At 33.1% G+C, this 65,556-nt stretch overlaps 1 protein-coding gene across 3 annotated transcripts; it reads right to left on the minus strand.

The window, feature by feature from the left end:
• Positions 1-404: 404 nt before the first annotated feature.
• On the minus strand, positions 405-59,184 carry LOC134839194 (uncharacterized). 3 transcript variants are annotated; one of them, XM_063854666.1, is made up of 4 exons: positions 59,114-59,184; positions 38,821-39,773; positions 38,165-38,327; positions 405-1,318 (listed from the first exon to the last, which is right to left on the minus strand). In XM_063854666.1, exons 2-4 carry the CDS (start codon positions 39,088-39,090, stop codon positions 528-530), a joined length of 1,224 nt encoding a protein of 407 aa, XP_063710736.1. In that variant the 5' UTR covers positions 39,091-39,773; positions 59,114-59,184; the 3' UTR covers positions 405-527. The 3 variants fall into 3 exon arrangements, with proteins under 3 accessions (XP_063710736.1, XP_063710737.1, XP_063710734.1); XM_063854667.1 differs by lacking the exon at positions 59,114-59,184 and adding an exon at positions 58,544-58,940 and having other exon boundaries at positions 38,821-39,672; XM_063854664.1 differs by lacking the exon at positions 59,114-59,184 and having other exon boundaries at positions 38,821-40,669.
• Positions 59,185-65,556: the final 6,372 nt, after the last annotated feature.

A 65,556-nucleotide genomic window follows, 5' to 3' on the forward strand; every position in this document is an offset into this window, starting at 1 on the left:
CACAGCTAATGGCTACTTTTAACTACTTTACTTTTTGACTTTTCTAAGTGCTTCATTCTTTCCTGTTACTATTTCCTTGGTAAAGAGAGAAAAAGGAAAAGGAAAATAAAAATGACGCCTACGCATTCGCAGATCTTTTTAGGTTTATACATGACATAACCTGGTTAAAAATTAACGATTAGGGTCAGCCTTAACTTGGAATTGTTAGTTGGTTAGATTTAGTTAAGACCATTTATCCATGAACCGCATAATTTGATTTAGAGGTGCAATTAAGTCTGAAGTTTAATCTTCTTTAATCGCAAATTTTATGCCAGTGACCCAAAATTCACGACTTCAATTAAGGCAAGTAATAAAAATTTTACGAAGCAAATTATTTATTATATACCATATTTTAACATCAAACATGAACGTGAAATTCACTCTTTTTCTGTGGCATATAAAAGCTTCTTTTTTGGCATCAAAATAAATATATAATTTGACTAGAAATGACAAAAAGTTCAACATAATTAATAATTAGGTTATTTTCATTAAGCGCTAGTTTCTTTCATTTCGATATGCTCCTCGATTTTATCAGGGTTATCTTTTCCGTTGTTTCGCTCAACTGCCTTGGCATTATTGCACAAATCATTGTTCGTCGTACGTGCCGAAGCATTTCGGGTCGCTCTCACCGACGAAGTATAGCCGTTTGTTTGTTGTCGCAGCTGTGCCGAGTACCTAGCGAGTCGCGGGCAGGCTTTATTGACGAATTTCAGGAAACATTTCCAGAAAAGTGGGTTTCTGTAGAAATAGGTGTAGGGGGCGAACAAAATCAACAAAGAGAGCATTATAGAAGTCGTAATTGAAACTAGAAAATCGTTTCTTGCTCGGTTTTTCTGGCATCCGATGTATAAACAAAAACCGTAATAGAAGTTGCGTGCAATTATAAAAAAAATTGTTCCGGTGATGAGCGCTACAAACCCGTAAAGCAGACGCAGTTCTTTCTTGTAAGCCTCTTGTTCGTTTTCAGTGTCCGTATTTCCGGTTAAACTCTCTCGTTCCAGTTTCGGCGCCGGAGCCGAAACGGATGACGTAATTTTGATGCCTCGTGCTCGTTTGAGGGCTTCTTGGAATACGTAGAAGTAGAGAAACACTACTACTATGAAAGCGGAAATGTAGAGAGCGAAGTTGATGATGATGTTGATTATTTCGGGAGTTATGCTCGTGGGGGGGTTTTTGTAGTTGTAAACGTCGTGGAAAAACGACTCGTAGAAACACATCGTGACTGTCTGGAAAATGACGTCACATACAGTCAGTCCGATCCAAATGAAGCCAAAAGCAGCTGAAACAAAAGTAAAATATATTTTTTTGGAATCATATGTTACTAAACCCAATAGCAAGTGATGAATCAGTAACATGGTACAAAAATTGGATCTCTTTAACTATATCCCCCCTTTTGCGAAATGGGGGAGATTCGTAACTAAGTATAAAATTCTCATGTGCTTAACTGTTGGTTTATTTCTTTATAGGGGTGATATTTGTTACTAGGTACTCGAGGGGGGATATAGTCAAAGAGATCCCAAAATTTATATACGCTAACCCGTTGAGTTATTCCTTTGTAGGGGGGAGGGGTTATTTAGCAGGTACTATGGATGGTTTTTAATAAAGGCTGAAAATGATTTCAAATTAATCAATCTCCGCTTGGCAGACCTAGATTATGAAAACTGATTGTTTAGAGAAGACTGAAAAAACCCGCTAGCGAAACAGATTCTTCCGTTCTTCGGTACATTTCTGCTTATGATAAAATTGACAGATTTGGTTCAAAATTTGACACATTTTTATTGCGTGCTAGGCAATCAGGAGACGATGTTCGGTGCGAGAAAAAACGCCTCAAAGAGTTTTGCAATCGGGCAAAAACGGCAATTAAATTTGTGGCAACCCCCACTCTGCTCACGCTACTGAGGGTAATTATAACATACCATGATTCTGCTGATTTAGCTATTTGGGGGGGGGGGGGGGGGGGGTGAGGGAGATTTTTTTAAGCTCTCAATTGACTAACTGCATCAAAATCAATATATGGTCCCCAGCACTTTCAATTTGAGGTGTCCATTGAACATTTGATTTCATGTCAAATTCAATAACAGTCTGCAAGCTGAATATTTAATCAGAATTAGACTTGGTGAATTTGGATCGGTGTGGCTATATTTACCATTTGAAAGACGGTCAGCAAGCATACCAATTAGTTGCATTTATTACAACTTTTGGATCAACCGTAAACCCCCCCCCCCCCTCCCCCTAACCCCCACCATCGATTTAAGGTGACGTCAGTACGGACTTCTCAAAACTTCAAAGATAAAATAAAATTATCTAACTAACATGTCAGATCAAACTATCAAAATATAGTTGAAATTGAAAAATCCGTTTATTTGAATTTTTTGCCCAATAATATTAACTGTTTAGAATTAACTTTCAAGTTTAAATCCTTGCGACAAGACGCTATATGGTAGATCCCAGTTTTCAACCATTCTTTCTTTCTAGTATCGCCAAAAGAATTTCGAGCCAAAATAAACTCGACGAAAAAGTACCGCGTGACATTAAATAAGCTCAAAACAAATTCCAATCAAGTGAATAACGTTTAAAAAACAGCACTCTCTCTTTTTAGTGCGCAAAAAAAACGGTGAAGAAAAAAGCGAAAAAAAAAATTATATATATATTTTTTCAGATGGGCAGGGGCGGATCTAGGATTTTCTCGAGGGGGGGGTGCGGATTTTCAAAAATTTTCAAAAAATTGATTTTTCGAGCTCTCCCAATCCGAAAGCACTGTTTTTCCCCTATTTTGGGCAAAAATTTAACCCCCGCAGGCAAATTTTTGAAAAAACAGTCAAAAAAGCCGTTTTTGGGCACTTTTTGAAAAATGTTGACAAAACAATCGCGTTTTTTTGGCGCGCGCTCCCCCTCAAAGTTAGTATATATTGGCGCCAAAGGCGCCTTTAGAAAAATTTTAGGGTCGGTGTCGGTCGGCCAAAAATGGATTTCTTAAAAAGTATCCAAGGGGGGACCATTTGGGTCGGCAGGGGTGGAATCCCTGGGTCTGCAGATGGGTTTTTCTGAAAAATGGCTCTAAAAACAGCGCAGACTATCTGATTCTATATGCAACTATGTTTTCTAATCATTATCATCTATTTTAAGCATTTCCCAATTCTTCCACATTTTTCTAATGGCTGAGACAAATGGTAAGAAGATACGGCGCCATTCAGTAATTAATGAGCTAATAATGGACCAATTAGCTTAACATATTGAATGTCTGCTGCCCGCAGGAGGAGTAAGCTTGTACAAAAACTTAAAGACGGGACAAAAGCCTTTATTGAACAATCTAAATGCAACTCGGGAAAACGAAAAACCTGCAACTTTAAATATAATGAGCATTTAGAAAAACAATCATAAAGCTTTACGGATCAAGTTAACATTGAAAATTGGAAAAAGGGACCTCTTAAACAATTTCCCCCCTTGCAAAAGGGGGAGATTCTTTACTTGTTACCCTTAGGTGGATTTAGTTAAAGAGATCCGGAAAAGTTACAAAAAATTGGAATTCATAGGTTAATCCGAAATAAAGTGCTCCCCGCACCGCTCGACTAACATAAAAACGGACTAGCTTAAAAAAGATTGTTTCTCATTAATACAAAAAAGACCCCCGCACCCAAGCAAACAGTTTATCATTAGAAACCGAAAGTTGTTGCAAAAATGTCCAAATAAACCCACTAAATCTGAAATTTTTGTAATTCTATATGGGTGGCCAGTCAATAAGCAGAATGGTCTAAGAGCAGAATGGGTCCAAGAGCAGAAAAACAGAAAAATATCAAATTTTACAAGCTTATGGGTAAGTTAAGTATAAGAATTGTCAATATTACCAAAGAAGCAATAGTTTATGCATAATTTGAATAATTTAATCGAGATTTTTTAAATAAAATTCAGTTTACAAAAACTTGATCAAATTATTCAATTCATGCATAGTTTATTCATTTTCTTGGTATTATTGACAATTATGTCTTTCTATTACAAAGACTGCGCACAGACAGTGGTTTTAAAGTTTCTCATAAACCAAATACCTGGGGAGCTAATTAAAATGGAGTTTCAATTTGGTGGATTGAAAAAAAATCTTTTTGTGGGGGAGGGAGGGGAGAGGGGGTTTGCTAGATAGTTCGGCCCCTCAGTAAAAAGGTGGCATTGATGACGTTGGGCTAACGGGCTAACTATCACTAGACTGATATTCACCCAATTAGCAACTGCTCTTTTTTCACTGATGGTCTTCAGCTAAATTTCATGGGAATTGGGGAGGAAAATCATTTTGGATTGACATTTGTTATTAACAATTAGAGTCATTGGGTTTTACTCATTCATTTCCTTAAATAGCATAATTTTTAGTGTATTGTTTTTTTGTTTCCCAGTTTTGACTTTTTGAATTGACAATTATACTCATTGCTTCCTAAAATGGCAATCTTGCCAAGTTGGTAGAAAAACGGGGTCTTTTCGGTTATACCCCCGCTAAAGGATGAAAAAGTGAAATGAAATGTTCACAATATAATTGGGACACTGTTACTAGAAAATGCGCGATATTTTTTGGGACTAGCAAGAAACAAAACTTTTTTTTACATTTTTTGAGTTTTTTCTCCAAATTTTGTCAGTTTTCTGCGCCTAAATTTCATTGGAAGGATGCCAAATGCGGTTTTAATTGTCGTTAAGTTCGTAATGATTGCAAACTTTTAGCTTGACTTAATGCTCGGGATATCAGCAGCCCTGAATTTTTATTTTAAATAAAACAAGACTGCTCGTATCAGGGTGAAGCCCTGAATGTTCCGACTGCCTTTTAAGGTTTATGGAGCAGCAGTAATAACATAGAAAAATTAAATGAAATAAAATGAAATGAAAATTTTTTTTCTGAAAATTGAAATTTTTTATGAAAATCATCCCCCCACACGCCATATAAAATACAAAAAGATAGATTTCGTTCCTTGTAACAAATAGATTATGGCGAATACGCTTCGTTCAACCAATTTGGAACGATATATAAGACGGATTAAATCTCCGCTTACGCGTTAATAGCGCGAAATATATCGCGCGTTAATTGTCCCAAATTGGTCAAAATGGCCAAAATGGCAATCTTTAGACCCTCATAACTTTACGAAAAATGATCACAGGTGAAATATCTTTTCAAATTTAAGCTCAGGAAAACAATACCTTTTGAATGATATAAAAAAATTCCGTCAAAAATGGCTAGTTTAAAAGTCGAAATTTGTCTGAAGAAAAAAAAAAACCCACCCCGAGCGCAAATATTCCGTTACTTTCGTAACGAAAGTCGGAACAATTATTCAAACTTTTTCAGAAAATTTTCCATTTTCTTTTTTTTATTTTCCGGTGCGCTCGTCTGTTAATATGACAAGTCACATGCTGTTTTAAACCGTGTTGCATGAATTTCTCCAGTGAGTTTTCAGCCAACTTAAAAATGAGACAATTCAACTGAAATGGAATTTACAACATTTCAGCCAAACATCGAATGAACACCACTTATAGTTTATCCACTTATAATTAGTACCAATTGAAAGAGTAAGCGGCAAAAAATGATTCACATGCACTAGATTTTGCGTGCAGATTGTAAGCGCAGAAAAGCAAGACCTTGCTAATTGCGAATTGCTCTCTTCCTGGCCATACCGCGTTGGAAAAAAAATATATTTTTGATTTCGCTCAGAGTGTTTTTTTCTCCAGTCAAATTTATACAGACTTTTTAATTTGCCATTTTGATGGGATTTTCCATATCATCAGTAAATTATTCTCATTAGCTCAAGATATAAGTTTCGTCTCAAGCTGAAAATTAAAAAGAGTCAATTTGCAATTAGAATTGGATACTTAAGGCTCGGTGTATTTTGTCCTGATATAGTGTAAGCGGCATAAAAAAAACTTCTAAATTGAAATGAGGCCAGTAATTTACTTTTATTGAAAACTATTAAACCCAAAGCATACCACTTTGTATTATTTGCTTTAGAATGCGAGCGGGTAAAATTCAGAGAAATACGAAAAAAATATACTCTAACATTTAAATCAATTCTTCAGAACAAACCATTTCATCTACAGTACAATGCTGCAAAACTTTCAAGGCGTCGTCTTGATACGAGCAGTGCTGTTGTTCTGACTTTCTCGGGAATTTGTTTTTCCAACAGTTTTGGTTTTTTAACTAGCCAATTTTGACGGATCTTTTTTATATAATCCAAAAAGTGTTGTCGTGTGCTCAAATTAAAATAAGTGTATTTTAATTGTGATTGTTTTCCATAAAGTTATCGGGTTTAAAGATAGCTAATGTGGTCAATTTGGGACAAGTAACGCGGATTATTTTTTGCGATATTAACGTGTGAGACGAGACTTAATCCGCCAAAGAAATTGTTCAAATATGTTGAAGCAGGCTAATTGTTATAAATGCTACGAGCGAAAGGTATCTTTTTGTACTCTATATGGTGGATTTGGGGGATGATTTTGATAAAATTTCAGATTTTCAAAATTTTTCGAAAACTTCATAGCCCTTCCTAAAAGGCAACCAAATCTTTCAAAACTTTGCCCTGATACGAGCAGTTTTTGTTCCGACTTTCGCACGAAAGTAACGGATTATTTGTGCTCGGGGTGGGTTTTTTTTTCTTCAGACAAATTTCGACTTTTTAACTAGCCATTTTTGACAGAATTTTTTTATATCATTCAAAAAATATTGTTGTCCTGAGCTGAAATTTGAAAAAATATTTCACCTGTGATCATTTTTCGTAAAGTTACGGGGGTTTAAAGATTGCAGTTTTGGCCAATTTGGGACAATTAACGCGCGATATATTTTGCGCTATTAACGCGTAAGCGGAGATTTAATCCGTCTTAGAAATCGCTCCAAATTGGCTAAAAGAAGCTTATTTGCCATAATTGGTTTGTTACAAGGTTGTTATCATTTTGTACTTTATATGGCGTGTGGGGGGATGATTTTCGTAAAAAATTTCAAATTTTAGAAAAAAAAGTTTTTAAATTTTTTTTATTTCATTGAATTTTTTCAATGTTATTACTGCTCCATAAACCTTAAAAGGCAGTCGGAACATTCAGGGCTTTGCCCTGATACGAGCAGTCTCGTTTCGATTCGCGGCTGAATTGACTCAAAATAATAACTCACTGCTTTGTCTATAGCTATATGACCTGTGTATTTTAGGGTGAGTTGTCCGAACATCATATAAGAATAAATTTGGTTGGCTAAAATGCCTGATACTTACACAAAATAAATTTGATTGCAAATTTTTCATTATTGAGGCGATATAACTGTTGTTCAGATTTCCGAAAACTATTTTGCGCTAGGCGTGTTTTTTCTCCAGATGAATTTTAATTTAAAACCGTCTAAGGTTTTTTCATGATCAATTGCAAGCAGTCAGCATAATGTATGCCGTGAGCTTAAATATGAAAAAATAATTCGAAATGAAACTTTCGTGTTTTATTTTTCTATGATTTGAAAATTGCTAACTTGTCCATTTTAAGATAATTAATCTCCAAAAATTTCTGCGTAGATGGCGAAAGAACCTATGCAAAAGTAACTCAGAAAACATTCCATAATACTTAGGCGGTTTGACTAATTTTGCGTCAAACTTTTTGTTAACAATTCTTGTTTTGCTCAACAAAATCACTTCAGACCTCTTGAAAGGCAGTCAAAACTTTAAGAGTTTCGCCCAATTACGATCAACTTTATTTCGTTTTGTATATAAAATACCTGATTGTTTTACACTCCGGAAAATAAGGACCAGGAATTTAGACGACAAGCTAGCTAGACGATCCAAAAGAACTGAACTTTAACGATAAATTTTTTCGTTGAGTAAATACTAGATGCCCAACCGCAAATCATATTTTTAATGTCACAGTTGTAAAATTTTTGCATTTCAAAATTGTACTATTCACTTTGTCAAAATAAACTTATCTCAAAAATTTTGATCAATTCTGTGATAATATACTCTGTTTTTTTTTATTTTGTGTGAGTTGATTTTAAATTTAAAAAATTTGTTTGCCCAGTGCGAGCGTCCAAATTCACAAAAAAATTTTGTCTAACTTTAATTATTTTACGACGTTTAGTTAGCTTGTCGTCTAATTTCCCAGCCCCCCGACGAAACACAAGCAAAATATAAAGAAACGTTAATGTAAAATATTCTGGTTTTCCAGAAAAAAAATGAATGGGCAAATCATACTACTATAGTGTTTTCATGCAAACAGCTCATGGCAAAAATGTTTGCTTTTTTCAAACAGGAAGTTATTCATTGATCCCGTAATCAACACGAATTAGCTATCTATTTACCTGGCGAGATTGCTTGAAAATTTTTGTGACTATCAAACTTCCTACTATCCGCTCCTTTTTTCCATTTTATAACTTCCATATTTTGCCTGAAGAGTTATTATCTAACGATAAACTTCTCCACTTTAAATACAGTTTTGCTATTAATTAACTTTTTACATCAATCTGCACAAATTTGAGGCTCAGATAATGATAGCACAGCAGTTGATAAAAATAACAAGTGTTGATAAATACAACAAGCACAGCATTAGAAGATTAGAATAGTGACCTATTAGAACTATTTGTAGTGGAAAATGAAACAGCGCCGATTAAGTTTCGTTGGCAGGGGAAATCGCTAATAAGAGAAGAAGTCTTTATCCGACAAGAGTTTTTTTCTGAAGTTCTCAAAAACAAATTTCAATAAAACTTTCACCGCGCACGTAGTATCAATTATAAAGTGATGTTTCTTACATCAACTAACACTTTGTTTGCATCAATCAGTGTGCATAAGTTCAAACTGGAGGGTAAAACTACTTTTTTTTGCGTATATAGAAAACTGAAAGGTTCGCGCGCATTTGTTATCCCAAATTTCCATTTTTCAAACTCCGATCATTTCACGAAAAAAACGCAGGCAGAAGATTTTTTATCAACTCAAGGAATTGATGTAGTTCAGATGGTGGATCATAAATTCAGATCAAAAATTCGATCAAAAACTGGTTGTTAAAAATCACAATTGGTTTGAATAAAAATACTGCAAGAATATAAATATATATATATTTTTGACTGTTTTTTTTTCAAAAATTTGCCTGCGGCGCAGAAAATTTTGCCAAAATAGGGGCAAAACAGTGCTTTGGGAGAGCTCAAAAAATCAATTTGGTCGACTTAAAAAAAAGGTCAAAATTTTCGATTTCTTCAAAATATATAAACACATATACAACAAAAAAAAAACAAAAAACCATTTACCAAAACTTGATGAAGTAAGAAATCAATTTTCATAAATTTCCGCAAAAAAAATCTTCGAGTAAATTTTTTAACAGCTTTTTATTTGCTCATTAAAATGAAAAAATGATCAATGATTTTTCCAGAATTTAACAATTGCTAAAGCGCATCTTGAAAATACGTGTTAATCTTGCAGTTAAATAAAATTTTAGTTTTCATAAATGCTTCCTAGTATCTTCAAACTAACCAATCTTCAACCTTGCCTACGTAACGAATGTTTCCCTTGCCCTGTCAAAAAACAAAAATATCTGCTTAGCAATTTTCTGCTCATAAGTGCTATATTTTTATTTTTATAGTTAACGAAGATAATAAAAAAAAATTGATTTGACTACTCTGAAAGAGTTCACAGCAAAGTTTAGAAGTTTGAATCTATGTGCCTGTTGCATTTTTCACAAGTAGCTATACAATAAGAAAAAAAAACTGACATTGTAGCACCTTTTTTAAACTTATTTCAAAAAAATGTCCCTCAGTTGCAACTCTAGCAAAAAAAAATTAATTTGCAGCAAAAAAAACGAAGTCATCAAATAGTCGACAAAATTTTTTTTTTCAAATTCAAAGTTTGAAAAAAAATTCCATCAACTTAAAGCTTCTCGAATCTTATAGATTTCTTACAGACAATTTTTAATCCAACCGACTCTATTTGATCTGACCAACCAAGATTGGAGAAACCATTTGGTATTTTTGGTGCTGGAAGTTTAAAACTATAAACAAACGATTTGAAACTAAAATTCAATCAAGTTTTTGGAGCAATTGGTACATTTAATATTCGACAGAGTAATTTGGCTTCAAGTAAAAAAAATTTGAAGTGAATTTGAAACTAAATTAAATTGATTTGGATTTCAAAGTTTGAACTGAAAAAAAAATCCAATTTTGAACAATTTGTCTGAGCCTGAAAAAGTTTGTCTCCTGCCCTACGGGTTTTAATAAGCTGGAAATTTTGTGCGCTTGAAAATAATTGTAAGAATTGACAAATTTCGAATACTTTAATTTCACAAAAAAAAACTGTAACAGATGAAAAACTTTGTGAAATTCGTATTCAATACGTCAAATATGGTTTTATAAAAAAAAACGGTCTGAAAAAAGCCACACCCAGCAAAAAGCGCTCAATTGTTTCAAAAAATACATTCAAGCAATGATTTTTATTTAAATTTTTATTAGCGGTTTGTGTTTTTTGACCAATAGTTTGAACAATGCGGTTCAATTTGCTATGTTTAACTTTAAACTTCGTGATCAGAGATAATTTTAAGCATCTTGAAACCAACCATGAAACATAGATGGTAAAGTTTTAGGAAATGTAAAAAAAGTCGATACAAGAATCAACTGATTTTGCAAGACACAAAACATACACTTCAAAAACATTGTCATTTTTATAACAATGTGTTGTACACTTATCGTTTTTATTTAGTTTTTTTGGAACTTTTTAAACAGAATTGAAAACAAATCTCAGTAAACTTAAATTTTTACAGGATTGCTTGCATCAAGAGGAAAATTTGAATACTTTAATGCGCGTGCAAGATGTCTGAAAAAAGTTTTAACCAAAAATCCCATAAAAACCTTAACATAGTTTGATGAAAAATTTTAACCATATCCTCCCACATGCAATATATAACAAAAAACATCCCTTTTGCTTCTAGTAACACAAATTTACCGCGAGCAGGTTTATGTATTCGCACTGGGAAAATATTAATTCCCAACACCTATACCAAAATGAATTTCTTTAGACCTGCTGTAGACTAATTACAAAAAAAAATTGAAAGAGCTTGTAAAAAAATTGAAGAAAAATTCTGAATTCAGTGATTGAAGTTTTTTTTGAGTTTCTATCCAGCTAACAAAATTGGGTATTTCAGAAAAAATCTATCATATTAAAAACAAATTTTTCACTATACATTTGAGTTAAAGAGGTGAAAGCTTGATTCTGTATTGTTAACAGATCGAATCTTGGTTAATTATTTTCCAACGAATATCTGATAAGTCTACAAGGAAAAAAATTGAAAAAATCTCACTTTTTTCAAAAATATTGGTTGCAATTTTTGAAAGCTGTCATTTATCAGCGCCGCAAGTATTTTTTAAACAAAAAAATTTATTATCATAGATAATTAATTGCTTCTTCTAACATAAAGAATTTCAAATAATTGGAAACTAAAGCAAAAAATCGTCTTTTCTATCATCAACATTATTGACACAGAGGCGAAGCTGCGCTTGGCAAACATAAGCGAGGAAAATGCAAGAAAAACTTTAAACAGGAAACAGGCAAAACAAAGTGAAATAAGGAAAAGATTAAATTTAAACCTTGGAAAAGTTTTTGTTGAGATTAGGAAAATCAGGTTCTCACATCTGCTCCACGACCGCTTCGCTTTTAATTTTACTAACACTAGCCACCAATAGAGCAGCTACCGTTTCTATCAAACTGCCAAAGTTATGCAGCAAAAAATCGACCAAAAAACTACTCAAATGATCTGGGTTTGAATATCCGACCTGTTGATCAGGAGTCTCACGTCGTCGCATCTGCGCCACGGTAATTCCAAAAAAGGGCTTTGCGCTAAACCCTCGTGTTTCTCTGCTTAAGTAGGGGATTAACTTCTTGTTAAAAAATTTACTCATCTCTCTTTCAATTCAAATCTTTATCTCAGACCTGGCTAGGTAGTTTTCAAAAAAAGTTAAAGACATTTAAAAAATTGATTTTTTTCCTAAATCCATTAATTTTTCTTTTCTAAAGCATGGAACAAAGCTCTGCTTTCCGCACCCTAATTTTAACGTTGAAGATTGCGGACCTATGTTTTTCAGATTGAACCATTAATATCAGATATAGCTCGTAGTTTTCGAGAATAGTGATGAAGTTTCTAAAGAAAAACGGTAAAAAACTAAAAAGGTCCAAGTCAAAAACTTTTGTGCAAAAACAAGGAAAAATTTTACACAGCACAATTAAAAACTGAAAGGTACACAGCAAAATCTAAGCACAATGTTAGTTTTACAGAATTTTTAACTTCAGAATCAGCAGGTTTTTTTTTGAAACAAAAAAAAACTTTCCAAAAAACGAGCAAACTTTCAATAGCCCATAGCCGCTTGCGCAGATAAAATTCGGATAAATTATTTTTTTTCTCGGTTGAACCCTGTATCTCAGTTTGTCAAGGTAGTTTTCTGAGAAAAATCAAAAAGTTTTAAAATTTAACCAAAATGTCAAAAATTGGGCTTGTTTGACCCTATAACTTTTTTATACCAATTTTAGGGAAAAACCGCTTGAAAAGAAGAATTACTATTAGTTTGCTTCTATGATTAAGCATCTCAGATTTGTGCATTTGATGTTTGAGAAAATGAAAAAAATTCAAAACAAATAGGCCAAAAATCCCCTCACTGAACACTTTGATGGCCGTAGAAGGTGATATAAGATGAAAAGAGATGCATTCAGCTAGATGATTAGCCGGTTGTTCCGTTAAAACCATTTTTTTTGAAAATCGGTGCAGAGGTTTCCGATAAAAACTCAAGTTTCGGCAAAAAGTAGAAAAAAATTCTAAGGGTTGCAAAAATACGAAAAACAACAAGTCTCATATAATTTCTTTAGACCTGTTTTTCTAAACAGGACCTAACACTAGACAAACATAAAGCAGCCATATGCCTTTAATTTGTTTATGCTTAAATATGCTTAAATATGATTAAATTGAAATATATCAAAAGTGCTACCAAATGAGCACTTTCATTTGCGACTTAGTTTAGAAAAAAAATTCTTCGTAATTATAAACTACAGTTGGCTTGCGTAGAAGCAAAAAAAACGAAAAAAATAAACAATTCTATAGGTTAACAAAGGTTGCAGAGGAGCTCTGCCTCCTTGGCGCATAAATGATCGCAAAGCAAATTTGTTTCCACAATACTTGGTTTATATTTTTTTTATATTTAAGGACTTTTGGGCAAAAAGCGTGAAACATTTACTCATTTTACGTTGGGCCAAATTTTCTGTACTTCAGCTCAGATACTAGTTAAATTTTTTCTTAAAGTAAGTTTATCTCAAGCACCCGGTAAGTTTTTTTTAGTTTTTTGTCAGTATTGTATGTGGAGTTCAAACTTTTTTTAAGCTCCCGGCTTCTAAAATTATGATTCTAGTTGGCCCTATTTTTCATAATTTTTATAACTAAGGCGTCTAATGCGCTTTTCAAATTTGTTTTATTTCCCTTTTAAACATTTTTGCCAATCTATCTGATTCCCTCTGTTGCATATTTTGTTTCAATGATTTTGAATATAAGCCAAAAATCAAGACTTCGAATCAATCGAAAGAAAACGTTGGATTTCAATTTTCAAAATACATAGATAGTTTTTTCGATCTGTAAAAAAGAAAAAAACACTTAAAATAATAAACCTGATATAGTTGCTGATCAACGCGTTTCATTTTGTCGCTTTCGATGAGTTGTCGCCTTGCTCTAAATTTTTCAATGCCGAAACAAACACTAAATTATAGGACTGGTATAATTTTACAGTCTCGTTTTTTCATCTTTATTTGAAAAATAAAAGATTCAATAAATTAACCGGATTTTTTTCAGTTCGGCAACTACTATTTTAATAATTCAAAGATTTTGGAAGGCTTTTGCTTACTTTAAAACAGAATTAAATTTGAGGTTTAAATAGATTATTAAGTTTGCAGCAACTGAATATGACGTGACAATCAAGCCAACAATTGAATATTTACGCTTCAGCAGATGTTTTAACATAATTTGGTGGTGTCCAGTTTTTTGCAGTTTTTTGTAAAATCGATATGCTATTAGAAAGACTTAATTTATTTTGGATTCGAGCTTTTGTTTCTTTTAACACTCTGACAATTTTTCTATGTTTTCCATTGAGCAAAGTCTGCTCATATCAGGGCGAAGCCCTGAAAGTTTTGACTGCCATTTAAGGCCGATAGGGCAGTGTTCCCTTAAAAAATTTGATGAATTTATCAAAAAAAGTTTAGTTTTTTGAGATTTTTTTTTCAAATCATGCACCCACACGCCATATAAAATACAAAGATAGATTTGGCTCCTAGTAACCAAGCCATTATGACGATTAGCTTGCGTCAACCAATTTAGTACAATTTCTCAGACGGATGAAAATGCCGCTTAATAGTGCGAAGTAAAACGCGCGTTAAATGTTCCAAATTGGCATACAGGAAATCTCTAAATCTCTAAAACTTTTTTTTCTCTGAGGCCCTTGACCTGAATCTGCTTTCCTAAGCCCCGGGTTGAATGGTTTTATTTAATTTGTCCAAAATAATGAATGCCTTTGATAATACACTTTCAGAAAGTCGGAGTATTTATTGTTCCGACTTTCGTAACGACATTAACGGATTACTTGTGCTCGGTGTGGTTTTTTTTCTTCAGACAAATTTCGGCTTTTTAAATAGCCATTTTTGACGGATTTTTCTTTTATCATTCAACAGGTTTTGTTGTTCTAAGCATAAATTTGGAAAATTTTTTAACCTGTGATTAATTTTTGTAAAGTTTTGGGGATTTAAAAATTGCAATTTTGGCCAATTAGGGACAATTAACGCGCGATATATTTCGTGCTCTTATCGCGTAAGCTGAGATTTAATCCGTCTCAGAAGTCGTTCCAAATTAGTTGAAGGAAGCTTATTCGTATAATTGATTTGTTACTAGGAGCGGAATTTATCACTTTGTACTTTATATGGCGTTGTGGGGGGGATGATTTTTTTGATGTTATTATTGCCCCATAAACCTTCAAAGACAGTCGGAAAATTCAGGGCTTTGCCTTGATACAACCAGTTCTTTTTATTTAGAGCATGATCACTGATTGCTTAAATTTGCTACTAGGAAATGAAAATGCGGTTTTTGAAAGGTTTTGATACATCAAGTTAACATTATCCTCTATAAATTGACTACGATAAAATTTAATATCCTCGCCCACAATTTTGATTTTGATTAAAACTGCTTAGCACTGCAAAAACAGACTAGGTTTTGATTGTCTCAAGTTTCCAACTTAAGACTATATTAACATTCTGCCCCCTAAAACCCTTTCGGGGAAAATGTTAACTTGGTCCATATTGTCAAAGATTTACCCTTGATTTTGGCACCACTCGCCTTCTTTTTTTGTTCAAATCTGTTCAGAATTTCACAAAAACTTCGAAATTTGTTTGATTATTCTAGCTCTAGATCCAACCTTTTTTTTTCAGAGCATTTTCAAAATGCTAGATTGACCGCTTCTGTCGGGGCTAATTTAAAAAAAAACAATGTTTTGATTTTTTTTTCAAAAATTTTGATCAAAAATTGATTTTTTCCGCGCCGAAGGAGCCCGTAGAAAGATGTAGGGTATTTGAACAAAAAAAATATCGGTCATTTGCACCAAAAGAAAATTCAATATAGTTGCATTCATTTTAAAGATTTTTTTCCATCGGACTTCGCCTGATTTAGCATTCCAATGAGACAAGAAATAAAACTAAAGACATTTTAAGATTTGTCATTTCAAATTACACAGAGCGTATAATGGTCCCATTTCAGTTTTGGGAAATCACTTCAGAGCTGACAATCGGAAAGTTCATCATGATTCAGTATGTTCGAATTCCATGTGACAATAACAGACACCTTATTTGAATTCAATTAGCACAATTAATTGTCTAATTATTTAAATGTAAAAAGCAGATGGCGCGTTTTTTTTAAACTGAAAATCAAAAAGTACTTCAAATAGACTGTACATGGATTCCGTTTCTGTTTTGGACATTCAGTTCAGAGCTGAGAATCAAAAAATTTTGGAGTAGCAGTTGTTTTTAGCCGTTTTGTTTTTGATGACATATGCTCTGACATTACCCGCATTTAAGAAAAGTGAAAACAAATCGATTATAATGGGTTTTCGTGGTCTAAAGTGTTGTAAATATAATCGATTCCCATGTTACGTTCAGACAACAAAATTGGACTAAAATGGATTTAAATCCATTTTTTCTCGCCAAAACAAAATGCATTATAATTCATTTGGAATCCATTATAATGGATTTTATTATAAGTAAGAAATTACATTAAAATGGATTTTTTTCCTCGTTGTTTTTGTTTCGCGCGTCGTGCAAAATTTTGCAAGAATTTCTGCATTTATTAAGTGATTTATGCTGAAACTTTGCAAAGCGACTGTACGGCCTAATGCATTTCTAAAACTAAACTCAAATTGCAAAAAAATTCCATTAAGGTCCACCCCTAACGTTTGCCCCTTTGATCCCCTTCAACCCCCCTAACGTTTGCCCCTTTGCTCCCCTCCCCCACTGAACCCCCCCTGAACACCCCCCCACCTGAACAACCCTCCACCTGAACACCCCCACCTGAACACCCCACACCTGAGCCCACCCCTACCCCGCCACCACTCCCCCACCCTAATGGAAGGGGGATTAGTCCAATTCCAACTTTAACCCCCCCCCCCCTCCCAAAGTTTATAATTTAACAAAATTGTTGAAAGGAACAAAATTCAGTTTTTAAGTAACATAAAAGAAGCAACAAAATATCAAAGTTAGCAGAAAAAATTCAATTGAACAACAAGTAACCAACGTAACCAACTTTAGTTTAAAACGTAGAAAAGACTTTATATGCGTTGAAATTTGCATCTCAGTAAAGAAGAAAATCATTGATTATAATTTAATTTCATTGTCGGTGTCCACAAAAGTGAAAAAAAAAATTGATTATAATGGATGAAAAAAGGATTTTGTTGCCTCGAAAAATAGTAATATTATAATCCATTTTTAATTGATTATAATCGATTTGTTTTCACTTTTGTGGACACTGACAAAAAAACTCAATGATAAGCGTTTTTTTCCTGGAACTCCAATGCGGGTAGATTAATTTAGTCTAAAACAATTAGTTTTCTCCGAAAAAGTTGTCATCGATCTCTATGTTCAAATTCCCTGTGACAATACAGTGCTGGCTTAAATTTTTCGGCTAAAACGCACGCACTACACCAGAAATTTAAAACGCGTTTTTCTCAAATTGGGTTGTCTTTAGGTAAAAATTGAACAAGACAAAGCTGGCTTAAAATGTGAGCAGAATTTTTTTATTTTAATTTGTTTTGCGAAATTCGCGCTCTAAATTTCACCCCAAGAATGGATAGGTTTTGGCTTTTTAGCCAATCAAAAACTACGCCAAAATTATTTGGTCAATCACTGATAAAATGATATCAAAGTAAGCATCTTCCAAAGCTAAATAAACATTAAGAAGGGTTTACTCTCCGAAACATTTTATAAATTAATATTTTGTTCCGACTTTCGTAACAAAAACAACGGAATATTTGTCTCGGCGTGTTTTTTCTTCAGACAAACTTCGACTTTTTAACTAGCCTTTTTTCAAAAATCAAAAATCAAATTCGAAAAATCGAAAATCAAATTCCTAAAATCAAATTCGAAAGATATTTTACTTCCGATCATTTTTTGCAAAGTTTTGGGAGTTTGAAAATTGCCAATTGGGTGGGTCATGCTCCAGACTAATCTATGCGCTCTTTGTAGATTTTATCCAAAATTCTGGAAACGTAACGCGCTTTCAAAAAATCGTTTCAAATTAAATACGGCTGGCTGATCGGTCGTATTAATTTTGTGGGACTCAAATTTTTACACTTAATATTTTATTTTGCTCAAAAATTATAGTTATTCAATTTTTTTCCAAAAGCTATTTGATATGGATTAAGGGGTAGTAGGAAGATTCAGGGCTTTGCCCTGATATAAGAGCAGTCTTGTGCAAAGTCATTATTCACGTTTGTTTGGCTAAATTTTTTTTTCAGTTAACAGACGGCACGTTTCCAATTTTTTTTACCTTTTTTTAAGTTCGGCATTTTTTCAAAAACACTAAACTGACCCTTGTTTTGCCCATAACTTCTACCCTGCAAGCAATGTCAAGAAATCAGCCAAAAAAGTTGTTTTGAGCATTTTTTGAAAAAAAATCAAATAAGAAAAATTCAACTGTCGGGCTTATGGGTGGGGTTCTCTAAATAATTCAGTTCACTTTCTTTAAGCAATTAACAGTATCGTTTTTTGGTGTATGAGCTACTAGAGCAAGCAACAAAGCGGAAACTTATTGCAAATCAGTGACTTTTAGGGCCCTTATTTCCTGTTTCCTTCATCCTTGCTCTTTATCACATTTACCTTGTCTTCAATGAGGCCTTAACTTATTCTATTATTTCCTCTTAACTTGCCAATTACTAACCGAACATATGCAAAAGCAGCCGATAGCTAACCGAACCGAAAAAAAAACTTTTTTCTTTTTCCTCATTTGACCCTTTTAGTGACCCTTCTTCCTTTGCGTCCCCTAATTTAACATTGCAAAATTGGTCGAATTTTCGATCAATCAGAATGCAGAAAAATTCGAATTTTAAACACAATGCTCTAGCGCTCGCTAACTTACTGCTTTCATTTATTGGGTGGGGCAATTTTTAGTAGATACCATAGGTGGGGGGTCATTGATTGTTAAGTAGATCCCAAATTTTTTCTATTCAAAAAAGGATCTTTTTAGTTTGAGGGTAAAATTAGTTTAGTTTGCAGTGGGAGAAGGGAGAAGGAAGGACGTGGGCGCGGAGTTGGGTGAGGGGGGGGGGGTTACTGAAATGGTGTCCCACTCTTTAATCCTACGATATTTAACTCCCAATGTTTACACCCCCTATATTATAACCCCGTAACATGATAACCCAACAACAATTTAACCCCCGTTTAATGACGAGAATTTGTTTCAAATTAAGTACTTTTTATAAGTACAGGAGTAGTCCAATTAAGTTTAATAACTGAGGCCTGAAAAGCTAGTCTCGAAAGACAAACAAATGTTAGTGGTATCAGGCCACGAGTATTACCTTAAACGCAAAAACAAGACAACAACAAATTGGAACTGCTCGAAATACCAAACCCATAAATGCCGCGCAACAGCAATTACGGATGGAGAAAACTTTATTGAAATGATGGAACTTTCAAAGTCACCCCGAAAACGTTCAAAAAACTTTACTCCATACACGTTAGTCTTTCAGGAATAGCCCCCGCTTGCATATATGCCTTCCTGCCAAATAAAACAGAAAAAACTTACCACCGTTTCTTAGAAGCCCTAAAAATACTAGTCCCTGATAGTAGACCTCAAAAAATTTAACTGGATTTTGAGCAGGCCGCTATTCAAGAGTTTCAGAAAAACTTTCCCGAGTCCAAGCTGTCGGGATGTTTCTTCCATCTTTCACAAAGTTTTAAAAGAAAAATCGCGGAGCTCGGATTGAAAAAAGATTACGAAACAAACCACGAGTTCGCTTTAGCACTCGAAATGTTACCTGCACTGGCAATTGAAAAAGAAATAGGAAATTCATACGATAAACTAGTGGAGGAAATTCAAATAGTTTGCGATCGCACCATAAAAGAGTAGGAAAAAATAGCAACAGTTGACGAGCTTTGCCTTTATTTTGGATCTAACTACATAAAAAAACTCATCCCGAATCGGGAAGCCCTTTTCCCCCCTTCATTATGGAATCAAAGGGATGCAGCATCATCGCGTTTGGCCAGAACAACAAATTGGAAAAATTTTTGTGCCGCCAGGGATTTGATTCTTTGATCTCTAGATTTAAAGACTAACGCTTTAACCACTATACCGTGAAGTCTTTGGTTGTCATCCGAATTATTGTTCCATATTTGGCTCTTTGATCTTTAATTGCGCCCATGTTTGAGTTTTCAAAGCGCAGATCAATTCTGTCGGCACCAAAAGATCAAGGTCAGGAAATTCAAATGGTTTTGGACTGTTTTGTATGGGACTGTTCTTAGAACCTTTTTTTGATGTTTCGGACTCTTTTGTATGGGACTGTTTTGCATATGCACCAGTTTGAATCATGTCGGTCAGATTCGTTTTCAAGTTCATATCAAAGTCTAGACTATCGGCAAGGTCATTTCTGTTCAAATCTAAAACGCATGTAGCAGCGTGCATGTTAACTCATTTTGGTTCGCAAAATTTTTCGCAATTACAGCTTTGATGTTTACCGACGATATGGTTCCGAATCCTTTTCAAGTAAGTTTTACTGTGATTCTAACATTTGGTTTTAAAAGGGGTTAAATTAGAGTGGGGTTATCTAATTTCGGGGTTATATGAGAGGGGGTTAAGAAAAAGGGGGTTACAAAACACGGGGTGATAAGCTTGGGAACCACTGAAATGACAGTAAAAAAATTGGAAATTGAGCAGAATCTAAACAGTCTGTAGTTTTTCAAGAAGAGCGTTAAAACCTAATTAATTTTAGGTAATGGTATAGGCTTATACTGATCAGATTCAGGGGCGGATTTAGGGGGAGGGTGGGGGGGGGGGGGGGCGGACGTTCGTCCCTCAGGGATTCGACCCCCTGCCGACCCAAAGCGCCCCCCCTTTGATACTCCATTTTTGGCCGATCGACCCTAAATTTTTTCTAAAGGCGCCTTAGGCGCCAATATATATTAATTTTGAGGGGGCGCGCGCGCCGAAAAAATGCAATTTTTTGGTCAAAATTTTCCAAAAAGTGCCTAAAAACGCCTTTTGGCCTGTTTTTTCAAAGTTTTCCCTGCGGCGCAAAAAATTTGGCCAAAATAGGGACAAAACAGTGCTTTGGGAGAGCTCGGAAAATCTATTTGGTCGACCTAAAAAAAGTCGTCAAAATTTTCGAAAATTTTTTGAAAATCCGCCCCGCCCCCCTCGAGAAAATCCTAGATCCGCCCCTGATCAGATTTAAGTTACTTTTTGCAAATAATTATTGGTCTATTATGAGAATAACTCGTGTGTATTTCGGCTATCATTTAATACATAGGACCAACACTGAATCATGAAACTTTTCAGATATATGACGGGCCTTCTGATTTTCAATTACATTTTTTATTAAAAGTTAAGCTAAAAAAATAACATCATATTTCAACGAGTGAATGAGAACAACACTCGATAGCTTGGGAAATTGAATTTATCTTATCAACAATTTCAATGTTGATAAGGAAGGAAAATAAAATATTTCCAATTCTAAAGGGATTTGCTAGGTAACATTTAACTGTGAAAAGCCAGATAAAAGGTCTCAAAAATGCTCTTAAAATGATCCAACCTTTTCGGTAATCTACTTTAAAAAGGCGGCACCCTGAGTTTGAAGTTAATTGAAAGTTACTTCATACAAAGAACCTTTTCAGCAAATTTAATTAAATTTACTCGCGACGCAAACCAGATTCTATTGAGGTGCGAAAGTGAAACATAATCAAATTTGGAACGACAAAAGGGGGAAAATCCTTGGCGTCGATTAAGTATCCGATAACGATGTTAATGTTGGTCCCCAGTTTTTTCAATCTGCTAAAATCTAATAACAGAAGCAGCTTTTGACGAGAGGGAGTTGCAGTTTTTGCTCTAATTTAACATTGCAAAAGAATTTGAAGAGAAAAAATGTTTGCCCTCTATATGTTGCTCCCTTTGAGGACTTTGCCAAAAATTTAGACCAAAATTTCCCTTTGTTCGGCGAGCCTTACATCTTCAAAATAGAATATAGATTGTTAGAATGGTTCCATTTCAGTATTAAGACATCACTTTGGATCTGAGAATCTTAAAACATCGAAATGGAGAAATGGACAGGGTCGTCACATTCACTCAGAGAAGAGGTTTTTGCCATGTTTATTTAGAAAAACAGATGCTCTGTTCAAACTTGACATCAGATCAATCTGAATTTAGTCTAAAACAAAAATCAATCTACAAATGACATCAATCAGTTTAATCTGAAACTAAAAAACTTGCGAAGCCTTCATCATCGATCATCATATTCAAATTCACTTTGACATAAGAAAACAATAGGAGACACTTTGATTAGGGTAAAATTGTAGAACTGACAGATGGAAAAAAAACTCTATTTATTCATCGATATTTCACGAAAAAATTGTACAATTTGAAGAGATCGAGTTTGATCACATACTAAAACAAATTCACTCTTGTTTGTTTCTTAAAATTTACATACAAAAAAGTCTTCTAGTCAAAAAATTTAAAAAAACTAAAGAATAAATGCAGGTATTACAGTCATTTGTGACATAAATTAGCACGTTATCAATGCTTATATAAGCTGCGCCTAATTAGACTGATTTTTCAAGTCTTGTGATCAGTTATGCATTTTTTAAATTGACATAAGAAAAGGATACTTCCCAATAAGAAATAGGTGTCCCATTTTAGACGGCCTCTTTTCCCATATAATTAACGTACCCATATAATTTAGTTCAATCTAGCGTTACCAGAAACTAGAGTTCTACTAATACATAAAACCTAGCCAATAATTTTAAAGTTAATATTGAAAGCATCCGGTTTGGATATTTTCCATAATAATTGAGCTTTTACAAAATTGTAAAATCGAAACAAGAGAAAATACAAACAAGAAAAGTTGAAGAAAAAACTGACAGATGACAAAAATTTCTATTTTTTTCTTGAAAAAAAAAACATCAACAACATTTTTTTCCGTAAAAACAAATGAAGGCATAAACATTTGTTTTCACTGATTTTAAATTCTTTGCCGACCTTAGCTGCTAAAAAACACGCAACATTTATCCAGAAGCTGCCTTTTTTAAAACTATAAATACCGCTTGCTTAATTGATGTATCACTGAAAAAAAGTACCATGAAAAAAATCTTAATTCAGATCAATTAACTAGCGTGGCTGACGATAGCAACAGTTTCTCGCGGTTGACAACACCTGCTAATCGCAAATCTAATCAAATGCAAATTTGAACAATTCATGTTAATTGGACCCGCGACAAAATTTAGAGATTAAAGGCTTTCATGTCAATTAGATGCGTAAAAAACATAGCAATTAGAGTCCCGCAAAATTTAAAGATTAAAAGCTACCTTCTGTATTTGCAACCCGTGTTATAGTTTTTTGGGTTTCAATTTGCAATTATACAAGACATTATACATGGGCAATTATACATGTTAATAAAATATAACTGATTGCAAAATTACATCCCGGGTCGCGGCACTCGACTGATGTTTTGACAGTCTCGACCAAGATTGGGTATGTTTTGTCTGTGTCGAACGAGTATCAGTTTGTCTCGACGTTTCAACTGAACAAAAGATGTGCACTTTTTTGCTCTGTTCAGCCTTGATATGTTTTGCCCAGTCCAGCTTGATTGAAGTTTCATACAAAAGTCTTTTCATTCTCTCAATATCCAAACAATTGCAACTTTGCGGAGAAAAAGAGATTTGAAAATGCTTCTAAAATCAAAATTGGTATAATTTAGGTTGCAGCTACAGTGCTGATTCAAATTATTATCCGGACAAAATGAATGAAACCCGAAAATAAAAAAGAATTTTTCTCAAATTGGGTTGACTTTAAGTATAAACTGACAATGAGAAAACTTGCTTAGAATTTCAACAATATTATTAGGGTGCATTTTGTTATGCAAAATTTGGGCCAAAATGTTCGCCCTAAAAATGGATACTTTTTGCCTTTTTCATTCAATCAAAACCCATTCGGTCAATCACTGACACAATAAGGCCAGAGTTAGCCTCTCACATAGCACAACAAACTTTAACAAGTGTGTACTCCTTAAAAACATTGCGCAAATTGTTTAAAAGTTTTTTTTTAAATAAAAATGATGGTTCATACAGTAAAAACGAATTTTTTGTCTATCAAACAGAGACAAATTACTGTAAACAATGTTTTTCCGAATATAGTTTTGTTAGAGTTTGTTGGGCTACGTAAGCGTCTCACTTTGATATTAACATGTCAGTGATCGATAGCGTGGTTTTGGCTTAAATGTTGATTGAAAGAAAAAGCTAAAAAAGATTCATTTTTGGGTTAAAATTTTGAGTTCAATTTTTGCACTATAAATGGCAAAATATTAATTATGCTGAAATTTATGCCAATTTTCTACTCATCATGTTATACATAAATTCCACCCATTTTGAGAAAAACGCATTTTGAATGTCTAGCTTAATGAATTTGTCCGGATAATTTAAATCAGCACTGTACTACTTGTTTTTATTTCTCGAGAATGAACCTGTTGATGCTTCGTTCGGAACTAGTTTTCAGTCAGTCCTCGAAGCAAATAAAAAACTGTGAGAACTTGAAAAACTGAACTGCTAGATCTAGGTTTTGACTGTGCTCGACCTATGCATCAAAAGTGCTCGAGCTTTTTTTTATCAGTGCTCGACCGAAATTTGATTTTTCACGCTGCTTACTGCAAATAGGCGAAACTGAGCTTCAAACCACTTGCGATACAAAAGTGAATAACTGTGATTACTACCAAATGAAAAAAAAAATAAAAAAATTGAAAAAACCTCAAAAACTGTTTTGTCATTAAAAAATGGAAAAATTTCAAAAAAGCAAAAACTACCCCAAGCAGAATTACATGGATGCCGAATTAGCTGGATAGAAGTAGAACGTTCATTAAAGGCGTTCTGTATGAACCAAGTCGGCAAAAAAAACAGACAAACAAAAATCTAAAATAGCCGAAAACAGATTCCGACTGGAATTGAACTCCCGGGCTTTGTCGTCGAGCATGGACGTTAGAACAATTTAGAAGATAGCTGAACATTAAAAAAAATTGTACGACGAGAATTAAGCCGACAATAATAAGCAGACGGTCTATAGCCCGATAAAACAGAAAAAGGGGCACTGAAAATGCAAAAAAAAACAGGTCCCAGTCGAATTCGAACCACAGTTTTTTGCTATCTCAAGCAGTGTTGCACCAGTTGGTTGATTGAATTTATATTTTGTAATGAAAGTTTATGAGTGAGTCCAGGATCCAGGAGGTCGGTCCACTGTGAACAAAGTTATTTACGGTAAAAAGGTCTAGTACCCGATTGCAATACCCTTGCTTATCGCAACGGAAATATGAATAAATTGAAACTAAAGTTTTATAGTTGCATTTATTTCATAATTTTCATCAAAGTCAGTTAAATTTCGTGCCTAGAAAGCACAATTAGCCCGGCAGTAACCTCCATTCTTCTTCCTTTGAAGATTTAAGACTAGATTTGACCCGGATCTTTTTTTAAACAGAAAAAAATATTCGTTAAATTGCTGGACTACCGTTTGTAAGCTTAGTTGGTACAAGACGGAAATTGCTTAAGAATGAAGCATTTTTCTCTAAAGTGAAAAATAGGTTTGCAAGTTTGATTTAAAATTGCAGAAAATAATTGAGTTCTTGATTTTTTCAGTCTTCTTTTGAAAAAATTAAATACAATCTGTAAAAACCTATTTAATTTCTCTGTTTGTCTCGTGTTTTTTTTTTAAAACCAAATTGATATCAATTTTATTGCAAAAATTTGATGAAAAAAATTCCCACTGTTCACACTTGATTCCACCGCCTGGTTCAAGTTTGAAAACACGCTATCAGTAATTAAAAGGGCACTGGACAACCGCCTTCTCTGCCGTGCCTACTCTCGAAATATTGGAAAGTTTTCATAAGTATTATCAATTATGTCAAAGTTTTCCTACAGTCAGTTTGTTACGCCCAAACATAGGTATAATTAATCTTTTAATGCAAGTAAAGCGAAGTTCCGCTGCGTCTCTGTGCAAAGTATTTTTTCATTTGATCTTTTGTTGTGATGTTTTTGTTCTAAATGTTTTGCAATTGTTACGATCGTTTACAATATTAAGTAATTGAATCTTTCTCTTGTGCGTTCCGAGCACTTAATTTTTTTTTTAATTCTGTAAATATTTTCTGATATGTTGTTCTATTTTCAGTTTCTTACTGACATCTAAGAAATTGTTATAAAACGGTTTGCGAAACTAGAAATTTGAGACAGCGGTCAGATAAATAGCTTTTTGAAGTAAATAATACATAAAACAGTTTAATAAAAGCAGTTGAAATATTCATGGCTTCGCTTTCGATTTGCACAGGAAAAAAGAAAAAACAGAAGTTTTTGAGAGAGTTAGTTTTCTGCTGTTTTTAATGACTTTCGAATCTCATAATTCCAGTTTTCTGACATACTGCAAATTTTATCAATCTTCAGTTTCTGAATCTTTTTTGTAATTATTTTTTATCTTGTTGTTTTGACTTCGAAAAAACGTTTCAATAGACAAATGTTAATTTTCTAATTAAAAAATTAGGGCGGAAATGTTTTGACAATTTGAAAGATAATTATACCCCTCAGCTCAAAACTTAAAGAATATTTTATTTGGCATCCTTATTTGTGAAGTTATTCGACATCTTTTTTTTAAATTTCGAAATTTGGCCATTTTGGATAAATATGCGCGCATAATTTCCAGTTGTCTATCAACATGATGGTGGCGAATTAACTTCGATCAGAAATCATTTCAAAATGAGCAACGCCAATTAAATGGTATCAATTAAAGCGCTACTAGACTCAGAATAGATGAGGTAGTCTGTGTCAAAGGTAGTCTAAAGTAAAAAAAGTAGTCTGAGTTTGCAAGGCTTCGTCCCATGATACTAGCAATTTTGTTTATTTTTCTGATCAATCAGTAATATCAATGGGAAGATTTTACAGTATCTTTGTTTACATGGCATAAATTTGATATGTTATTAATTATAACAGTAGTACAAAAAAAATAGATAGAAATAGAATTTGGTTTTAAGTTGTTAATGCAGTCAAAATGCCTAGTTCAATTAGAACCGGACTGCGCATCAAAACATTTCAATAAAAAATCTCAACCCAAACTCAAGAGAAAAAAAAACAATTTTTTTTTAATGAAATTCATTGGCAAAATTATAGAATTGTACCAAAAATTATCATAATGTCAACATAATTTTTTCCTTAAGAACTTCTTGTTGAAGAACCAGTTTTTTTTCACAGAAATTTTTTGTCTGGTGGTTATTCTTGAAAATTGTGTCGAGGATAATGGCCTTTAGAGGACTTTTTGGAAAAATTACATCATGAAATTGTGTTTTGTAGCGCGAGATCTCCTCTGACAGTAGCCTTTTCTTGGGCAGACGCCTTTGGGCAGACGCCTTTTCTATTTCGCAGAAATTTGACCCCTACCGACTCAAAGGGTCGCCCTTTGTACTATTTTGAGATATCAGTTTTTGACTGATTGAACTCAAAATTTGGCCGATTCAACGACCGGATAATTTTCACACAATTTTTCATAGTCATATAAATATCTCCATGTACTGCTGCAGCCATGTTTCAATCATTACAGCGAGTATTTTCAAAATCCGTATTGAACAAGCCGAATAAAGGTAAATATGTGATTTTCTATCCCTGCAAAATTTTATTAAGACTTTGTAATTTGAGATATAAAACATCAAAATTTGAGATAAAAGCCAGTAGATATATAATTTCCTGCAACCATTTTTAATCATTACTGCAAAAAAATTTTGAAGTAGGTGCCGAAAAGCTTTAAGGCAAAAATTCTTGTTTGTCGACAAAAATAATTCGATTACTGCAGTGCGCATTTCAAAAGTGCTTCCTCACTTCGCATTTGATAAACTCCGGGGCAGTAAACAGTCGTCGTTTACTTTTTGAGGACTCTTTCACAATAATCGAAGGGTTGTTAAATAAAATCACGCAAAATAAGTAAAAAGTAGTGGAAAATCATTGTTTGCTCTCTCATACCATAAGCAAGATTGAATTAACTTGTCTGCGAGTCTGAATGAATTCTGTTTTCTCAAAATTTGTTATGTAATTTGATTAATGGGTCAATTTTGCTTACAAAAATAGTGCTAGATTCAAACTTGTGAAAGGTAGTGCTTAAAATTTACAGTAGTATCCGGTTCAATTGGGCCAGATGCATAAAATATCATGATCCGACTTTTTTTAAATGAATTTCAAAAACTCAAGACAATTTCGGTCGTTTTTGAGTGTGGCACAAAATTCAATAATAAAAAAAGATTTCAAATTAGGAATTAATACTTCAAACGCGATAAGAATCAAGACTGGGAGCGATCAACTTGAAAACAATTTTGACTTATTCACTAAATTTAATTGAAAAACGGTCATTCTCAGACAAATTTTTCTTGATCCTGGGAAACAAATCGAAATTTCTTGCAAGTCGAATCACGGCTAAATGGGGTTTAACAATATATCACATTCAATACGCCAGGTTTTGAGTTTACTTAGAAGCAAAACAACTCGACAACCATAAAAAATTCAAAAGAGAAATTTGTTTCGGTTAGCAAAAAAAAAAAAAAAAATACCCACAAAAAAATCAGCAAAATAGCTTGAAACTATTAACGGAAAAAATAGGAAAGACTTTGCAGGCTTGTCATTAAATCAGCGCTAAATTAGTTTGAAGAAATGGAAACAGTTTTGAAAAATCAAAAAAATACTATTTCCAAGATATGGAAAAACCCAAAAAAAAGATCGGAACAAAATGATGTTGGAAATTGAAAATTATTAAATCTTAGACACAGAGACGAAGCTGAGCTTCGCACCACTTGCGTTACAAAACAAGAAAACCGCTCAGCCGAAAAAAATTGAAAATATCGAAAAACTAAATTTTAAATAAACAAAATATCAATTTGAATAAGGCTTGTTTTGAAACAAAACATGCCAGGAGAACAAATTGTGAAATAAGCATCGGAACAAATTTGACCGAGCGGTAACAAAAACGAAAAAAGTTTAGAAGAAAACCTTCAATCAAAAAAAGCAACAACACAAAAGGTTTATAAAAAGTCAATAAGTCCCACTCAACCTCATCAGACTAACCTATGTTTGTTCGTCAACTGAAAAAATATGAAGCCAATGAGGCTCTATTAAGCCAAAAAGGCAGAAAAAACTCAAAAAAGTAAAACTAATAAAAAGTTATTCAGTCACTTTTACCCTCAAAACACATACGCAAATTTACTTTTTTTGCTTGTCAAAAGACGCAATATGAGGCCATTATGCCAATTTACCAAAGGCAATTTTTTTAAGCGGAAAAAAGGTAGAGAAAAAAACGAAACAGCTGAAAAAAAAATTATTGCCATGAAAAACTACACGATTTTTTTGTTTCATTCAGAGTGGGAGCATAAGAAATATGTTTAAATGGAACGACTCAACGACTCAAAATTAAATCACTAAGCGATAACAGATAAGCCGAAATCATTTGAAAAGAAAAATTTTGAATCGAAAAATAAAACCAAAAAAAAAGAAATTATACGATATCAAGGTAAGTAGAAAAAAAACAGCAGAAGTTAATCAAAGCATTAAAACCGACTACAAATAATTTGCGTAGAGCAAAAAAAATTAATTTCTGCGATGTGAAAAAACAAGCAGACAAATAAAAAGCCATACGCAATATTTTCTGTTTGAAAAAAAAAACAGTTCTCAGATTCTAACCCAGGACCTTTGCGTTCCCAGGCGCATTCGCTACTTTCCAGACCAAGTGAACCTGAGACGCAAAGATATTTGATTACATTACGAACCGAACTAAAATTTACAAATTTTTATTTTGACCATCCTGTGAAAAAGGTTATTTATGGGAAAAAAGTCTAGTAACCGGTTACAATGCCCTTGCTTGTCGCAAGAGTAATGATTAATTAACCGAAAACTTCCAAAATTATGCGAGGCAGAATTTTGTTTTCTGTTATAAAGTTTTTAAAAACCCAGAAAAGTTTTCATCAAAACTGAATGTGGAAATCTCAAATTATTCAGATAAACGAATTTTAAATCGCAACTCAAAATCATTGACATCGAAAAAAACAATAAAATGGCAAATTACAAGACCAGAAAAATTAGATCAAAAACAATTGTAATGTGCATAAAATGACCTCAAAATCTGAAAAAATTTATTAAAAATACTCAGTGAAAAAGTTGAATTGCGATGCTGACTGAAAAGATGCGCAATTTACAGCAACTTTGAAAAATTCTTGGTTTACATTATGGTTTTGTTTTCGAGCCGTATATCGTAACTGAAAACACTGGAGGCTTAAATGTTTTATTGAAATTCAAAAAAAAGCTGTAAGCATAATATTGAAGACTTTTGCAATTCGTTGAGCTGATTCTAATTACCAGCAATATACATAAAGTATATAATTGAAAAAACAGATATGATTCCAAACAACCTTAACGTGTCATATTCGAAAGTCAATCAAAGTGTTGATGACCCAAACTTTTTTGAGAAAAAAAAGTGAGCTTCGAAAATTTTGGGAGAGATCTGAAACTGAAAGCGTTCCGAAAATCTATTGTGAAAAAAATGCATTTTTAATCTAATTACTATAAGGTACAAAGAGTCTGTCTTTTCTCATATTTAACTTCCAATGCCTTCAATACTGTTTTTTTTTGTCTAGATGAGACTGGTGTAAACGTTTTGAATAAAATTTTCGAAAATATTTATATTTTGGGGTGATTTAGAATTTTGATTCGAAAACTTCCGCGAACTTTTCTCCAGTCAATTGTTCTCCAAGCGTCTCAAGGGTTTTTTTTCGAGAAGGGCTTTCAAAAAATTGTTTCGACCAGTTTTTCAAATTAACCGAATTGATTTTCTTAGCACTCCAATAATTCTTTTAACATGGAAAAGATGCCGTTTTTGAATACATTTGAAAAAAAACTTCAAAAAAATTCAAAGGAGAAAACCATTTTTTAAACAAGCAAAAATACCTCTTTGTCAAAAAAAATAACAGTTTTGACAAAAACACTCTCCCTCCTAAAATTTGCTATCTATTGGCGCCATACAAAAATTTTTAGAATCGGTTTCATCAAAATTATGAAACGGGGAACCCTTTGGGTGACGAAGGCGCCAAATCCATGAAAAGGAGGAAGCGATAATCTTACAAAATTAACAAAATTTGCAAAAAAGTTCTCATTGTGAGCAATGAAAAAATTGCAAAAAAAATTCTTTAAAAAAAAATTATCGTGCTTCAGCTCCAAGTTTTTTGATCCATTGAATCTATTTTTCTAATTATTTTCACCAAGTCGATAGATTACCTCTAGAAAGGTTCTAATGATTTTTTGCTCTCGTTATTAGAGTTTTTTTGTCAATTTGTCGATGAAATTCAAAATTTATTCATTGTTCAATATTGAAAATTATCATAATTGGCAGAAATCAATTCTTTCGATAGTTGAAATGAGTCAGGATGTGACTACTGTTTCCAATGCTAAACTTCCTCTGATTTAGTTCAATTTGATCTCCTTCAAAGCTACAGATAAAAGTTTGACTTCCTGCAAGTTGGGGGCATCATTTTCACATTAACAAATGGGGGAGGTGATGTTTTCTGACTTAATTAGTTCCTTTTTAGTAGCTAGAAAATTTGTGCAAATTAAAACAGAAGCACCGTTTGCAACCCTAAGATCAAAACGTTGTTTTCCTGTCGATGGTTTTTAATCAGCCGAGTGAAAATATTAAATGCTTCCTGGGGGGTTTGGTCTAAGACAAATGATCAATAGAAATTTGCTTGCTCGAACAGTGCAGCAAATTATTAGCAAACATTAGGCATTATGTTTCGTTTAAAATTAATTTATCTTTTTATGATGTTGGTAACATAAAATTGAAAAATGTTGTTTCAGGGAGGAGAGAAAGTTCACAAAATCCCAAAAATAATAATTGCCTGCAGTTTACAAAAGATTAATTTTAATCGAAGGGTTTGGCCAAAAACCGATTAATTTTAGGGTTTTGTTGGCTTCCTTGCAAACAAAACTAAAAGAAACGTACAACACTGTTCACTTTTCAAGAAAATTAAGTCAGCATTGTAATCGAAAATAATAATAAAAAAAAACAATATTTCTTACCTTGATTACAAAACTAATTGCGAGGCAACGAAAATTTTTCGACTTCATAATTTTTCAAAGCATTAATGAAATTCTATTGTTTTAAACAACAAATTCAGGTGCGTTTTTTCACACAAATCCACAAGAACAGAAGTTCAGGTGGTATACGTGCAAGAATGTAAGACTATTAGTTCAAATCCTTTTTTAGGTCAGCCATTTTAAAATTATTAAGCGCTGTCGAAATCTCCGATTGATCATAACTGCTTAAAACTTTCTGCGCTACAGGCTATTTTTTGGAGAAAAAAAACCATTTTTGAGTTTTTTTTTGACAGAAAAAAAATCTCGATTCGTTTGACGCGTTTTCCTCCTCAGAATTATTATATATTGGGACCAAAAGCTGCTTTAGAAAACTTTTATTCTTGGTCAGTCAAAAAATATGACGTTAAAAAGTTTGTTTTTCTTTAAAAAAATGAGGGGAAACCAGATTTGAGGAATGGCGCGGTCGTCAAGAATAGAGCATTTCTTGTTCCAAATGCCTATCATATTTTAGGTGGTGCACGCAAGAGTCCGGTATGCATGAAAAAAGGAGCTTTCACGTTGATATAAGACTTAACGACCTTCATTTATGGCTCATAACTTTATGGCATAGACTAATAATATCCGAGTAGGAAATGAAAAACTATTACTGTAGTAAAATAGAGTATGGGGCACGCAAAAAATTAAGAGGCTGGGTTTTGGGATGCAACTTGGTTTGCAGTCGGTCAGTCAATCAGAGGTTTTCTGACCGGTTACGGGGGTTCAAATAAAACGGGAGGGTGGTGGGAGGAGGGGGGGGGGGGGGGTAGCTTCGTCGCCGAACTACATATCAATCATATGCTCCATAAGGTCATCTCTTACAACAGCGGTGAACTTAAGTGGGACGGCCTTTCTGTGGGAATTTGATTCCCTCGTCACCTTTTTACGGGTACTCCATTACGGGGCACCTATTTTTTTTTCAACCAACCCTAGTGTCGATGGGCAGATTAAAAGCCTAACTTCTTCTTTATAATTTGTGTCTAATGGCTAAGAATTAAGAATTCTTCTCAAAATGATGGGAAAACTTCTGAGATTTTCTGAAAAGAGGGAAAATTTCTGAAGTTTTCTGATATTTTCTCTGAGAAATCCTCTCAAAAATATAGGAAATTTGTTGATATTCTTGAGCCCACTCCTAAGTCTCCGCAAAACATCTGCTTGAACTAAAGAAATTAATTTAACAACGACTTGAGATGTTATCTTGTAGTTTAGAGGATTGCAAGCATCTAGGTTATTAACGGTGAGGTTGGCTTTCAAAAAATGACGCATAAAAGTGAGAATATCGGTATCAGGTAGAAATTTCTTGAATATGTTTCTAATGCTACTTCACATCCTGGTTTTTACAGAAAAACGTTGGGTTCTCAGACACTTTTTCCTTCTTTTCAATTGATTTGTTTTGAGGAATTGACATCTGTATTTGTTGGAACTCAATCGAGTCTATGGTTTTTTTGAGTAGGCCTCTGGTTTTTTTGAGTAGGCCTCGAGTCTATGGTTTTTTTGAGAAGGTTATGGTTGAAATGGAATATAATTTGCATTTTTCATCACCATTCAATAGGTTTCACAAAACAATTAGGGTAAAAGGGTGCTAAATAAAATAACAGAGAGGAAACGCTTTGCATCTTTCTACGAAATAACATCATGAACTGCTAGTTACAAGTTTTGACAGGGGACAAAGCAGAGCTTCGCATCATTTGCTATACAGCGCAAGCGTAGCATTGCAAGCAAGAAACATATTCTAAGAAGGCTAACTAAGTCGAAAAAAAATATAATTGACAAAAATGAATTTTTATTTTAAGATAATTATTTCCAAAAAACAGCCGAAAAACAACACCATCAGCAATAAATTAACTTAAACTGTGTAGCGATTGGACGACAAGTTAGTAAAATGTGGATGGACGCCCATTGAGTTTAGAAAAAATCAACAAAAATGTGATCATTTAAAGTTTAAATTTTTACTACAAATCCGACTTGAATATTTTCAACTGACACAAAATGAGTTGACTGAGCCGATAAAAAATAAATTCAAAAAAATTAGGTTAAAAAAGCTTTTAACTTATGAAAAAACGGAAATCTACTGCATATATAAAAAAGATTGCAATACTTACAAATTTCAGAAATCAACACAAATTGCTTACAATACAAGAAAAATCATTATGTGGCAAGTAAGGCAACAAAACATCAGCAAACAAACGAAAGCCCGACGGTTCATTTTACTTCCAGAGTTATTTTTCAAGGAAATTGAAAACGAATGTCCGAACGGGACTCGAACCCCAGACCTTAGCATGAAAAGGCAACCATATTAACTCTAAGCCACGGAGCCTGGAAATATTTAACGTTCACTAAAAAAGCAGGCTCTACTTATAACAGGTTCAAGCAACAAAAGTTGATTACAGACAAAAAACAATCCAATTACCATTAACAAGACAATTGATCTTGCAAGTGTAAACAAGAAAAAAAAATTTTTTTTTCATATTTTTAAGATGCAAAAAAAAGAAAACAATAGCCAAGAGTACAATTAAATGATAAAAACTAGCAGAACGTAAAGCATACCAAAACCAGAGCAATCTGTTGAACTCATGAAAACTTAAGAGTAATCAACGGATTAACTAAGGTTGGCCCGAAACTGAAGCCAAACAAAATTTGACAAAATTCAAGCTTGCCTTTTAAAAAGGCAAGTAAGCAAACTTCTCTGACGGTTTTTCTCTGATACAGAAACAAAAATTTTAAATCCATATAATTCTAAAATTCTGAGAGAGATTTGAAAGGTACAGCTGGTTGCTGTTCAACTACCACTGAAAAATCAAACCACATTTATATATGATAAACTCTTACAGTTTATCACAAAAAGATTTGCAGAAAAATTCTGCATATTTTTTTTCGGCAAAACCTATGTACAATTTATATTGATGAAATCAAATTAACCGTTTGAAACTTCTTTACTCCGCCATGACAAGAATTTTGAAAAAATGTTTGAAAATTGCTTGTCAACTAAAATTGTGACGACTTGAACAATAATAAACAATGTCTTTTAAACAATTTAACAAAAAACGCAGAATCGAAATTTTTTTAAAGGACAGAAGTCAATCTTAAGATTGCGCAAAAAACTGTATAATGAACTATTAGGTATTTTAATAGGTTTTTGATAGAGAACAAGGCATAAGAAAAGCTGATTGGGAATTATCTAAACTTTAAATTTACAAAAAAGATTTGGAATATGTTTCTTTTCATCAGGTAAACTAATTTTCGGAGATTTAAACAAATTACCACAATAATGAACAAATTCTGTGACGAATAATGAAAAACTAATACAAACAGGTATTAATGCGGACCAAACTAAAATAAGAGCACTGGAGCTAAAACAATTTAAAAAGTCGGGAAAGTTTCCAGCATCCAACAATCTATACAGACATATAAGAAAGCTGTATTTAAAATCCAAAATTTACCCACAAAAAAGATCAACCCTCAAAATTTAACAAGGCCTTCTCAACTGTCGAATGATTAAAATAAGAAAATCTCAAATTAATGAATAATTTTTAGCTCCAAAAATAAGATAAATTCAAAAAAAGAGATTATCATAAACATTATCTAACTCAGAATAATTTGTGTTGGTTATCTTCGGATTTCAAATTCGAGGAAATTATCTATAATTTCTTCGAAATTTTTTGCATTTTTTTTTCCAAACATTTTGTAAATTTTGTTTACACTCGCGATAGTAATAAAAATTACAATAGTGTTCTCGGTGTTTTAAAAAATTTGAAATCCTGACGACAGGTTTGCTGACGTGATCCTTTTCTACAAAGTGCAAGCTTTGCTACGAGTGACTCGTCGTTCTTATGAGTCTCTAGTCTCTTAGGTTTTTAGTTGAAGAACCCAGAAGAACGAAGTGTCACGCGTAGCAAATTGTGAGCTTTGTAAAATTGGATCGTCAGCAAAAAGCAAGCCATTCATCAGGATTTCAAAATTTTTAGAAAGCCAAAAACTCGATTGTGAAATTTCGGGGAAATGACAAAATGTTTTCTCAACGTTTGATATCCGAAGATAACAAACACAAAATTCACCTCAAACTATTTGTATTACATAATGTTTAAGTCGCTTTTTTTCTTTAAATTTATTCCAATTAGGGAAAACTCTATCAATAGGTTGAGTCCGCTGAAAATTTAGAAAACAAAAACCTATTTGTGAAGCTGGAAATCATTCGCGATTTTGGGACTTTCTTGTTTTAACTGTTCGACAGTGGAGCTGGCCTTCCTTTTAACCAATTCACTGAAGTGAAACTTAAATGTCAATAAGGTTCCGTTTTTGTTTAGGTTTAGGAAAAAAATAATCAGAAATCAGCTCACTGCTCAACCGAAACGAGATAAACATGCTTCGAGTATACACAATAACCGTTGCATTCAATGCAAATTAACACTTGTTATAACAAGTGCTGGTTTGCATAAGATTGATAGAATAATCATACTTTATCAGGTCTGTCATGTGGCCTAGCGGTTAGCACAACGGTTTTAATGGCAGGTTGGGAGTTCGAGACCCCGCCCGATATTTTTTCTAGCTAAAAATAGCCTAGATTTAACTAATTTTTAATCAGAAGTAAGATAAGAAATAAAAAATTTTAAGAAAAACCCTGTTTTATTTAAACATTTCGCAAAGAATTTCTTACCAGAAAAATAGATTAGACATAAAATATTCCAGATCAGAAATAAAGGACTTTCTCGGTACGGGTAGTGATCTGTTTTTTTTTGCCAGGAAAAATCTAATTCAAATCCGTGGTGGAACTAGGATTTTTTTTGAGACGAGAGGGATGCAGATTTTTCAAGAAAAAATTTTGACGTTTTTTAAAAGAAAAAAATTTTTTTTTTCGATCTCCCACAAAATTGTTAGGAAACTGTTATGCCAAAAGTTTCTGCGCCTCAGAGAAATTTTTTTAAAAAACATGCAGGTGTCTTGGTTCGACACGTTTTATTTTGGCGCTCTTTGGTTAAGTTTTGACCAAAAAGTAGCTTTGTTTCGGCGTGCGTTCCTTGAAAATACGTATAAATTTGCGCCGAATGGGCCTGTAGATAATTTTTAAGTTCGGTCAGCAGAAAAGGGATACCATAAAATAGTGTCAAAAGGACTTTTTGGGCGGTGAGAGGGAAAAGTCCCTAAAGTAGAGGTCCCTTTAGTCTACTATTGCTTTGTACCCAAATTTTTCCTCAACTACGTGCAAACTAATTGTTTTCTCTCAACTAAGTTTTCTCTCCGTAACGACAGAAAGAATTATCAATTAATACAGAAGCAAACCGAAGTGAAGCTTTTCATCACTTGCGATGTAACGCAAAAATAGCATGACAAACTAATTAACAGAAATTGAGACAAAAGCCTCAAAAGAAAACAAATTGAAAAAAAAACGTCGAAAAAATGATCTAGCAAAAAAATCCATATTTTGTCTTGATTTTATTTCAAAAAAGTTTCTTTGAAGAAAAACTTGTCAATTAAGACAATCGAATGTTCGATTTGCTTTGAAGCAAAATTTATCAAGCGGTAACAAAGCCGACATTTCTTGAGCAGACACGTTGAGCCAAAAAAAATGCTCGAAATAGTTTTCAAGTCTCCCCTCAGAACATTTAGATAAATTTTGTGGCTCATTAAACGACCCAAAAATAGATTGCTTGCCCTTTTTTGTATAAACCAGAATGTTTTGTGCTGAATAAAGCGAAAAAGAGAATAAAGTTGAGAAAAAACTGAAACCAGAGTTGGTAAATTTACAACCATTACACAAAACAGTTTCGAATAGAATGGACTGGCTATTAAAAATCAAGCATGCTCAAAATTTGAACGTTAGGCGACGAAAATTCAGATGGAGATGACCAACAATTTCAATTTCTCGGTGAAAAAAGCTCTTTATGCTGGAAAAAGCGTCTAGCACTCGGTTGAAACACGCTTGCTTATCGCAAGGGTAATCATTAACCAGTAATTAAAGAGACAAGTTTGAAGATAGAACTACAGCACCAAACCTCTAAATTTATTTGGTATGAATATCAGAAGTGGATTTAGTGTGGGGGGACTGAAAAACGCCTTTTTTGGCCAGTTTTTTTTTTTCAAAAATTTTCCCGCGGCATAAAAAAATTGTCATTACAGGGTCTTTTTAGTGATTTGGGAGAGGACTTTGATCGACCTAAAAATAAGTAGACAAATTCTTAAAAACCCACTTCCCCTTCGATAAAATCCTAGACCAGCCCCTGGTCTGATCTGAATACTAATTAGGAAATGAAGAGCTTTATATAGCTTACCTTTGAAGTATTTGGCGACGAGGGTGGTGTATTGAAATGGTTTCTTGATCAGCCAGAAAGTGTCCACTGCAATCCACACATGATGGGCCACAATCCACGTCTTCGGAACATTCGATCCTATCTGAGTGACGTGACAGTACAGCCGAGAGGTCATCATCATGCCCTAAAACAGATACCAACTCTAAGATTTAATCTGTGGTCAAGTGTCTACGGATTACGACTTTCAGTCAAACGGTCGGTGGTTCGAGACCCGCCATGAACCTTGCTTGTGCTTGAGGGATAAGCAACATTGCACAAACTCATGCAACTCGTTCGTGATAAATAAAAAAATTTTACGTTTAACCTTTCAACGTTTTGCCCAAAATTTTTTAGGTTAACTTTCTGGGAGAACCCGTAACAGCCAACGGTTGTTTTTTTAAAATGTTTTGTAATTCTTATTCATAATCTAGAGAACATTACATGTAAACCAGGTTTAATATTTTTGAAATTTAAAATTGATAAATTTTAAAATTTAAGTTTTATACTTTATAGGGGTGATTATTTTTAGGTAGCATAAGCAAGGAGGGGAGTTGACTAGTTACAGAGATCCTATTTTTCATTAGGGACCCCTGCATTTTCCAGGCATCCTCTATCATTATTGTATCAAAAATTCCAACCTGAAACGTCCTTGAGAAGCGGAGGGGCGTAGCGTAGAACAGGATGAACAACCCGTAGAAGATGTTCGAAGCACAGAGACTGGCGGCTGCAAAGGCCGCATGTTTACGAGGACAACTGTGGAAAATAACTGTCAAAACAACTCCCAAATTGGCCAAAATTCCGAGGCAGAGGACTGTTATTTTCACGAAGTAAATTGTAAATTCAATTGCAGGATGTTTATAAAAAGGAACTTCATGTTCATTTTCAACCAAACTACTGTTGTTAAACATGGTGACTTTTTGATCTTGAATAATTTTTTCTTTCAAAAGGTGCAAATTTTTTTAGCGTAAATGGAAATTTGATAATTTTATTTGAAAAAATTTTCTTTGATTGAATGTAAAGTATGATTAGTTTTAGAAAAATGGTAATAAATGTATCAATTATATATAAACTTCACTAGCAAAAAGCAGCTAAGAGTGTTCAAAGAGCTTTTGAAGATTTTCGCTGTCGCGATAATTTCTGGTCTAAGAGGGGCAAGTTCAAACTTTTGAATTGCAAATTGTCTGATAAGGTATCAAAGTAAATTATACCAATGGTTGAAATGCGGTAATGGAATACGGAAGTAACTGAAATAAACCAACCAAGAAAAGCAGTTCTAAAAATGATTGAAAGAAATTGCGAAAAGTGTCTGCTTTTATTTCTGCGTTCACCGGATTGGATTGATTTATCGATTTTTACTTTTAATTTTCCCAAAAATATAGCAAAAATGTGTATTAAAAGGAAGCTGAAATACTAATAGAAAAGCGAAATAATATAAAAAACAAGCAAAGCTGTACTGTAAAATTTCGGCTGATTAACGGAGTCGTATTTGCCTAAGTGTTTGCCAAGTAATGAATTTTTAATTCCAAGTGACGGTCACAAATTTAATTTGGTATGCGATGATTTCTCTTGATTTCTGTTTAAATGGTTGCCTCTAAAAAGGATAAAAGTAATTTGATCGCGTTTAAAAGGGCGGTCCGAATTAACAACAGCATAAAATACACTTCATAAAACTAAATATTACCAAGTGCAGAATCCGCCTTTTTCGCCTATTGCTTTGAAAAAAGCAGCTTGAAAATAAGCTCTTAAAATAAAAGTAAAACAATGAAATGCAAATCAGCGATTTGAGGATAAAAGTTTTCTTTCAAAGGAGAAAATTTAAGTTTTTAAACTTTATTTTATTTCACTCTTTTGTGATTGAATAAAAAAGAAACGCCATTTGCAGTTTTGGTTTAGACTTTTTCACTACATAAGTGAATGAATTTTATTTGGATTATCAGTTTATGAATTAGGAATTATTTCCCCTCCCGTGTTATTTGTGTTGATTGAAATAAATGAAAAGAAACTGATAATAAACAATGATAAACAATTCCAGACTTCAACGCTCAGAGATAAAGCGGAGCTTCAGCTGAATTTTTAAGAGATTAAATTTAGAAAAAAACGATGAATATAAAATATGTCTACGCCTCGGAGCTTATAAGGGATACCGAGCAATAGAGATTGGATGAAAAAGGGATAAAAAGGCTGCTACAGGACACGCAGGAAGAATAACAAAAATAAAAAAAAACGAAAGAATATCTATTTTTTAAATCTTCGTTAAATCCCTTTTTAAAGAAACTCAAGAATTCTCTCAAGCTATGTTTGTTCTCAGGCATTAAAAGTGACCATCGAATTTAAAATAACAAGATTAAGCGAGGATCTAAAATTTTCGCAAGATTGGATTTTCCAAAAAGATGTCCGCTTTTTAGGTCAGCCTAAAAGGTTTTCCGATCTCTGCCAAAAAATCAAAAGAAACAAGGATAGCCAGTTCCAGCTTACAAATTAGTGTCGTTTTTTCTGCGTGATATGACAAAAGCTCTGAGCAAAAAAAATAGCATTCAAAGTGCATATCTGCTAATGAGCATTTTTTCTTCGAAATTTTTTTGAAAAACTACATTAAAAAACAGGTAGAAATAAGTACCAAAACTAGGCTTCTAAATGTTTTAATCATACTGGATTTTCATTGACAAACTTTTAAAAAATAATAAAGTGACTGATCAATTTCAATTTAAGCCAATAAAACAGTCAAAACCATTTAAATCAAATTTGATCTATTATTATGGATTATTGTCTATGAGGATAAGTTTTATCAATTTTTTAAATTAGTTCTCAGCATATTCAAACTCTGACAACTGCCTGTGTTAATTTGAGTTTCATTTTGGTTTGCATTAAATTTTATTACTTCGTTTTTTCTTTCTTTTCCTCAAAATTTGGTTTATTTTTTCTGAATACTTTTTTCAACATTTTTATCCTAGCCCCCATTGACTTACCTCTGCGTTTCTATGTGCTTATGATCAATTTGTGTTGGTATGTGTTACGGGCTAAGGGATAAATTTGAAGTGATGGAAGGGCTAATTGTGTTTGCTTTAAATGGCGAGGGGTGTTAGATGTATAAAGGGCATCGTTTCGTAGTTTTTTATCACAATTTCGATTTGACTTGGAAATTTGAGTAGGCCGTGATCACCGCAGAAACTGCTGCTAGTTTTGCAGACCATTTTGCAACAAATTTACTCAACAGGTTTTGATAAAATTACAGTCGATTATAATATTTCTTTAATTAAATTAAATCGATTTAGGTTTCTGAAAAACGAGATTGTAGAAAACTAGTTTTTATCGGTAGAACTACACTCCAGCTTTGAATTTTTATGAATGAAAATCATTTATGATGGATCTTTGTTGCTTAATATGTTGTCTATATAATCGATTTTGTGGCAAATTTAGACAAAGTAATCAATTTTAATAGAAAATAACCGAGTATTTTCTAAAAAAAAAAAGTCCATTAAAATACTTTCTATTCGATTGTAATTAATTTTTTTCTTCAAATTAATCGATTATTTTTGTACATTAAGTTCATGAAAATCGATTGTTTTTCTCGGTAATTACTCTAATCTTTGGAGCTTTCTGCAAAATTCAAACCCGAAGAAACACGTTCATCTCCATGTTCACTACTCACTACACCAAAATCACGTCCCCCGCTACTCCTCCCACCTCACTAAACAGCCCCCTACTACGCAGGCCCCTGAGTTAACAAAACTGAATTTAAAAAATAACGGAAAAACACGCTATTGAAATTTAGAAGAAAAAAATTGAAATTCAGTGAGAGAAGAAAATAACTAACCTAAGTATAATATAATGCAGACGATTGAAAAAGCACAAAAACAGATTTCAAAAAATTATCACCCATTATAATCCATTATAATCGATTAAAACGGATAACGTTTCATTCAATAAACAACTTGTCGATAATCGATTACGAACGGATTTTTTCGCTTCTAAAATTATTAACAAAGTAATCCATTTTCAATCCATTGTTATCAATTGTTTTAGAACTTTAGACAGACCGACAGACAGACAGACAGACAATTAAAATCCAAAATAATCGATAAGTAACCATGAAAGTTCAGTGCGGGTTGTAACCGAACACTCCAAACATTTTATAACTTTTGAATTAAAAAAAAAAGTACAGATAAAAAATTAAACCGAATAACTCCCACAACACGGTCAAATTCTAGACTAAAAACGAAAATATTGAGAAAACACGAAGAAAATTAAAGCGCAGTCCAACTTTCACTTATACAACACGAGAATCAATTGTCAAAGATTTCATAACTTTCTTGCTTAGTTTTGGTTTGACTACTGCAATATAACTGAAGACATAATTAAGGAAAATTGTAATGTACAAAATAAAGATCTTCCATAAAACAATGCTATAAATGAAAACCTACGCTTCGAATAGGTAGCAATTTATGTCAAATTTTATATCAAATTAAACTTTTTTGCATGAGTGAGTTTCTAAATGGCGCATTTTGCAAATGACAATGTTATCAAATTATTGTTCCGACCATTTGAAAATTTGAAGGAAATACCACAAATAATAATTGGAATGGGTCGAGTGATATATTTTTTCTTTTTTTTTTCTTAGTTTCGAGAACAACCAATTTGATGTTTTTGATTTTTGGTCTAATTTCGAGCTAATAAAGTGAGCGTTCTGTCATAGCTTAACTATACTAAAAATGAGCCGTGAAAACTTAGTTTTAGTCAATTAAAATTCGTTTTTGAATTTTTTATTGCCATTTTGGGAATAAAAACTTCAAAAATTCAAAAAAGTCTGAAAATTTTTTAACTGAAGTTGCTTAAAATTTTTTGTAACAATTTGTTTAAGATTTTTCTATAGCAATTTTTCATAATAAAAAATTGATTTCCAATCGGCCAAAATTACTATGATTGTCGAGTATGCCTAAGTTTTTTTTCGTGCAGATCTTTTCATCACACCACGCATGAAAAATGACAGTAATTTGATTTTTTTTTGTATTTTTTAAGACTACGGTCGGAACATTGTATGACACTTGCACAGTAATCGGCTATCTTTCTTTTAAAAATGCCAATGACGCAGAGGCTATTTCAGAATAAAACCAGCTTTTTATCCAGGTCAGTTTTGATTTTTTGAACCGTGCCGAAACCATTGATGGTTCCAACTTCACAAAGCGCTGGATAACAATTTATCGAGTATAGAGGCTTTTGGCATTTTCTGGAAATGTAGGTTTTGAAAATTGCTGTTGTTAGAAATTGCTGTTGTTGTTGGCTTTTAGAAAATTAGAATAGTCAATTGCCCAAAATAAAACAAAGTAAAATATTAGTCTGTGTAACAAATTAAATGTTTTGGCAATCACACATGAAGGCAACCAATTAAACTTGTTGCCTCAAATGGCAAAAATTTCGGGGCAAAATGAACCACAAGCAGAAAAAATGTGGACCAGATGAAAAAAGAGTTAAGTTGCCAATTAACTTATTGACTGTTTTTCTGCATGAGTAGCAGTCCCATTTCCCATAACCATATTTTTTAAGATTCCATAACAATTTTGGACTTTTTATTTGTCAACATTCACTTATATACGGAAAAGCAACAATCAAATTCGCAAATTGGAGGTTTTCCACGCGTTACTGAAGTTCAGTTTTTTTAACTTGACTGAAAGAAAGCCACTTGGGAATTTTTCATCTAATGTTATTTGGAATTTTCTCGGCTTATGCCATTTGGCAATCAATCAATCATAAAACGATCAGAAGACAGTTCACACGAAGTATAAAGTCAGTAAGAAGTTCTACAAATCAAAGTCTGGTGTTTTGAATTGCTGAATACAATACAACATAAAAAACATGAGGGTTCGACATTATAGCTTTATATATATAATTGATGGACGTTTATAAATCATTCAACATAAGTCTCAGCAGTTCATTGCAACGGCAAATTAAAGCAATAAATAATTGAAAAATTGGATTTTTTCTTAGAAACAGATGAAAATGAAAGAACCAAGATAATACCTGTTAAAATAAAATTGTTATCAGAAAACGAATGTAATCAAGCTAAAAAAAATCATGAACACCAATTATTTGTTTCGGAATTCTCAAATGTCCTCTAAATCCATCCTTTTCCCGGTTAGAAGTTGAAATATTTGATTTTGTTGACTAGGATAAAATGCGTAAATTGCAGATGGAGCAAATCTGAGGGTTTGAAATCGAGGTAAATCAAACCGACATGTTACAATACGCGAGCCAGACGGAACAATTTTTTCCTGCTATTTAGAGTCAGGATTTCCTTTTAGATTAAAACTAATTATCGAAGAACTTTTTGATGGAATCGAAGTTTTGATGGAAAAATAAATACAGCAACAAATTGTGGTATTTTCGGATATTTTGGCTAAATGACTATTCGGTTGAATTAATCAACACCCTGTGAATTTATTTGCTCCACATACTTGAGCCGACCTGCCATTATTGGACCCTTGTGATAATAGTTATTATACTTGCAGTGAAATAGCACCCCAGAACTGTAGAGCAATGGATTAGATAAATGTTTACAACCCAGAGTTACCCAAAATATCTGGAGCACGGATTTCATGTGGCTATATGTCCGTTTAAACGATATATGCCCCTACTTACCATGTCTATAAACCGGATATTAAGTAAGTCGTTGTGTAATCAAGGGTTTTACTTTCATCGACTGTACCCTAATTGAGGAGCTAAATAATCTGCATGTTTGCATGTTTTTAAAAATTGTTAATATGGGTTCAAAGTTTAATGATTTGATTCAGAAAACGTAAAAATTACGAAAATTCAACCTTTCTCAATTATATGGATGAAATTGAAAAAAAAAGAAACTATTAAATTTTTTTTCAAAAGACAGGGTATTTTAGAAACGACAAACATAAATATGTAGCTTTTTCAGGTTTGTTTATTTTCTGATTAACTGACATAAAAATTTTTAGCCTTCGGCACCTTATATAAACAGAGTTATAGCAGATAAGTAAATAAATACATTCTAGGAGAGACACTTGATAAGGCATTCAATCCGAGAGTGTCCGATCGTGTTATCGATTCACTGACATGGCAAGAAATAAAAATGTGCGAGGACGAGCTCTAGCTTGACCGCTACATTCTAATCTACCACAGTCTGACCGATCTCGGCTGCAACATTGGTAACACGTGAAATTTCTAGACGCAAAAAAATGACCTTGAGTTGCAAACAGAGCCTCGCTCAACAACATAACTCAGTCTGGAATGTGACACAATGGATTACGCTTAGACAGGCTGGATAACATTTCATAGATCTTCTGCAAATTTCAGAAACAACAATTATTAAAAAATATATATAACAAGCGAAGTATTTGTGCCACAAAAACATGGGCTGATCGGGAGTTCCCACGGAGCCGCATTCCCGGATAACCGAAAAAAACTAAATGCCTCCGGTTTTAAAAAAAGTAAATCAGAAAATAAGTCACTAAATTGAGACTAAATTTGATTGGACAAAAAAACGCTTTAAGCTTTGCAGCCTGTTGGCTAAAAAAATCCGAATATCTCGAAAGATTTGATTGGCTGATAAATTTACTCCAATTGAATCAATTGAAAACAAAAACCCGGCTATTTTAAACGCATGATTTTTTAATAACTTTATTTGCTCTATGGATAATTATCGATTTTCGTGATTGAAAAAATTGTCATTATTACCATCTATAATTAAATTTTGAGAATACACCGCACTTAGACAAGCGATCACAAGCACCCTCGGGAAGGAAGAAGGATGTGTCTAATTGTGGGGCAAGGGGGAGGGTGTACCCTAAACAAGAAAACAAATGGAAAAAATTGTGTGGCTAGGTATTTGTCGGTTATATAAATTGTTTGTAATATATAATGTGCTTATTGTATTGTTCAACGGCGGATCAACCGTACATCCCTCCTAAATGACCTACGGTAGAATGCGCGCCCCAATCTAGTAAAATTTTTGAAAAAAAATTCTCTATAAAATATGCATACTGAATAGGTTAATCTCAAAATAAATTTTTAAAAAATCTATATCCTACTATATCGATTTGGGGGTGCGGGTATATTACGGTTGATTCTCAAAGGCTATCCGGAGAAAAAACTTCGGCTATCCAAGACCGAATTTATTTTTCAACTATATCGGAACGGAATTATTTATCGGCTATCCGGCAACGAATTTCTTTTTCGGGAACGAATTTATTTTTGGGCTTATTGGGCATTCGCCTCCGTGACCCGCCACAGTCGGGAGGGGGTAGTTTTGGGTAGAACTTTTGTGGGGACAAATGAAAAAATAAACACCGACCGGTTTTTTCCTATCCATTCCGACCCTCCAACTAGCCTGAAATCCCTTGATTGCATTGAAGCAGATTATATAATTTCAAGTGAGAGGTTTTGAGAAAAATCATTGCATTAACAAAAAAATTGATTGACCTAAACAAAACTAGTTGAAAATTTTGACTCAAGTTTTTGCTGGTTTATGGAAAAAGATGTCAACTTGAATCTATCTTGAAACTTTTGGCCAATTAGAATCGAGTGCTTAAAACGCAGAGCTATAATTTTATCCATGAACTTAACTTTAAGATCTTAACTTAGTCTTTTTAAGGGCAGAGGGTATTAATTTGATCTAAGAACGGATCTAAGAACTAAGATTCAGACAAGAGAAATTGCGAAGTGAAATAACCTATTGCTTGTTCATCTGATTATGCCTGATCAAAACTACTTCAATATGAAAAATCAATTTTTCAAACAAAAACCCGATAACGCTTTTTTGAAGAACTTAATTAGCACATTAGATCTTCAAAATAAAACTGAAAAAGGTGAAACAAAACTGAAGAAAATTCTAAATACGAAACCTACTCATCAAAGAATTAAGCCGTTAGAGCTTCATTAACGAATATAAGATGCCCCGCCCAATCATTCGATAATGTTTGTTGAGGAATAAGATATCGTTTAATCAATTTTTTCCAGATCCACCGATTCTTGGTCAAATTTGATGGCGGAAGGTTAGTAATTATCAACTTAAAAGCAAATTGGGGCTATGATATGAGGAAGTATTTAAAATCTTGAGTCGAGTGCGTAACAAATCAATGGATCTTTAACAGTGGGGAGGAGCAGCATGCCGAAGAAAAACTAGTTCCGTTTTTTTTCGATGTCCTCAATTTCTATTTTGCGCGTTCCTGTTGCTCAACGAAGAACCTGTAATACCAAATTTTTCTAAGCCTTAGACAAAAAAATAATTTATTTTTGTGCTGAGCATTTTCCAATAATTAGGAAAAAAACGTTATCTAGCGGACGTTTCTAGTAAAAAAACAACAGTTATTTGTCTGCTGATCTCTCAGAATTGTGATTAAGAAATTTCGAAACAATAATGCACGAACATGATTATTCCATCGATTTTGTTCAAATTGTCTATCAATTATTTGTTTGTCAGAACACTGAGCCGAGCAATCAGATTATTTTGGTTCAGGGATACTCAATGAATCAGAAGAGAGCTTCTTCACTATAAATTCACTACCAATATAAATGGTTCTACAATTTGATGACAAAAACTCTCATTAATTTTAACAGTTGTGATGAGTAAAGTTGCTGAACTAAAACGTCACACTTTTTCCATCTAAACCAAATGGTCTGACAGTTTTAATTATTGGTTCTTTTGACCACAGAATTTTACTGAAATAGCAGCGCAAGTGCTTTCGGTCTTGATACAATTAAGCTTTTTTAATAGTTAATAGTTTTTCGTTGATATTTGCAAAATGAGACAGACCATTTTCGATAATGAAAAGGGGAGCTTGAAAATTGATATTTGCTTAATAAATATTAAATAGTTTTCACCAGAGCCCAAAAATTTCAGCCTACATGTTTATTCATAATGTTTTTGCTTTTTTGCTTTTTAAATTTTTTTTTTTCAGAAAAAAAGTATTTTTTTTTGGCAGCTGTGTATTTTTCGACTCAGTTTTTCAGAATCGTCCGCTGCTGATCTAGACTACTGATTTACTAATAGATAACTTGTGATTTCAGCATCAGAGAAAGGATGAGGAATTTCTTAGCTTAAGTTTTCATGGGTTGTTTATGGCGCATTTGCAATATAAAGATTTTTTTTAGTTTTAATTGATTCTGAGCTTGAACGCTTTCAAAAGTCTTCAAAAATGGACAACACTATAAATTGGTATAGTTTGATTTCTACTTCCGACTTTCGAAGAAAGACTAACGGTGTTGACTTACTCGTGTTTTTTTTTAGACCAACTTTGACTTTCAAATAAGTTTTGACGATATAATTAAATCCAAATATATTCAGTTCATAATGATTATTGAGCTGGTAAGTCCTAACTCTACCAAAATAATCTTAAATGGTATCTTAAAATAATCTTAAAATAATCTTAAATGGTGAATGGTATCTTAAAATAATCTTAAAATCTTAAAATAATCTTATATTCAGGGGCGGATTTAGGGGGGGGCGGACGTTCCCTCTTCTCTCACTCTCAGGGATTCAACCTGGTTTTCCGGCCAATTTCCATAACTTCTTTTTAGAATAACTCCAGCTACATTTATTTTACCGTCAAGCTTCGAGGGTTTAAAAACGTTCAGGCAATTTTGAAAACAAGGGCATATTAACTGCCTAATTATTTTCATTACGAAATTCAGCATAGGGTAAAAAACCCTCGATTGTAATTGATTATTCCGCAAGCCCCATGTAGCGTGAAAACATCCCCAATACAGTCTGAGAATGCATAGACGGACCAGGGAAAAACGTCTGCAATGCGTACACAAAAAATCCTAAGATTTCCTTACATCTGTCACACTTGATGAAGCGAAACTTTCAAAATTCAAAAAAAAAAAGAGCAGCCAATTGCTATGCAAGTAGCATAGATGTTCCGAGCACTCTAATTCATTTAAAATCTTAAAATAAATTTTTAATTTGCAGCACTGCTGGTTGTAAAACGAATTAAGCGGAGATCGATTTAATTTTTACAAAAACTTTATGCAGAAATCAAAAAAATTGAGGGTTTGAAATGTAACAAATAATTCCAGTAAAATTATAGAGTAAATGAAAAATTAAATGAAAGCAAATGAATGAAAGTAAATGAAAATTATTTAAAAAAATATTAACACATCGGTATTTTAAAATATAGGGACTAAGATTACATCTCCTTGTAGTATTTTGAAAATATGGACATTAAAGTGTAAACATGCAGTCGCCCCCAAAAAAAACTTATAAACTTAAATAAAATTAAATTAAACAAGGACAGCCGGTTACTGTGCATTTAGCACAGAATGTTCCGACCATAGTCATAAAAAAAAAATTATTACAAATTGTTGTCGTTTTTTTCTGCATGTTGTGATACAAAAATCTAAACAAAAAAAAAGATCTGATGCATATTTGAGATTCATAGTAAAATAGGTAAAATGGAAAACAGTTTTTGCAGAAAAATAACTAAAGAAAAAAACTTAAGATTTTTTTTTCGAATTTTCAAAATTTTGATTCCCAAAATTGCCCTAAAAACATCAGAAACTACCTTTACATGAATGAAATTAAGTTTTCTCGGCTAATATTAAGCTTAAATAAGCTATTGTAAGCATATACGGTCACCTTATTAGCTCAAATTAAGACGAAAAATTAAAAATTTCAAACCGGTTTTTCACGACACTGGGAATTTTTTTGAAATTTTTGGAATGCTTTGAATCACGACTGAAAAAGCTTAAGTATAATATATCATTCAACCCAGTTCGATGATTAATTGTGGTACCTGATTTAACTAGAAAACAAAAAGAAAAAACTAAAACACACCCAAATACAAAGTTCCCTCCATTTTCAATGGTCAGAACAACTACCTGCACGCCTGATAAAAATATCAAGAAGTAAATCATGTTAAAGTCAAAAACTTATTTCTATCGTGTCTTTTTTGGAAAATATAGACAAAAACGTGTTAAGAGACTCTCGAATTTAAAAAAAAAACTAAAAATCAAACGAGTGTTTTTGTTTGCAATTATTAAACCATCAATAAGGATAAAATGCTGAAAGACTTTGAAATTATAAAAAAAATTGCAGTTCGACTTGTTGTTTGTCGTCAATTAGCCCAGACAAATCTTTATTAGACAATGATGACAATTGAAAGACGAAAAAAAACGTTTCCTAAGGTTTTCAGGAAATTTGAATATTTTTCACCAGATGTTTACATATTAAAAACTATTTGTAAATGATCTCAGCTATTTCAGCTTTTTTTATTTTCAACTCAAAAATAAAATTTCTAAGAAAAAAAATTATCGTTTTCTGAAACTTACCTTTTTTTTAAAAAAAAACTATAGCTTCAAAAATGACACAGAGGCAAAGCTGCAATTTGTAGCACTTGTGATTTGAAAATGAATGCCTATGATTAAAAGTAAATGAAAAAACAAGTAAATAAAACTTTTTTTATTCACAAATTTTAAAAAATTATGTACAAATTTCAAAAATGCCAAAAAGATTGTGGAACAAAGCCCTTTGTTTTATTATAAAATTTAAGGGAGATTTTATGGCAAAGTTCAAAAGCTAATGTGTGTTAAACAAAAAATGTAGAAAATATTATAATTCAGTCAAAGAAATTGAAAAGAAAAAATTTCAAAAAACTATTTTTGAATTTTTAGTGAAATCAATCACCTGAAACGTCAAAAAGATTCGAGCTACACCAACGCCATTCACTTTTTTTTCATAACCAAAAGATCGGAATACCAAAAAAATCTATCCGTTGCTGTCTAAAATTTAAGATAGAAAAAAGAAAAAAGTTGAAACAATAATTTCTAAAAGCGCACGCAAAAATTTCAAATAAGTGCTGCAAACAGGACCTGCAGAAAATCTGGACAATTGGCTTTTGAAAATCACCCATTTATATCAAACTTATGAAATTTGAAGCTGATAGTTATCTGTAAAAGATCTGTATCACCACAAAAAATTTATGGGAAAGAGTCTAGTTCCCGATTAAAAGACAATTGCTGTCGAAAGTATAATAAAAATAGCCAGAAACGCTGTATTGCTCCAAATTGTGCCAAAAGCTTTCAGTTTTGCGTAATCTGGAACAGCTGGTGGAATACATGAACAAATAAAGAAAATATGTGTTTAGTGGGCTTAAGCTGTCGTCGAATTCGCAACTGTTAGTGGAATCCGCAAAATGTCAGCGCAATCCGCAAATAGTAAGCGGGTTCTGCAAAATGTAAGCGGAACCCGCAAATTGTAAGCGGAATCCGCATAAATTTGCTGAACCTAATTACATTTGCAAAATCCGCCGCGTACGTTGCTCCGGCAGAACTACCTATATTCGCTCGTTGGTTCTTGCATGTTATCAAGCCTACAAAGTTTTATCAGATTTTTAATTGAAAATAGTTGCTAAGTTCTGTGACTTGTGAAAAAAATATATAAATTTTGTCAAACCTCGTTAACTATATAATATTGATCACTCATATTTTGAGGTCAGAATCGCAATACTTTGGGACTATCTTGACAGCGCCAACCATGTGGTTGAAAATTGAAATTATGTTGCTATATGATTTTTAGATTTAGATAGATAGATAAGCACGAAAAAAAAAATGTAGTAATCATGTCGATATACGATGTAACATAAGCATGCAAACAAAAGCGATACGGAAAAACTAGAATGTGTAGAAATCTGGTATAGCTTAAAAGTGCAAAAACGCTTAATAATGAAGGATGAGAAAAACAAACTTAAACACCTACAGAAAAATTTTACTCGCAGTCAATTTAAGTTCAAGCAACCAATCACCGGTGGGAAAAGCTTGAAAAAATGAACTAAAACATGTTATTGAACTAAAACATATTTTTTCAATTTTTTTTCACATTTCAGCTGAAATGACGGTGGTATCCCTCATAAGCGAAGGAGCGAATAGGCGAATAAAATCAACGAATCAGATTTCAGTATTCCAAAATTTGGAATTAAGCTTGAAACTCTCAAAGAAAGTACACAATTTCAAGGACTTGATATTAATATTGACCGAATATAAAAGCGATAGAAATATGCAAAATTTTCAAATTGTCATTGACCGCCGGCGAAATGGAAATTTTTTTATTTTTTGAAAGGTTTCGTTATAAAAAAGCTAAATATTGCGTCTTGTAATTCCTTTCAATTGAAGAGCAACTAATTTTTTTAATAATTGATTTTTTGTCTTCGGTCCTTGGCTCATGAGTCGCTTGCCCATGAGAATAGCCCCCAAAAGAGCTGTAACATGAAAAATAACTTGAACTTAGTTTGTCTAAAATAAAGGCCAAGTGAAAATTTTTTTTCTGGACATAAACTTGACAAAAACATTTCTGAGCAAGAAACTTGGCAAAATTTTTTCAAGGACCATTAAGAGTCGTAAGCAAAAATGCCTAATTCTGTTTTTTTTCTCGTCACCGCCAAAAAACGAAACTTTTTTTGAAACCGCTTAGCGTCGATCGAAACTCGAGTGAAAGAGCCTCCATGTCATAAATCACTCGAATCATATCTGATTATTAATATCTGCTTTCTTTGGTGTATTTGATGAAAGCAAAAATGTTACACCGATTCCCTTCGATACGGACAAAACTTTTTGGAAATGCTTAGCAAGGATCGAACCTTGACTGAAAGAGCTTCATATAATATACCACTTAACCCCATCTTATAAACTTGTTTGTGGTATCTGATTTTGTGTGGCAAAACAGTAGAAAAAAAATATAATCGAAATTAAGGGTTCTTCCCACTTAAGAGTCTGAAATAAATCGGCACTACAACTGGTACCAAATTGGCCTTTTATCCAAACGAAATTATGATAAAACCCATTCTAGCATTCACCGCTTTTTTCGACTTTTTAAAAATAAATCAGAATCGGCCGTATTCACTCACATATACAGGTGCGTTATTTTATGAAAGGCGTGAAAATCGTATTCTGATCGTTTAACAGGGACCGTTTTTAGTACCGCTAGATGGTAAATACGGCCACATCATCACCATTAATTGTTTTTTTTTAATCTTATTGTTCCAATAAAAGAACTCACCTCATATATAATTAACCTTTTGTTCGATTTAAACAATGGCAAACTGAAGTGTTACCATTTCCTGATGATTACAAAAATTAAGCGTTGTTTTCTGGTTTTCACGATGTCTTGATAAAAAAATATATTTAATGACATTTTTCAACCATTTTAACTTAACGATAAAAACTGTTTTTTTTAAATTGTATCTTATAGGCTTTCGTAATTCAATAAGAGCATGAAATACCGAAACAAAAATGGTTGCAAAACACTAATTGCAATGTTAGATTATTGACAACTGTTACAAATTTTAACAGTTTTCATTTTGACAGGTTTTCAAATTTACCAGGCGATGGAAAATTAACAAGCTCAGATATTCACATAGACTACAGAAAAACTAAACAAAAATTCACTTAAATTGCTGTACAAGAAAATTGTTTACAAAAAATGAAAATGGACTGAAAAAATGAGTCGGCTCATTAGCAAGTAGAACAGAAAGATCTGAAAGCATTCACTTTTGCTGAATGTAGTTTTGAAAAATTTAATGCGAAATTTTTCCAAAAAACTATGATAACAGGCAGATAGGCGAAAAAAAATCGCCGAAAAAATTGAGGAGCAGAAAATTTAGAACATGAAACAGTTTATACAAACATTGATACATCTTTGATGTTTGAAATTTTTCGAATACTCCACAAGCTCTATTTGAGAACCCTGGATCAAAGAATAATAATTGAGAATCATAATTTTTTTGTAATTGAGGATTTTTAAAACAAAATGATGTATGAAATGGTGTCTGCAGTGGCGTGCCGAGGGCTGCTCTTCCCCCTCAATTCTGGTTGCTAGTTATCAAAAAGCTAGTTTTCAAGTTAAAACTAATTTGAAAAAGCTATTTTTCAAATTAAAAAAAAACAAGCTAATGGAATAGGAAATAAGCATCGGAAAAAAATTTATCAAACGGTAACAAAGCCGAAAAACACCTTGGCAGAAACCTTTTAGGCCAAAAAAAATCAACAAGACTTAAGTTAATAAGTCCCCCTCGCCCTCAAAACAAAAGCACGCACACACAAATTTTTTTCGCTCGTCCAAAGACGAAATATGGCCATTAAACCGATATAATGTAGGCCAAAACCTATCAAGACGAAAGAAAAACAAAAAAGCCGAAAAAAATTGTTTTCATGAAAAACTTCATGAAATTCAAAAAGGATTTTTAGTATTTAGTGCGAATCAGACGTCAGCTTAAAATGACTCAAAATTAGGTCAGTAAGCCGATATAAAAATAGGCCGATTTAAGAGCGAAAGAAAAAAAAGAAAAAATAAAAAGTCAATATTAGTAAAATAACAAACATAAGAGGTAAATCAGAACAGTAAAAGCAACTTCATTGTTAAACTTAAAAAAAAGACAATTCTGCAATATGACAGCCGACAAATTTTAAGTCAAATTGAATATTTCAGGTTTGAAAAAAAACAGGTCCTGTCAATTTCAAACCCAGGACCTTTGCCGTCCCAGGCGTGTTCGTTGCCTCCACACTAACTATGTCGGATACACATATAAATTAGAATTAATTCAAAATTGAACCTAAACTTACTATTTCATAATTTCACCATTCTGTGTCTAAAGTTACTTACGGGAAAAAGTCTAGTACCCGATTGCAATACCAAATAAAAGACCAAAGTCAAGTCTATTGTCAATCCTGCGCACAAATCTTTTGTCAAATCTTTTGGCAATTGAAAACTATCTGACAAATATGGATTGGGATTGACTAAAATTACGGATTGGTGGCAATATTTAGGTCCTTGAGCACTTCATGTTTGACTTGAAATTACATTACGTTCGACTAGTGTTATCTTTGCCTTACACTGATGAACAAAATTAAATGCAAACGGATTCTTTTTCAAAAAAATTAAATAAGTCTTGCATTGAATTTCAATTGTTAAAGCGGGTGGGATCACCAGAAAAATGTCAGCAAGCTTAAATTTAAGTTGGCATTGCATCGAAATTGTCAACCACAGATATTGGACTGACGATTTTAGTTCGTCAACGATTTTGGAATTGATCAAATTTTTCGATGTTTTCTATCTAGTCCCAGGCATACTCAGGAGGCGACAAATCCGGTAAAGCCGAAGGCCAGGGAAGATCTTTTTTAAATTTCATGGCTTAAACGGGAAGTATGGGGAGATGCACTATCTGAAAGAAAAATTCGAATTTTGGGGTAATGTCGCTTAAATGATAATACTTTGGACCTCAAAATTTTAATTATACAGCTTTTGCTATTCATATTTCCTTCAATGAAGACTATGTTGTTTCGAAATGTTTCAGTGATATGAGCCCAGATTATATTTTTGATGATAAATTTCGCGCTGTTTGGATGGTATTTGTTTTTTTTGAGAACTTCATTATCGAGAAGTGTATTTTCGTAATATCTTGGTAACACTTTTTTGCCTTGTGTTTCAAGAACCTTTACTTTCAAAGATTGTCAAAAATGGGTCTTCAGAAAAATCTCGAAAAAGGTCGTTTTTTTCTGGCCTTTGGTTTTTTCGTGACGGCCTAGTCGGTCGGCGGTAATGCCAGTTAGAACAGTTTTTTTGACAACTTTTTGAATTGTTCGTTTTTGGCATCAAAATTCAAAAACTCAACGGTTGCCCCAGCTTTCATCGCTCCGATCATTTGCTTTCTCATAGCAAAGCTTTGGCAAACCATTATCAAGTTAAATTTTTTACGAAATTGATCAAACAGATCAAAACAAATAAAACATGCAACGCATAACCAGATTTTTGTTTCCGCTTTTAAACTTGTTGAGAAATTAAGCTTGCGCTGACTTTTGTCCAAAAGTGTATTCAAGTTTATTTTCGTGCGTATTTTAAAATGTCATTGTTATGATCAATGTAATTGAGGTTAAAACCTGCGAGGTCTTGCGTTTTGCCTACCACCGAATCCCGTTGGTATCTTTCTTTTTCCAAGCCAAATTCAAATGGACCACCTTTAATAAGATATTAATAAAACAATTGAATTAAAAATATCTACCTCTATCGCCGAAAAATTGCAACCCTTGATATTTGGGAACTTTATGCCAGAAAATTTGATTGGATGAATTCAAAAAAGCTTCGAATGATTTACAAAAATTTCTTTTTAAATTTAAATAATTTGTTAACAGATTTCTTGTTGAAATTTATAAAACCAACCAGAAAGCAATTGGCTGTCCAAATAGTTTATATAATACTTTATTACGCATGCGATTAGCGAGCGTTATCAAATCAGAATAAAAACTTTTTTTTCGGGTTAACAACTAGTTTAACAAAATCATTTGAATCACTTGACATGCTCTCTAGCAGCTGACATAATCAATTTAGGAAAATTCAAATTTAAGTACTGATTGGGTACTTGCTGGTACCGCGTAATTTCAGGGGGGTAGAATTTTTTTACATAAGAAAATTTTTTCGGCTCAACTGGCGTCTGATCAAAGACTGTCAGCCTTGTTTTCGGTTCGCAATTTTTGTTCAATTGCTAATTTGAATTTAAATGTCTTGCTTGGCATATTTTCCCGGAATTTTTGTTGATAAAAATAGGTTTTATGAAATGGTATGGGTTTTCTAGTTTAGATTCTGTGGAATATTTTAATACATTTTGAAAAACGTTCAATTTTTTTAGCTCGAAAAACCTTCTACAAGTTTTCAAAAAAGGGGTAGCTATATCAATACCGCCTACATTCTTGTGTGCCTGCATACATACTCCCTTTGTCTCTTTTTGCTCTCTCTATTATCTACAGCCTTCGAAAAGGTCTATCGGGGGAACATTTGACCGATGTTTGATTTTTTTTAGTTTCCTCACTAACTAACCTACCCAATCTCAAATTTTGAGTTCACCAAAAAGATTGGTTTTCAAAAACTCCCCTCTATAAGCGGTTATGTCCAATTCTTTCAACACATAAAGTTCTGGCTCTCGGAATAGTCAAATTTTTAGTTTTTTTAACCGTCTTTTGAACCTTTTGTAAAATTTCTCAAGTAGCTAATCTCCGAAACCGAAAGTTCTGGGTCCAATGGAGATAACGGGTAGTAGGATGATCCCTGGTGTAGCGGCCATTCACGAAAATTTTAATCAAAAAGTTATCGCCCTCGAATTTTTTTTTTGATCTTTCGACTAGTTTTTGAACTTGTTGAATATTCTCGATAACTACCTTTCCATATCTGAGATGGTGGGTTCAATTCAAAAAACGGGTTGTGGGAAGCTGATTTGTTTATGCGACCACGCCCAATTATTTTTGTCACCAATTTAAGGCCCTCAGAAAAGTCAAACTTTTGATTTTTTGAATATATTTTTTTTAATTTTTAGATTTTCTCGAGAGCTACACTCCCAAATCTAAGATTTTGGGTTCAATCGAAAATAAAGGTAGCTTGACACCCTTCTGCACAAAAAGCCACGCTCGATTTTCCTTCAGAAAGCTATGATTTTCGGAAAGGTCAATTTTTTGATTTGTTGGCCCTTTTATGGATTTTGCTCGCTAACTATCGTTCCAAATCCGATATCATAGGTTTAATAGAAAAAACAGCTTGTTAAAAGTCTGCCACTACTTTAGAATAAATTTTCGGAAAAATCTTATTTTGTGATTTTTTGAGCGTTATTTTTCTAAATTTTAAGAACTTCACCAAAAAGCACCCCTCATATCTGAGTGTTTCGTTTCAATCCAAAAAACAGGTTGTCGAAAACTCTTTTGCATACAAGACTACAATCCTTAGCACACGCCTTAGCATACAATCAAAGTAACAGGATGAGTGAATCTTTTCTGCATCAGCGGCTAGCATAAGCGGTTAGCATAAGCTATGTTTCTGATTTGTTGATCGTTTTTTGGACTTTTCTCTAAAACTATTCTGCCAAATCTGATATCATAGGTTTATTTGACCCAACGGGTTGTTGAAAGCCTACTTTTATATATTGCTACGTTCAGTTTTTTAGAAAAAAAAATTATGATCTTCAAACAAGTGAAAGTTATGAAAATGGACCGTTTTTTAGAATTTTTTTTTTTACTCTACTCGAAAATTAATGTCCCAATTCTCAGGTTGAGCATTCAATCATGAAACCTGATTTTAAGAATCTTCTGTATTTTACGAGCTACGACCTGCTTTTAGCAGAAAAAAGTTACCGATTTTGAGTTTTGACCGTTTTTTAAAAACTTTTTGAATTTTCTTAAAAACTACCTTATCAATTTTGAGATAAAATTTTCAATCGCAAAAAAGAGAAATCCAAGCTGAATTAGGTAGCAGATGAGCCTGATGATCATTTTTATGATTTTTTTTGCCGTTTCATTGGTTCATTGGCTTCACCTCAACTTCAATGACAGCACATGTACCTAAATTCAATTTGGCATACACTAGATTACCTTTGAACTTGGCGCTTAATTTCTTGGATAAACGAGTGTATCGAATAGAAAGTCAAATTCTGTAGCGATTGAGGCTTGATAGGAAAATTAAGCTAACAAAATAAAAATAATAAGAAGGGCAGTTAAAAAATTGAAATATTGAAGCGTTATTCAATTTTTAATGGTGAAAAGGGCGCAATTTTCCAAATAGGTTAGAAGATTTGGAGTAATTTTCTTTTCTCTTTCATTCGTTGAAAGTTATTTTGACAAGAGGTTCAAATATTTTGAAGAAAAATAGATCATAATGTAAACTATGTATTAAAACAACGTTCGGACACTGAACAAACTTCAAAACAGTAAAGTACACGTGTTTTCGAGTTAATGTTATGGTGCAAAACGTAAGGTTGAGTTTTATCGGTTTTCCTCAATCACGCGTGAACGAAGTATATTTTATGATAGGAGTAGGCCAAAACACTTGGACAAAATGCGAGAAATTGAAATCAAAATATAAACTAAGCAACTGGGAGAAACACCTAACTTATACCATATTGGGCGCACCTGTTAGTGTGCGTCAGTATCAAAGATTCTTACCTTCCAGATCATGGCTTTCGAAAACTGAAAAGATTTGAAGTTTATGTTTGGACTAATCTTTTAGATTCAAGTTCTTACTAGCCACTAGACCAAAGGTTAAATCTTTTTGAGCTTTGATTGCTTGTATCAAACCGGTTTCAGGATCCACTTTAAGTTATGTAAAAACAGATCAGTTAAGTTTAACAGACAAGGCCTAATCTTTAGAATGTCTTACATTGAGCAGTTAAAAGGTAACTTATAAATTTAACTATGTCTTTTGTGGTAATAAAATCCTCTCAGATCTGACAACACCGCAACAACATTGCTCAATTATAATTAAAGCTGACTGCGTTTTTAGGAGGATCACAAGTTTCACGGTTGTCTCGTTTTTGTTAAAACGTGTAATTATTTTTTCTGGATTCTGCAAAAAAAGCATCAAATAACTTGCGAGAAATAATCTAAAATGGTAGCAGTTTTAATCTCTAATGTTTAACCTGGAAGAGACGACTTCAAGAAATCTTTTATCCTTTAGAGTGCTTTTTCCTTTAAAGGTTTGCTTTGACCGAAATTCAAACCAAAACTCGAAGCTTCATTGATCAATTGTCAGGCTTGATCCCAAAATCATAGCAAAAAGTATGTGACGCAGTTGAAACAAAAATCGATTTTCTCTTATGTCGGATTTTCAGACCAAAAATTGTTTCTCTATTGATTTTTTTCAAGTCATATTCAGCTTCAGGCTGTTTAATTCAGACTACGCTGTGCACAGTGCCCTAAAGCAAATACCCACTCCATATTGAGGGCTTGTGATAAATTAATCAATATGATGTTGTCGACCTCCTGCCATTATTTGAATTATGGATTTGAAAGCGTTCGAGAAGCACGCGCAATAGCCCAGGGGGAAACTGTCATCACAAAGACACACGAACACAGCTTCGATTCCTTTGAGGAATCACATAGCAAAAGGTGTGAAGACAAAAATAGCAAAAAGATATAAATCATGTATTGCACGGCTCATCAATTAGCAAAACAAATGAGGTTATTTGTGTGAACAAATGAAATCACCCTTGCAGTGTGAACAAATGTTTGAAAAAATGAAGTGATTATTCGAATCAAATCTTTTCGATCGGTCATCAATTGGTATAATTGTTACGCGTTAAGATTGGAATCACGGTCATTCATGGGGCTATTTGAAGTAGCTTTAACATCATTACGTTTCCAGGAACAAATAATTTCAAGGAAATGGTCACGTAATCAGAAGGTTTAGAGCAATTGAATGAAAAATATCTCGGGCTCTTGGGAAAATTAAGGGTCTTTTCTGTTAAACGGCCCAAAAAGTGTTTCTTTTTTGCCATTTTAAAAGTTTGTTCATGATGCTTGAAAATCATTGCTTGAAATTAAACCACAGAGGCGAAGCTGTGCTTCGCAACATTTGCGATACAAAACAAGAAAGCCGCTAAGTCGGAAAAAAGTCGAAAAAAATTCGAAAGTGTGAAAAAAATAGATCTATCAAAATAGTTCAGGCTTGTTTTGAATTAAAAACATGCCAAAACAATAGAATGTGAAATTAGCATCGCAAGAAAACTTACCAAGCGGTAACAAAGCCGAAAATATTTTAGCAGAAACCCTTTAAGCCGAAAAAAGTAAACAAAAATATGGCTTATAAAAAGTTATTAAGTCCCCTCGCCCTCAAAACATACACAATCACAATACTTTATTTGCTCGTCAACTGAAATAAAATGATGCCACTGTGCCAAAATAAAATAGGCCAAAAACTATTCAGCCAAAAACGAAAAGTCGAAAAAAAAATTCAAAAAAATTTAAGTCTAATGAAGACTTATCAAGTCTACCTCACCCTCAAAACACAGAGGCACCAAAAAAAATTTCGCTCGTCGAAAGGCTCAAAATGATGCCATAAAACCGATATCGCATAGGCCGAAACCAATCATTTTGAAAGAAGGAAAATAAAAAAAAGCCGAAAAAAATGGTTGTCAAGAAAAGCTTATCTCAAGGGTAAAAAAAATTTAAGACATTCATTAACAAAAAAATTAGCGTAGAGCACAAGAAAGGTAAGAAATATGGAAACTAAGCCGATAAAACATAAGCAGACAACTAATAGGACCATGGTTTTTACTATACTAAATGCTTTCGGTTTAAAAAAAACAGCTGCTGACCAAGGCCCTTAGCCGTCAATGAGTTTTCGAAACCAGTAGTTAAATTTGAATTTTCGAGAAATTGAGCATATTTGCTGCAGATTTGAATGCTGCGCAAGTGACTCGAAGAATTTGTTAAGGTTGTTATTATCCAGAAAAATCTATATTCCGATTTTATAACGCTTGCTAATCGCAAGCGTAATCAGCGAAAAGAGATCACATCGTTTTCAATAAAATCAGAAACTCAAATTAAAGTTTGATAATTTGGGTCATGTATTAGAAAAAACCAAAACTAACCAATGAAGCCAAAAAGCCCTCATCATCTGCACAAAAATTAATGCGCACACACAAATAACCGGTGCCGATCACAGCTGATTGTAAAAAGGAAGTTGCATTTTGAGTTGGATTGTTTTCAAATGTGAGCCAGCTTAAAAGTGCAATTTGATCTTGCGTTTTTGACATAACAGCTAAAATGGCATTGTCTCGATAGGAAAAAATTATGTCGACGAAATTAGAAATCAAATTGAAAAAGTTGTTTTCAGAAAAAAAACTCTAGGCAAAGCCTGAACCGATTCAAACAACAGCTGCGTTACGTTTAAAACGCTATTAAAATGTTCATATAAGTGCTTAACAAAATACAACCTAGAGGCTAAGCTGCGCTTCGCTAACACTAGCGGTAAAAAAGGCAAACACTAGCGAGAAAACGCATCTCTGTATAGTGAAATTGGAAAAGAAAGGTAAATATAAGCCTTGAAAAATGAAATTTTAGCTATAGCGATTTAGAGGCCCTTGTCCTTGGATCTGCAACTACAAAGATTAACAGTTGCCAGTAAAAATAAAATGGCTGATAGCACAAGAAATTCTGTGATGAGGCAACTAAGGCGACAAAACTTGAGCAGGCAAAAAAGTCCAACAAGTCAATTTTACCGGGAAAAAAATCAATTGCGTACATCCAGAAAAAAAATTCCGGGCGGGACTCAAACTCCTTGCCTTAGAGCGCAAATGCAAAGGCGTTACTTCTACGCCAAAAAGGAACGAGGCTGGAACTTTCTAAGATTCAGTAATAAACCAAAAAAGCGACAGTGACCAGGATTTGAATAAAAATTGTTTACAGAAAAAAAAATGTGTTGCCAATTACTAGACACTTGCTTTCGCAAGTGTAATAAAATAAGCATTTCCATCAAAAGCACATTTTGAAGTTTTTGAGGTAGAACTTCATTTACTTTGGAGGAAGGATTTCCTTAACCACTTCAATATTTACCTAAAACAATGATTTCTACAGGTAACAGCTGTTAATTGAATCAATTTAGGAAAAGTTATTTCCTGAAAATTTACTTTACGTTTTGATTTGAAAGCTAGTCATTATTGCCAAATATGGTCGCTCTAGTTGTTTGCCAGAGCTCAAAAAAGTAGAATAGCTGAACATAAAAAACCGACTCCATTTTTCAAAGAAATCTTCTCACCCAAAGTAATTATCTGTGTAAGCCCCTGATTTCGAAGTTTTCAATAATCGTAGTCCAATTTTTGTTGACATAATGATTGAACAGACTATAATTCCAATTTTCGAAGAAAGTGATGGAATATTTCTACTCAAGTGTTTTTTTTATTCAAACATATTTCGTCTACTTGGCTAGCAATTTTCCAAGGAATTTTTCAAACTATTCCCAAGCGTAAATATCATTAGAAAACATTTTACCTGATACCATTTTTTCCAAGGTTACGGGCGCTTAAAAATAGTCAGTTTGAGTTAAATAACGAGTGAACTATTTCGTGTTACTAACGCGTATGCTGCGGTTTAATCCTGCTCGAAAATCAGTCCGAAAATTAACGCAACCTTTTTAGTGTAAATAATACTTGGCCTTACGCGGAGCATATCACTAACACTTTACAGCGCGTGAGGGATAATTTTCCTAAATAAAATCTTAAAACATTTGATTTTTTTGAAAAGTTATTCATTTTTTTTAAACTAACATTTTTTTATTTACCTTAAAAGACAGTCGGATGTTTGAGAGTTTCACCCTGATACGACCATTATTGTTTTTATTGCCGATATTTGATAAATAAGCAATTAAATTCATGCCAGTTGATACGTTTTGAGCCTTTCAAACTTTCTTTCTAGTCCAGCTTCCTGCTAAACGGATGATCGTCAGACTAAGTTAGTTCTTACAACGCTTTGGCATTGTCAAATGGGTTATTTCGAACCAAAAAAAAGAAACAGCTACAAGTAGATTTCAGATTAATTTGCTTAAGTGCTTTTTTAATGGGCGGTCATTATTTTATTTTTTTTGCACTTAATCAATCTGTTGTCGACTGATTAAATCACTTATCTGCGATTCGCAAAAACGCTGTTGCTTTTAGATTTGTTGAAATAATTGACTTTCCGCCATTTTGATTATTTGAAAACCAACTTTTTTTGAGAAATTTTTTTTGTCAACAATCTTGTCGAGAAAACATTTTCAAACTGCGCTGTAATTGATGCCAATTTGACTAGCTGAATAAAATTAGAAGCGCGGTTCAAGATACCCAATCCAAATTAGTTAAGCAATCATTTACTTTAGATTGTATTTTCTTAATTATTTATTTCAAACAAATGCACACAAATTTTTTAATAAATGCTAGAAACCTAAATTTTTCAGCCGATAAGAGCCAAGCACGTCACTTGCATGGATGTTTTAAGATTTTAAAGGACAATCGGAAAATTCTACCGCAGTTTTACACTACGGTTACGTTATTTGTTTCGACCATAGTCAAAAGAGTTTTGAGGAATTGTTGCGTAGGATGCATTTTCTTGTTCTAATTTCAGAAACATCGAAAAACGGTTTGCATAAATATTTTTAAAATACTTTAGGTGACGATAATCACTGGTCAAAATACAAATTTTTCAGAATAATTTTCAAATGGTAAGTCATTTTCTAAGTAAAACATTGAAAATTTTGTTTGCCTTTTCACATAAATTTTCATTTCATCTATATTGGAGCCAAACTTGAAACATTTTTGCCGTTTCTGATTTAGCGTTTTTTGAGTTGGTGGTGGTCGAACCATTCTGGGCAAATTTTAAATTAATCGGTTGCTATGTTTAAATATCCGTTCTCACATTGCTGTCGATGTTTTAGTTGCAATCGGTGAACTAGTCTAGAGGCTGCACTTCATAAAAAAGACAGTCGATGCTTCGAAAAATGAAGCTGGTTTAAAAGCATAGCCAATAGACAAGTGGAAAAGAGTCAAAGAAAGCAAAGAAATAGAAAATATACTCACTTGTTTATCAAAAAAATCTCAACTTTCGAAATTCGAAGAAAAAAGTCGATGGGCCTTAAACTAATCTCTTTGAATTTCCTGAAAATTTTTTTGGACGCTTTTTCATAAATGTAACCCAATTGGAGAAAAGTAGATCAAAGAAAAATCTTTAAACTGAAATTCACTAACGAAATCAGAAATCGATCATGTCTTTCTGGATCTTTACACTTTTGCCGTTCAATAATGGAGTTTTCCTTCATCTTAGGAGAGCAAAAGAATTTAAAAAAATCAAAAGTCAAATAGCGAGAACATAAGAATTTGAGCTTGAAAAATTTTAAAACCAATTCATGAAAAATAATTATCACGACCTGTATAAGAGTCTGAACTGCATTCATCGACTCTTTCAAATAAGTTGCTTCAAAATGAAGATTTCTGACTTCTAGTGAGTTCGAGCCCCAAACCATCATGCTCACGAACTTACAGTGATCCAACTGGATCAAACTCTGTTGACACTGTCCTTATTTGGTTTGCCATTGAAACTTTGAGTATTTTTTGCCCTTAAAACTTTGAGTTCTATAAAAACACGGTTTCCTCAATATAACATTACGCTACGCTCATTCCAAGCTTGGTCTAAGGCGTTTTTGAGCCAATTTTGATTACATCAAAGAAAGGTCACAGGGGTCTATGATGTAATCATATTGAAACTTTTTCAGCTGTGATTTGGCATCCCAAACACATTTTCGAAAAATTTTCTTGGAGTCAACAGAAGAACAATTTTGCTGCACCCCAGAAAGCGTCCCCCCTCATAATAAAAATAAATGATTATTATGTTTGCATAAAATGATCTGTGGGACTCCTCAGCATCTAACTTTGATACAGATTTTTTTTGTGAAGATTTAAAATATCCTTTTTTCTAAATTAAACAATTTTCAATTTTTTCCTGTGATAACTGTGGTCAGAGTATCTTATGTGAGATTCACTGCAATCGGCTACTATTAAAAATAAGGCTCGGTTTCATATATTTATTTCCTGTACAAAGATTCCTTCAACAAAAAGCAACAAACAAAACAAAATATATCT

Source organism: Symsagittifera roscoffensis, chromosome 2 (assembly GCF_963678635.1).
Source record: "Symsagittifera roscoffensis chromosome 2, txSymRosc1.1, whole genome shotgun sequence".
NCBI lineage: Eukaryota > Metazoa > Xenacoelomorpha > Acoela > Convolutidae > Symsagittifera > Symsagittifera roscoffensis.

What these genes read in the sequence shown, in the direction of transcription:
- LOC134839194 (XM_063854666.1), bottom strand. Translation starts at nt 39,090, where the DNA reads ATGTTTAACAACAGTAGTTTGGTTGAAAATGAACATGAAGTTCCTTTT. An exon ending in GCTTCTCAAGGACGTTTCAG is followed by an intron (nt 38,328 to 38,820) that starts GTTGGAATTTTT and finishes TATCTGTTTTAG; the next exon opens with GGCATGATGATGACCTCTCG. An exon ending in CGTCGCCAAATACTTCAAAG is followed by an intron (nt 1,319 to 38,164) that starts GTAAGCTATATA and finishes CTTTTGTTTCAG; the next exon opens with CTGCTTTTGGCTTCATTTGG.